Source organism: Lissotriton vulgaris, chromosome 6 (assembly GCF_964263255.1).
Source record: "Lissotriton vulgaris chromosome 6, aLisVul1.2, whole genome shotgun sequence".
Taxonomy (NCBI): Eukaryota; Metazoa; Chordata; class Amphibia; order Caudata; family Salamandridae; genus Lissotriton; species Lissotriton vulgaris.
The window spans coordinates 234598599-234670687 of NC_141694.1; positions in this window are offsets into that span (position 1 = coordinate 234598599).

The following is a 72089-nucleotide window of genomic DNA, read 5'->3' on the forward strand; positions in this document are numbered from 1 at the left end:
CGAACGGTCTTGTAGAAAGGGCAAACAGATTATTGAAAGAAGGTGTGCAGACAGCTGTGTCTAATAACCTTGATGTTTGTAAGTATATTTGTGATAAGGAATGGAGTTACAACACAACACCCCACTCAACCACTGATGTTTCTCCTTATGTTCTACTTAGAGGCAGAAAACCTATTTCTATGCTTAGTCCATCATGGTTGAGAAGTAAATTAGGGGATTTTAATTCTAACATTGATTTACACAAAGTCAGAGAACATGTAAAACAAAAACAAACAACACAAAAGAAATTTTGAATTAAGAAAACACGTCAAGCTCACTTCTTTATCTCCTGGTGACTGGGTAATCATAAAGAAAGGCATTAAAAAAAGCAAAGGAGAATCAAAATTTTCAGATCCTGCAAAAAATGTTAGGGTTTCGAAAATGGCTGTAATGCTACAAAATCGTGGATGGTGTAATCGAAATACGGTTGTTAAAATTACAGAGGAACAAGAAAAAATAATTTGTAAAATATTCAAATTTCAAACTGATGCAATTTGGTTTTATTTTGGTGATCTTGTTCATAAAGATGACATTGATAATCACATTTCTTCTCATTCTCATGAGAATGTTGGGGGTGGTGATTATTAAAATGTTGTTCCCATTGTCCAAAGTTATATGGAAAATGTTCAAGATAATGCTTGTGGTTCTGGTGATAGTGCACCTATCAGGTGTAGTTCTCGCATAAGGAATCCTTTTCATTCTGATGATTTAGTTTATTATTGAATTTGTGTACTTACCTGTACATAGGAATATTATTATTGTATTTTTTTTTATTGTATTATAGGATGGGGGTGTGTAGAGAGTGTATTTCTAGTTATTTGGATTTATACCTTTAAGGAATGTATGTCTGCTTTGTATTCTTATTCTAGAATGCTAAATGTGCATTATTCATTTTACTACCTGCTCTTTAACTGGATCAGTCATGGGTTCATTGTAAAGAAATACATCTTCTTTTCATTCCACTTGACTTGGATTCATCTTTGAATTAAACCTTGGATTGAACTTCCTACAATCATGTACATCCAACAAGGGCAGAGACTGTCAGCTGTTTTCTTTGTGTTCTGCTGTAGCTTTCCAGAGTGTTCTAAAGAACAACTAGAGCACTAACTGCCTTACTAATGACGAAAGTATGGCACACCTGAAGCCATCTTGATTTGAATAAACTGGTAACACTTAAAACATTTAATTTAAAAAGGAATAAAATTAGGGGGTTCATTCTGTCTTAGAAATTATGGTTAGTGCTGTAGAAAGAAAAATTAGGACATGTTTTAAGTGAGATCTCAAATATCTTCCTGTTATATTTCAACAGGAGCGGCCCAGCATTTGTTTCCTTTTTGTTCTACTGCAGCTACCCAGAGTGTTCATAAGAACAACTAGACCGCTAACAGTCTTACCTATGACAAAATTATGTCACACCTGAAGCCATCTTGATTGGAATAAACTGGCAACACTTAAAACATTTAATTTAAAAAAGAACAAAATGAGGGGGTTCATTTTGTCATAGAAATTATGGTTAATATTGTAGAAAGAAAAATTAGGGCATGTTTTAAGAGAGATCTCAAAACCGTTTCTATTTAATTTGAAAATTCTGACATGCAGCCTGAACAATCACGTTCAATACCAGCAGTAGGCTTCCAGTTTACTCCCTGGTGAGCACTACCCCCTACACTACTCAAACAACACTGCACTACCCTAAACCCTAACACACTACCCCCAGCACAAGCCCATACACTACACAAACACCACTGCACTACCCTAAACCCTAAAACACTACCCCTTACAGTACAAAAACACTACTGTGTTTCCCTAAACCCTAAAACACTACCCCAGCATGACCCCATATACAACCCAAACACCACTGTGCTACCCCAGCACAACCCCCTACATTACCCAAATACATCTGTACTAACCTAAACCCTAATACACTACCACAGCACGATCCCCTACACTACCCAAACACCACTGCACTACCCTAAACCCTAATACACTACCACAGCAGGATCCCCTACACTACCCAAACACCACTGCACTTCCCTTAACCCTACAACACTACCCCCAGCACAAGCCCCTACACTACACAAACACCACTGTACTACCCTAAAACACTACCACCTACAGTACACAAGCACCACTGCGCTTTCCAAACCCTAAACACTACCCCCAGCACGACCCCCCTTAACTACCCAAACACCACTGCGGTACCCTAAACACTGAAACACTACCACAGCACGACCTCCTACACTACCCAAACACCTTGGTACTACCCTAAAACACTAATCCAGCACGACCTCCTACACTACCCAAACACCACTGCACTACCCTAAACCGCAAATCTACCTCCAGAATGACCTCCTACACTACCCAAACACCACTGCGTTACCCTAAACCTGAAAACACTACCCTCTCCACTACACAAACACAATTGCAGTTTACCTAACCCTAAAATATTACCCCCACCACAACTTCCTACACTACACAAACACCACTGCACTACCCTAAACCATAAAACACTACCCACTATACTACCCAAACACCACTGCACTACCATAAACACTAAAACACCACCCCCGGCACAACACCCTACACTTCGTAAACACCACTGTGCTACCCTAAACCCTAAAACACCACCCTCGGCATGACCCCCAACACTACTCAAACACCACTGAACTACACGAAACCCTATAATTCTACCCCCGGCCCGACCCCATATACTACCCAAACACCACTGCACTACACTAAACCCTAAACCCTAAAACACTACCTCAGCACAACCCCCACACTACCCACACACCACTGCGCTACCCTAAACCATAAAACACTACCCCCGGCACGACTCCTACACTATCCAAACACCACTGCACTAACCTAAACTCTAAATCACTACCTCCGGCATGACCCCCTACACTACCCAAACACCACTGTGCTTCCCTAAACCCTAAAACACTACCCCTGCATGACCCTCTACACTACCCAAACACCACTGTGCTACCCTAAACACTAAAACACTACCACCAGCACGACCCTCTACACTACCCAAACACCACTGCGCTACCCTATACCCTAAAACACTACCCCAGCATGGCCCCCTACACTACCCAAACACCACTGTACTACTCCAAACCCTAAAACACTACCCCAGCACGGCCCCCTACACTACACAAACACCACTGCACTACCCTAAACCATAAATCTACCCCCAGCACGACCACCTACACTACCCATTCACCACTGCACTACCCTAAACCCTAAAAAACTACCCCAGCATGACCCCCTACACTACCCAAACACCACTGCACTACCGTAAAACACTACACCAGCATGACCCCCTGTACTACACAAACACCACTGCACTACCCTAAACTCTAAATCTATCCCCAGCACTACCCCCTACACAACACAAACACCATTGCACTACCCTAAACCGTAAAACACATCCCCCAGTATGACCCACACATTACGCAAACACCACTGCAGGTCTCTAAATCCTAAAACACTACCCCCAGCAACACACCCTACAATACATAAACACCACGGCACTGCCCTAAACCCTAAAGCACTACCCCCTACACCTACCCTTCAAACACCACTGCACTACCCTAAACCCTAAAACACTACACCCAGCACAACGCCCTACACTACACAAACACCACTGCACTACCCTAAATCCTAAAACACTACCCCAGCACGACCCCCTGCACTACCCAAACACCACTGCGCTACTCTAAATCCTAAAACACTACCCCCGGCATGACACCCTACACTACCCAAACACCACTGCGCTATCCTAAACCCTAAAACACTACCCTCGGCATGACCCCCTACACTACTCAAACACCACTGGCTACCCTAAACCCTAAAACACTACCCCCGGCACGACCCCCTGCACTACCCAAACAGTACTGCGCTACCATATACCCTAAAACACTACCCCAGCACGACCCCCTACAGTACCCAAACACAAATGCACTATCCTAAACACTGAATCTACCCCAGCACGACCCCCTACTAAGCATGGGCGAATTTTGCGGATCTGCGGTCCGCAAATTTGTGCGAAATCGCAAAAAAATCTGCGCATTTGCAGATTTTCCCGTGAAATCGCAGATTTTTTTGCGATTTGCACCATACTTAACTGGAGTACTTTCTACTGGCTAATCAGTAAGTGCTACCTCATTGGGTAAATGTATAGTGCTTTTCCTACACTGCAGCTGCATAAAGGGCCAGATGATTTGTCCTCAGTGACCATGTGTAAGTTTGCCACTGCGCCAAAAGGCGCCGAGGTCCCTTGAGTGAGCTGTCCATCTGGGAGACTTTCAGAACGCGAATACAACATAAGGGCCTCACATAGATGCGCGGCGCAGCTGACATCCTGCGGGAGATTTGAATAGCTTGCTTTCCTGAAATAGCAAAAATTGCAATTCTGCACAAGAAATCTATCGCTGGCAGCATAAACCTTCTGAAATTGATGATTTGGATTAGAATAACTCCTCAGATTGACATTTGGATGCAGTTTTTTGTGCAAGGATTCCATTTTTGGTGGGGGGGGTGTAGGGAGGAAGTGCCCCATAGTCTCAAACTTCCTGTTCCTGTCCAGCAGGCTCCTCCCAGTGCTTTGTCCATGTCCTGGTCACTTTTCATTTGGATCTGGAGCTGGAAGAATTACTCTTTGTGGCTGCTGCTGAATATTTGTATTTGAGGACTTTTTTTGGGGATCACTTTTGGATTTGAGATTTTACAAGTAAGTTGGTGTTGTTTGTTTGGGGCATTGCAGTTGCTGCAACTACAATTTATAAACTTTTTAACAACTTTAAAAAATATATATTGTGGGTAGCCACACTATCCAGTAGGCCCAGGGTTAGTCATGATTGCATGATAAACTGTTTCTGTGAGTTTTGTTGAACTTAAATTTCATTTATGCCATGTTATTGAGTAGCTCACTGTTATATGTGGATGCTTTTTTCAATTTTGGGGGGCGTGTTGAAGCCACTCTAGCCAGTAGGCCCTGGGGTAGTCATTGGTGCATGGGCCATGTCTTTCTGTGGGGTCTCTTGAATTTAAACATCATTTAGGGCATGGATGGCATTGGATTGGGGTGATTTTTGTTGTATCTTTTTTTTTTGGGTGTTGTTGGGGCCTGGTCAAGGGCCTGGATATGTGGGTGGGGGCCATTTTGAGGCCTGGTCCAGGGCCTGGCCATGTGGGTGGGGGTCTAGGGGCCATTTTGAAGCCAGGCAGTGTGCTTTGTTGTGCCATAGGCCTGCACCCAGTCTGCCTTGCTTTCATCCATTATGCCCAGGGGTACTCAGTGGTGCATGAAACAACTCTCTCTGTGTAGTCTCTCTTCTATTAATTTAAACATCCTTTTTGGATTAGAATTGCAATTTGTATTTAGTGTCTTTTCATTTTTGGGTGTGTTGTGTTATAATAAATGCCTAGTTGCAAATATTAATTGAAGCACGACACATGTAACATTTATTTAACTGATGTTCCTCTGGCTTCCTCTGCTCTAGGTACACAAAGACTGACAACCAGGAATCATCCTCATCACTTGTTGTAGTGCCAGGAAGAAGTCCTGCTGCGGTGTGTGCACGTTACGTGATGTCACATGTGGTGGCCACAGACAACTCTGCAATTCGTGCAACTGTGTCCTGCTGTTCTGACATCTGAAGAAGATGAACCCAAATAAAGGAGGCCGTAGCTCCTCTACCAAGAAAGTTGCCAGTGCCACTGCCAGTAAGAAGGAGCAGAAGAAGCAAGTGGCTCCACTTACCAAGGAGACTGGTGTGCCGACAGACACTTTTATTGGGAAAAAAAAACAACGCCTGCAGCAGCGGTGTCTGCCGGGGACCAAGCGGGGAGCAGCACCTCCGCTTCATAGGTCTCAGTGCCAACACGCAAAGTTAGGCCCAAGTTCCGTAAGTGCAACAGAGGCAGCATGTTTAATTGCCCGTTCACCATCGACCAGTGATGTTGGCGTTGACTCATCGCAAAGTAGCCTCCAATCAACGCATGGTGTATCTCATCTGACGAGTGTTCAACCCCAGCCACAACGACAGCCACAGGTGCACAATGGAGAGGCGCAAGGAGAGGCACAAGAGCAGGCGCAAGGAGTGGCACTAGGAAAGGCGCAAGGAGTGGCACTAGGAGTGGCGCAAGGAGTGGCGCAAGTAGAGGCACAAGTAGAGGTGCATGGAGAGGCACAACTGCCCGCAATGCTTGTTTCGCCAGAAGTAGGAGCACATCAGGGAATCAAGATTCAAGCGGAGGTATCATCTGAGCAAGCCACTCCTCCTGATGATCCATTGTCTTCCAGATCCCCGGCAAGAAAAAGGACAAAGGAGGGCTAGTACAAGTTCTCCTTCAAGCCCCCTTCCTTCTGATGATCTAGATCTGGATTGGCACCCACCAATGCAGTCTGAGAGGGAGGCACGCCATGAGCTGACAAAGCCAGCTAAAAGGAAGATTCCCGCAAGACTTTCTCTTATGGGTGATGATGAAGAAGACATAAAAGTGGTGCTTTCTGCTGCTGAAGAACAGTCTGACGATGACTAGCCAGTCATCACAGTCGTCACTCCAGCCCAAGCGGGCATGCAGCAGACAGACATTTTTACCATATCCAAAAATGCTGCTGTGCAGAATGTGTGTGGCGTGGCACCACTAGTGGTACCACCACCAACACAGTTAACTACTTTACCAACACGACCTTCAGCTTCCATATTTTCTCGTCAGAAGGGCTGGCAGGGATCTCCATCCAGCTCGACCTCCATTACCTCAAGTAGTGGTGCTGTAAGTGCTCAACAGAGTGAAATTCAGCCACACCCATCCTCCATTTCATCTGGCATTGAAAGTAGCACCTCCACCACCACCAGAAATCTCCAGTCCCCAGTTTGGGACTTCTTTAGTATCAGCAAAAACGCGGAAAACCTAGTCATTTGTTCATTTTGTAAACAGGTAGTAAGTCGGGGTAAGCTTGGTACCGACTATGGTATCGGAGGCCATAGAGGTCATCTCAAAAAACATCACATTATCCAGTGGGAGGCGCACCTAAGTAACATCCGGAAAGCCAAAAGTACATATCCAAATGTAGACATTGATATTGCATCTGATGACGAGGAGGAGCTGATCGTGCAGGGGGGAGGTGAACAACCGAGAGACATTTTTTCTAGTACACACAGTACCCCTGGCATCAGCACTGCTGTGGTAGCACCCCACACCCTCCTCTACCCCTGCAACATCAAGGAGGCACAGTAATCTGATAGAGACACCAATGCGAAAAAGTACATCAATGAGCCTAACTGGGTTGAAGAGATCTGCATCCTCATCACATATGAAAATGGTCCAGACAACCATTAAAAGCATGTTTTGGTCGGAGGCGCCATGGGAACGCAACCACCCAACGGCACGTCTTTATAATGCAATGCTGGCTAAAATGTTAGCACTGGACCTTCTCCCTTTTTCTTTTGTGGAAGGGTGGGTTTTCTAGAATTTGTGGCAACAGTCTGCCCTAAATGGAAGGTTCCTAGCCGGTCCTATTTTGCCATATTTGTGGTTCCAGCACTACATCAAGATGTGCTGGAGATGATTGGGGCAGCTTTGTAGAAGAGTGCTGTTCACACTATCCACCTGACAACAGACATGTGGACCAGTTGCCAAGCCGTTGATTACATGTGCATCACTGCACACTGGGTTTCTTTTGCGGGTGTTAGAGAGAAGTTATCTGCAGGTGTTGACAGTGTCACAATTTTTCAAGCTACTCGGGAACATGTAACAGTAGCCATGTTTGCCATGGAGAAATCTCATACTTCAGTAAACATTTTGGAGGACTTTAACAGTAAGGTTTTTGAATGGCTGCATCCAAGAAAGCACATGATTGGTTATGTTTCCAAGGATAATGGCAGTAATATATTTAGGGCCTTGATTGATGGTGGCTATTTCAGAGTGCCGTGTTTGTCGCACAATATTAACATTTTTGTTCAAGAATTCTTGAAAAAAGAAAACACAGTCAGCAAGTTACTGACCAACTGTCGAAGAATCTGCACACATTTCAGCCATTCTTTTAAGGCCCGAAAGCAGCTGAGGATCATTCAACGTGTCCATAGAGTGCCAGTCAGAGGACTCATCCAAGAGGTGGCAACACGTTGGAACTCAACCTTCTACATGCTTGAGCGTCTGTTTGAGCAGTACTTGGTAATCAATGAGTATGTCTTTGCACTGGGTTCTTCTGTGAAAGATATGAGGCTAGAGGTGGAGGAATGGGACCTGGTTAAAAGCCTGACAGAGATGCTTTGTCCTTTTTATTTTCTTCACGCATAAAGTCAGCAGGGAGGACTGTACTTTGGGCAAAGCTATCCCATTGTTGCACATGCTAGAGCACCAACTGAAGGCGGTGTCTTCAATGATCAAAGATGATACTGACAAGCAAGACACATATCAGTAGGAGGAGAGCTTATTAACCTCCCTACTTGACAATGCAAGGCTTAAAGGAATACATTGGGAACAACAATACATTTGTGCCACTATTCTGGATCCACGGTACAAAAAGGCACTGGCCAGCAATACATTCCTTCCTTTTAATGAAGCAGATGTTTCAAAGTACAAACATTGACTTGCTCTGTCAGCCACTCGGTTTGAAAAAGAGCGGCAGGAAATTGAAGGAACCGCCACAAGTACTACTGAATCAGCAGCCATCCAGCGTCAAGGTCCACTTCTGTGGCTGAAGGCAGTCACTTTCTCTCAGAGCCGTTACTGACACCAGCAACCGTATCATCATGATCACCTGCACCAGACAAACCATAATATTGTCGGAAGCGGATTGGATAAGTCATCAAGGGTTTGCTTGTTCCAGTGTTGATGCAAAGGCCACAGACGGTATGCAAAGTGGAGCACCCCTGCATGACCTTGAGTGGATGGTGCAGGCCTATCTGGATGACCCATTGCTGTATTGGTATGGTAAAAGGGGTCAATGGCCACTGATATCAAGCTGGCTCTAAATCATTTGTCTTGCCCTCTCGAAAGCTTGTCTTCTGAACGTGTTTTCAGTGCTGCTGGTGCCATTGTCACTTCAAAAAGGATCCGCCTCTCGCCCAAAAACGTGGAGAGGTTAACAATGATCAAATCAAGATGAATCAGTACTTCATACCACCGAATTACAAAATGCATGAATCCACGCAGGAAGAAGAGGACACCGACTTAGGTGGCGGAAGTTCTTCTCTGTTAGCTGACCTACTACCATTTCAATCCAAAGAGTTTGAGGACGAACTCTACTTCCCTGACACCTAGGCCTGAAATACTGACTTTCTTTTTTGTCGTCTTTTATTCACTTTTATTCCTGTGTGTATTTCTTTGTTTTGCAACTTTTACCACAACAAAACTCTAATCACAAGAAATCCATCAGCAGCACTGTCTTAGTCTTATTTCATTATCGAAGGTGCCGCTGTCTGCATTCCTGAAGTTCACAAGTTCACACAACTCAGTCATGCTCCTCTATCCTCCTCCAGACTCCCCCTATCCATTTCCCTCAAGGGGGATGGCTGGATTACACAGAATAAAGAAACTGTTGCTTCGTAGACGAGTCCCCTCAAAAGAAGTGGGACTGGAATTACTGACTATGCTGACTGTTACTTCTGAAATTGACACATTAGAGGCTGACCTGGGGCCCTTCAGATGCTGACAAAAAGTGGAACAGGTAATGTATGAATGAATGGTGAGATGGCATGCACTGGACAACACTGGCTGTCTGGCTCTGATGAAAGCAATTATTGTTTGTTTGTTGTGCATTAAATGAATCCTATGTGTTCTGTTATTATTTAATCTTTTACACACTAAATGTAACTCAAGTCTACTCTATTTTTACCTTGTTTAATGCAAAGTGTACTTCTACTGCAGGGGCAACTACTTTGTATTTTTTAATATGGAAAATGTCCTTGGACTCACAGTGTGTAGACTGTGACTGCATGAACAACATTGAGTTTGCCTATACCATGATGATGAGTCTTGATGATCAAAGTTACATAATTATCTTTACAGTCATTCACTGGGATGGATGGATGGATCATCATTGTCGGTTTACTTAGGAACTATGGCCATTTCGTGAGTGGCAAATAGGTAAACAAGTCAACAACAACCACAGCAGAACTACATGTCTGTCTAGTCTGTGTCAAGAGGTATGCTTCATGGAGGTTGGTTAACTCAGTGGTGCCTGCCATGACAGTCTGCATGGCCCTGGCCTGCTGTGTGCTAATTATTATCCTGGAAACAGAGACTCAGAGTAGGCACTTTAGAAATGATGCATGTATGTAATACTGTCGCCTCTGAAAGTGAAAGTGTTATTTTTTAACTACACACTGTACCATATATTTTTCCTCCGGGGTGTCTTAATATCCATTCCCTTTCTGTTTTTCCATCGACAATTACAGGCCGGCACTTACCCTGTGCGATGGAAAACACATTACTTATCATAGCAATCCACAATTCCGCATCCGCCAGGCAGGCAGTGGACAGTGTCACCAAGATTGATCGGAGGAGCGCCCGATGGAATGGAGGAGTACCGCGAATAAGAGGAATAGCTGGATGCATGCAACTTCCCAATTTGACCAGGACATATACAACATACAGTTACAGTATCCACTTCACTTGTCCTTATCTTTAAAATAATGTTATTGTTGCTTGTGAACTTCTATGAGTGTGTGACTCTCTGCGTTTGCTCTCTGCTTCAAATTCATCCCTACAGCTATTTGATAAGTTTCTTTACTATTTGTAAAACTAGTGTAATATACTACTAAGGTTTTATTCTCTCTGAGGACAGATATGCAAGTGAAATTGTGTAATTCTTGCAGCCCTGTACTGTCTAATTGTTTAGTACTAGTTAGTAAGTTGTAGTATAAGAAGTACTACTTTTCATTAACATAACCGTCCACTTAGCAAACAACTTCATGCGTGCACTTCCTTTAAGTCCCTTAAAAGATTTGGATATGGTCATATCATAGATTTGTTTTTCTTCATTTGTTGTTTCTCCATGCTGTGTTTCTGTCTCCAAAAAACTTTCCCAAAAACCCCCATTCCCATCCATTTTTCAAACCCCATCCCTCTTCCCCGGGCTGTGTGGTTTTCATTGAGGTGTGTGAGTAAATGACAGCAATAATTCCACACGCTTTCTGGAGAGGATAAGGTCAAAGCAACAGAAATCAATTTAAAGGAAGGTGAAGGAATCCAGGGATATATTCCTATTCTGCTTGACACACACCCAAGAGTATTTGCAAATCATTTCAGAATTTCATGTCCGCCATCGAGTGGATTCATCAACAACAACCTTGTCCTACATGTGTCGAAATTTTACACTGCTGAGTCCATCAGTACTAGTTCTTGTAGTAGCCATAATCCATGTAACTACTAGTTAACTAAACTTTTGAGTCAATACTTTAGCATTGCTTAGGCTACAATTTAATTTATGGCACTGTTCTTGTGTACTGTACTATATTACTCTTCTAACGCTTTTCTCAGGCCACTCAATGGCTCATTTCCTTTTTATTCATATGCTGCTACTGCCAGTGTGTACCACTACTACTACCACCACAACAATGCCATTTCATCCGTCCAGGATTCCATTGCCAACCTTAATCGCCATTTGCCATACAGCCAGCCCTGTGCCTAGCCCTATTCTCAATCACTAATGACAGGTAAGATAAGCATTTTGTTGGAGGAAGAATAATGGAGTAGAAGGAGAGGAGAGACATGACTGTAGTACTAGTAAAGTAGTAGGACAATTGAATTCACTAACTCTGTCAGTGGCACTTTTGTAGAAATGTGGGCGATTATTAAGACAATTAGAATCAAGCAGCCAGTTAAGTTTCAGGAAAACAAACCTACAGCTGAGATAACCCCACCCTGCCTCCCCCACAAAACATAACATATGTATGCTTTGCTTCAGTAGAAAATAAATAATTACTTTGTCCCTAACAAAAATAAACTATCCCGCAAGACCCAACCCACCCCCTCCCTAACCCCAACCAATGTCCATGAAATCAAATGTCCCAAAAGTCCAAAAACCCCAACGCCCAATTCCCACCCCTCCAAAAGTCTTTAAAAAAGGGGCAAGGGACAGTCTCTCTCCATGTACTTCCGCCGGCGGTGTCCTGTGGCCAGGTGCCTCAACAGTTGGGCAACCTGCTGCTCAAGGTAGGCCACTCTCAGGGACAAACGGTGCATTCTTGCCTTGCATGTACTGTGGGGGCAACTGTTGTTGTCACTGCTCGGCGGCGGCGGGTGGCTGCCAGACCACAGCACCGTACCGCTGGAGGATTGCGCTGACCGTATGACCATGGGCAGCGGAGAAGGATGCAGCTGTTGTCGATGTCGACTGCAATTCCTCCTCCTCCTGGGCCACCAGCCGCTGATATTCGGCGACAATTATCTCCAGCTTCCGGCGCCTGGCCCGGATAGCCAACTCCTTCCGAGATAGTTTAGAAGATGGAGTATCTCTATGAAGAAAAAAAAATACTGTAACCAAGTCCAATACTCTTTAAGATTAACACACAATAATTCAACAGAAGGTTGTGCCACAGTAGCACTAGCAACTTGCAAGCACAGTACATAACATTTGTGTGGCATGTATCTATCGAACCTCCAACTTCGTTGGCCTCTGCTCTAACATTAGTGGGTGTTTCAGGAATTCTACGAGCACTATATGGACTCACTACATTAGACTCAGACAGTACACCAGTCTTCTTCTCTCTTGTTTGCGAAATTAGTACGTAAACTTGTGGAAGTCGGCATGATGCCAGCACAGTCAGATTGCACCCAAGAAAAACAGACGCAAGCCATGATGACGCAGTCTTGCGTTACTGTTACCAGTCCAGTACATGCATGTGGTAAAGCTCTTACTTTTATATTACGGGTGGCACTGGCCATACTCTGATACAAGGGCTACTGTTCAATTAATTTAACTTTCACCCTGCCCTGCCCCTGACTACTACAAAAGGAAAATGAAGAAGATAATATGATCATATATCCCTTCACAGGATATTTGTTTATATAAGGGATGACTTTACATGCTTTGTTTTTATTGATTGAGTGAACACCAATAGGCCAGACATGAATGACAGAGTTAAAAGAAAATTATTAACAGAGGTAGTGAGTGGTGTCCGTAATCGCCAGAGGAAGGCACTGAGTTGTGACTTGACTTGATAATGTGAACTATACAATAGATACACAATATATGCTGTGCTTGAAAACTACTGTTATTCAAGGGAGTGTTCTGAAGAATAACAACTTCTACTTTCCTCGGCTTTGCTATTCTGGCACGGAAGTGCATTGTTACATGCTCTTCAAAGTAAAACTCTTAGTCTTCATCCAGTGAATTTCTACTCTGTCTACTCTACATACACCTATGCTATCTATGAGGAAGATACCTTCCAGGCATCCATCCATTCAAAGTAAATGTCAGTCATTCTTCTTAATCGACAACCCTTACTTTTTCTCACCAAAAAACACCCTTTTTATTTGTTTTTTGAAAACTGCCAGCCATGCATCCGTGCTTGACTTGCATTTGAATTTGCACCAAAGCATATATTGCGCACATATACATTTTCTGTTTCACCCACCCAGGCAGTCCCCTTTCTTTCTCCTTCCACCCATCCTTGCTTCAGCCTTCAACCGGCCATGCATCAGATTCACAGCCAACTGTGCCTGCATTCAAAAGCACGTATCATTCTTTGCCACTCATTAATTTAACTTGCTTGTCCTTCCTTACACCCTTCTTTCCCTTTTCGTTCATCCCATCCATCAAGTTCATCTCTGATCTGACTTGGCTTCTCGATAAAACTTTCACAGCTGAGTTGAAGTCAAATTAAGAGGAGGCCATTGGTTACTCGTCAACTCCTGCCGCTAATGCTATTGCTAATGCGAAGTCAAGGGTGACTGTCTTCAGTTCTAAGTTCTACCTGTTTGACAAAAACATAGTTCTAAATTTGTAAGTCTTCTTAACAGTAAAGTGTACTTACTTGTAGTGTACAACATATACACCCCTGCAGCGAGCCTACTCTGCAATCTCAATAAGGAAGGAATATAATAGCTTAAGTTTTCCACTGCCCGCCACCACTGTGGCATCCCCCACAGCAGTTCATGCTGGCACCGCATCCGCCCCTGGAGTGACCATCTCCGCGCTGGCCCCGGCACTGGTGGTTGGCTGTGCCGATGGTGTTACGCCTAGAAAATACATGTGAAATTTTTAGATGCCATACACCACTCCCTATTTTGTCTAGGAATTAAAACATATTTTACTATAAACAAATTTTATTATTTGTGACTCTCTAGTCTAAACTAAAAATTCCCGTTTCGGAACGGTAGGGTGTTTTTTTTTTATGCTTAGCCATGATAAGAAGCTACACTTTTTGGCACAACTGATGAATGCTTCCTTTTTAACACGCACCATTTTTCTCATTACAGACAGAAGCTTCCTTCTACGAACAAGAGCTATATGTTATGCTAATCATCATCATCACAACCAGTACTTTAAGTTCCAATCAGGTGAGGGGTATCCCACAATTAATGTGTAAAATCAGCCACTGTTCAGTTTGACTTCACCGTTTACCTTATATGAATGAATTTGATTATAATACATGTTTTTATATAATGCACAATTGAAATGTAATGTACTGACTACTAAGTACACACAGAGCAAGTTGTTTTACTTTTAATAAAGCTTTAAAAATTACATAAACTCTGTGGTTTTTTGGTCATAAGTGAGTGAGCGAAAGGGTTTGTAATTTGCAAGCATGAATCTTGACTCTGAGAGGTCGGGAGTGGACTCTGACTCTGTAGTCTTATGTTCTGGGTTGTATATTCATTGGGGATCATCGCTGCATTCAGGAGCTAAATGTTATGTTAGGTTATATTAATTTTGTAGAGCGCACAGCTACTCAAAGTATCCCGGTGCTAACTCCAGAAAGTAATCCAATCTTCAATCAAAAGAAAAAACCTCAAAAAAGCAGTGTTTTAGTTTCTTCTTAAAGGACACAGGGTCCTGCACCCTCCGAAGCTCCAGTGGTTGCATATTCCATGCCAATCCTGCTTTGTGGGTAAAAGAGCTCCCACCCATCCTATGGCGGTTAAAGCGGGGGTCCTGTATTAAAAGCTGGTCAGAAGATCGCAATTGTCTAGATGGTTAATAGAAGATAAAACGATTCTGCAGGTAGATCGGGCCAAGCCCATAAAGGGCCCGATGGACAATGGACAGCATTTTGAACTTGAGACGGGACTCACCTGGAGCCAATGCAGGTGACGTAGATGGGTCTGAACACTCTGTCTTGGAGAGAGTCCCAGTAGTAGTCTAGCTGCCGCATTTTGAACTACCTGCAGTTTCTTTGTCAAATTTCCCGGACCGCCCACCAGGAGGACATTTGCGTAGTCTAAACAGGATAAGATCAGAGCCCGGACCAGTCTCTTTAGGACCGCCTGGCAAAAGGGGGAGAATTTTTCTCAAAATTTTCAGGGTCTCAAAACAGGTCCCTGTCAGCTTCTTCACCTGGGTGGAAAAGTTCAGATTTTCATCAATCCATACCCCCAAATTTTTGGCCAGGCCCGTACCTGTCAAGGGGCGAGGGAAGACAGGCGGCCACAACCTGTCCCTAAAATCCCCTAGAAACGAACCGAACAGGAGTACTTCCGATTTTCCTTCGTTACACTTCAACTGTGCATTCGCCAACCAATGAAATACAGATGAAAGGATGAAAGGCAGTGTTGCACCACACTGACCGAGTCATCACCCCTCCTCCAGGAGAACAGGAGCTGCGTGTCATCAGCATAGGCCATCACCTTAGCCCCCAGAGACTCCACCAGATAAACCAGTGGAGTCATATAGATGTTAAAAAGCAGGGGGCTAAGTGAGGATCCCTGCGGAACGCCAGTAGAGAGAAGCGTAGGCGCGAAGGCACATGGGGAAAGCAAGACTTGCTGTGATCTATCCTCCAAGAAGGATCTGACCCAACTCCAAGCCGAGCTCTGACACACTAGCTAGTCTCAGTATAAGCAGATTGGGGGTTCAACTTCTGTTATGACTGAGGTATGTGGAAACTGGAAAGTCTAACGGCACCTATTATCACCAATGCCCTATTTTTTGTCCATAGTTCTGTATGTGCAGAATAGTCCCTGCAACAGTAGTAGTATGTCCTCATATAAAATCAAAAAGTAAACTAGTATCTTATTCTTGAAGGCCACTGACATTTTATTGTTGGGAATTGTCTAAGCATGAACATTAAGAATACTTCAATAGACATTATGGACTGTGGAAGCTTAGCTAGCTATACAGACAGACTAATAAAAATAATCTAGTAGTAGCACAGAGAGTCATAGTAGAGGCAGGATAAGAATTTAGAAACAGTCTACAAGAAGATCAAAGACGATTTCGGAAAAAATTGAATTATGAAGAACATTTGGAATAAATTGGTGCTGTAAAAGATAGGGAAGTATAATTATAAGGATTAACAGGAAAACTTACTGGGGCCAGCAGAGGAGCCCTCGGAGGACCGATCCTGGCCTTCCTGCTCCGCCGGCGCCGCTACCTCCTCCTCTGTCCTCTTGCCCTGGGAGAAGCTGATGTACAACATGAGAGAAATTCACAAACATGGATGATTGTTGTCAGCCAAATCAAACATTTAAAAAAAAACAAATTATTTCGGGGAAATAGACAACAATTGCACTAAATTTATTGACCTATCTGATGTGGTCTACTAGGATATTAGTATTGCTGGATTCGTGGACTGTCTACTTGGAAAGTTATGTACTCACTAAACCAACTACAAAAAGGTTCTACTAGGACTGGCAGGCAGCACTCCGCAGCACGCGAAGTGAGAGACACAGTCCGTCATGATTGCAGACCAGGAAAAAGTTTCCTACTAAATAACCAGTCATAATATACTCAAACTATCAATCCACCACCACTATCTCTTCTTAGTGGCAGCAGGAGTGAAAAGGATAGACTGGACTTGAGTCTCTAGTGTTTAGCATTATGCACTTCTGTAAAGTACACTCATACATAATCACCCAGGCCAAATGAGCACAAAATTGAAAACAAGTAAGCATAGTAGCTCCGCCAGTAAGCAGGCGAGCACCTGCAATCACAGAAGCTTTTGAAACATAATTTACCTGCAATGTAATCGCCAGCATTCTTGCTCTTCGGAAAAAACAAATATTTGCAATAACATTCATAACACAGACCAGGAGTGGTGATCAGATAGCTACTAGTAATCACCAAGCCCAGGGATCTCCACACCAAGCAGGTCGAGCAGGTCGTGTACCCGGTCCAAGATATTGGACCACCAATGCATCGCCTGGTAGTAGGTGCGCCAGACCCCAGACACCCGCTACATGGCCCGGCACACCTTCCCCCATAGCTTGCGACGCTCCCGGAGCCCATACCCAGTACCGGGCCTACCGCCTGCCGCAACTTTCTTAGGGAGGTGGCGCTGGACAAAGAAAACAGAGCGGTCACCTCCACCGCGCTAAAGATCTCCCAGGCAGTTACTGCCTCCCCCCTTAAGCACCCGCAAGGGAGCTAGCTACGGGGTGCGGGACCCTTCCCCTTAAGGTTTTTGCCGGCTCCCTTTGCCATGGTCCTGGACAGTGAAAGGAAAATAAAATAGGAAAGAATAGGGAAAGTAAGTAAAAGAAAAGAGAGTTTAAAAAAGTAGTTTTAAAGTAACCAAAAGTGGAAAAAAACACAAAATATTGATGGAGAAAAATAAAGAGATAGATAATGAGTAAAAAAGATCCAAAAAAAGTTAAAAAACAAAGGATTACAAAGATTACAGGAGGATTAAAAAAGCATGCCCAGAACCATAGCAATGAATGAAAAACAAGATGGCAAGGCCCATTGCGACCACGTGGGTAAGATATTTCCCCCACGAGCACGCAAAAACGGACGCGAATACGCAATTGCACCCCGCACGTAGGAAATGCACAACGCGAGCATGCAACTAGCACCCGGAAACGGCAATACGGAATGCGAACACTGAAAATAAGATGGCCGTGCCCATGTACGACCGCATGGGTAACTTCACAGTAGCCGCACTGAAAAAAAACCAGCGAACACGCAAAAATAAAAAAAGCCGCAAGTTAGAACAAATTAGCGGATTTTGCGGACCGCAAATTCGCTTTAGCACAAATTTGCGTACGGCGAATTCACATATTTCACCCATACTTACACTGTAGTACTCTAAACCCTAAAACCCTACCCCCAGCACGAACCTGCAAACACTACACAAACACCACTGCACTACCCTAAACCCTAAATCTACCCCAGCACGACCCCCTACACTACCCAAACACTACTGCACCACCATAAACCCTAAATCTACTCCAGCACGACCCCCTACACTACCCAAACACCACTGCACTACCCTGAACCCTGAATCACTACCCCAACACTAGACTAACACCACTGCACTACCCTAAACCCTAAAACACTACCCCAGCATGACCCCTACACTACACAAACACCACTGTACTACCCTAAACCCTATATCGACCACCGCCCAATTAAATCTTAAAACGCCACCATTCGTCGGATGAGAGAACCCCCGCTATCTACGCCATTAACTTAATCAGGTAACGATACTGTACCATACTCCCAGCTCAACATCCCGGTTGAACGATAAAGATGTTGATACATAAAAGACTTTTTATTGATTAATTTTTAGACATGATCCACTAGAAAGGACTGAGGACTTCTAGTCGACCTAAATCTCATGAGCATGATCACCATGATATAGGCAAGGTACTGCAAGTTCATTGTTGAAATATGTAACCTAAAGAGGAAACTTAGCACCTGGTTTTTGAAAAAGACTATATTATCATTGTTTTGTAGGAGGCAATATCATTGATGGGAACATGGATTCATAATATATGTACCACCTCCTCGTTGAGGGTAAGCAACCAGGGGCCTTCTATGGGCCCTGACAACCCTCCTTATTGATTTTAGGTGCAACAGCTTATATACATATATCTATTCTCTTTTCTCATAGGGTCATCAATAAAGGTTTAGTTGCCCTCTGTTTTATAGTCCTGAAGAAGACTTGCATGGCCCAGGCATAAATTACCGTTAGACCCGAAGTCGAGTCGAAACGTCGACGCCCTTGATATTGAACCTGGACCCACATGTTTCTGCTTTATGTTCATGTGCAACATCTTTTTTGACATATAGTTGTGCTTCTATTGAAAAACTATGAACATTATAGAATAAATTGTATTCATGGCCAGGTTGAACAGGACGGATAATTGCAGATCCGCACTGTTTTGTATAAAATGTTTATGAATTTATTTTTATGTCATTAATGCTTGGATATTTTTATATTTTTGCACGCCCCTCTTGAGGGCAACTACTATGACTCCTATGTATTGTCAGTCAATTGCATTTTTTAGAGGCAGTGAATGAATAAATTGCCCTTGATTTATATGTATGCTGTTGCTTTCTCTGTATTGGTGCATTCATTGACTTGGAGTAGATTTTCTTACTCAAGAAATGCTTATTTGGTAACTAAGTACTGACTAATTGTGGTATTGAGAAGAAATAGTCTACGGACTATTGTTTATTAATATTCTATATCTACCCCCAGCACACCATACACTACGCCAACACCACTGCACTACCTTAATCCCTAAAACACTACCCCAGCACGACCCCCTACACTACACAAACACCCCTGCACTACCCTAAAGCCACCACCAACATGACCCTCTACTCTACATATACACCACTGCATTACCCTAAACCCTAAATCTATCCCCAGCACAACCCCTACACTATACAAACACCACTACACTATCTTAAACCCTAAAACACTACCCCCAGCACAACCCTTACACTACACAAACACCACTACGCTACCCTAAACCCTAAAACACTACCCCCGGCATGACCTCCTACACTACCCAAGCATCACTGCGCTACCCTACACCATAAAACACTACTCACAGCACGACCCCCTACACTACAAAAACACCACTGCACTACCCTAAACCCTAAAACACTACCCCTGGTGCGACTCCCTACACTACCCAAACACCACTGCACTACCCTAAACCCTAAAACACTACCCCCGGCACAACCCCCACACTTCCCAAACACCACAGCGCTACCCTAAACCCTAAAACACTACCCCCGGCACGACTCCCTACACTACCCAAACACCACTACGCTTCCCTAAACCCTAAAACACTACCCCAGCATGACCACCTACACTACCCAAACACCACTGTGCTACCCTAAACAATAAAACGCTACACCCAGCACGACCCCCTACACTACCCAAAAACCGCTGCGCTACCCTAAACCCTAAAACACTACCCCAGCACAACCCCCTACACTAATCAAACACCACTGCACTACCTCAAACCCTAAAACACTACACCAGCAGCGACCCCCTACACTACAAAAACACCACTGCTCTACCCTAAACCCTAAATCTATCCCCAGCACGACCACCTACACTACCCATTCACCACTGCACTACCCTAAACGCTAAAACACCACCCCAACACGATCCCCTACACTACCCAAACACCGTCGCACTACCCTAAACCTTAAATCTACCCCAGCACGACCCACTACACTACCCAAACACCCGTTTTACTACCGTAAAACACTACCCCAGCACGACCCCCTACACTACATAAACACCACTGCCCTGCCTTAAACCCTTAATCTACCTCCAGCACGACCCCCTACATTACACAAACACCATTGCACTACCCTAAACCATAAAACACAACCCCTAGCATGACCCCTACATTACACAAACACCACTGCACTTCCCTAAATTAGGGGTGGGCATAGTTTGCAAAGTAGTGCTACGCTAAGCTACGCGAAGTGCACTTTGCACTACGCGAGCTACGCGGAGCACTTCACAAACTACGTAGTAGCATGTTCGCACTGTGCAAGATGTCATTTTTAACGATTGCACAGTGCGGACAAGCATCCGGCACTGTGCAATCATTGAAAACAGCATCTTGCACAGTGCATGCTGTACTTTTCTGCCGCTCGAGTAGATTTTTACTAGAGCTGCAGCTTTCTCAACATGGAATGGTAGTTTCTCATCGCGAGCATGCGCGACCACTCACAATGAGAAACCTGACCTCCCCGCATTGAGAATCTTGCTGGGAGGTTTATTTTACATGCTCGCAATCGCGAACAAGGAAAAAGTCTTGCAAGGATGTCATTTTGCTTGCTTGCGGTCGCCAACTTGACGTTGAGGACCGCGAGCAAGCAAAAAATGACTGCTGCGCTACCCTACACTACACATGTTTGCACTGTGCTACATACAGCTCGCGTAGTGCAAAGTTGTGCAAACTTTGCAAACTACGCGAGCGTATCCTTAGTGCTTTGCCCAGAATTACTCTAAATCCTAAAACACTACCCCCAGCACCATCCCTATATTACATAAACACCACTGCACTGCCCTAAACCCTTAAACACTACCTCCTACACCTACCCTTCAAACACTACGGCACTACCCTAAACGCTAAAACACTAGTCCCAGCACGATGCCCTACACTACACAAACACCACTGCACTACCCTAAACCCTAAAACACTACCCCAGCAAGACCCCCTACACTACCCAAACACTACTTTACTACCCTAAACCCTAAAAAACTACCCCTGGCATGACAACCTACACTACCCAAACACCACTGCGCTAACCAAAACCTAAACACTACCCCGCACAACCCCCTACAATACCCAAACACCACTGCGCTACCCTAAACCCTAAAATACTACACCCGCACATCCCCCTATACTACCCAAACACCACTGTGTTACAATGAACCCTAAACACTACCCCAGCATGACCCCTACACTACCCTAACACCTCTGCACTACCCTAAACCCTAAAACACTACCCCAGCACGACCCCCTGCAGTACCCAAATACCACTGCACCACCCTAAACCATAAATCTACCCCAGCACGACCCCCTACACTACCCAAACACCACTGCGCTTCTCTAAACCCTAAAACTCTACCCCAGCATGACCACCTACACTACCCAAACACCACTGCGCTTCTCTAAACCCTAAAACTCTACCCCAGCATGACCCCTTATACTACCCAAACACCACTGCGATTCCCGTAACACTAAAACACTATGCTCAGCACAACCCCCTACACTATCCAAAACACCACTGCGCTACCCTAAACCCTAAAACACTATCTCCAGCACGAGCCCCTACACTACCCAAACCCCACTGCGCTACCCTAAACCCTAAAACACTACCCCAGCATGACCCCCTACATTACCCAAACACCACTGCTCTACCCTAAACCCTAAAACACGACCCCCTATACTACCAAAACATCACTGCGCAACCCTAAACCCTAAAACTCTACCCCCAGCATGACCCCCTACACTACCAAAACACCACTGTACTACCCTAAACCCTACATTTACCCTGCATGACCTCATACACTACCCTAACACCGCTGCATTACCCTAAACCTTAAAACACACCCCCCACACTACACAAACACCACTGCACTACCCTTAACCCTAAAACACTACCACCCGCACGACCCCCTACACTACACAAACAGCACTGCACTACCCTAAACCCTAAAACATTACACCCTACATTACGCAAACACCACTGTAGTACCCTAAACCCTAAAGCACTACCACAGCACAAACCTGCAAACACTACACAAACATGACTGCACTATCCTAAACCCTAATTCTGCCCCAGCACGACCCCCTACACTACCCAAATACTACTGCACTACCCTAAACCCTAAATCTCTCCCCAGCACCACCTCCTACACTACCCAAACACCACTGCACTACCCTAAACCATAAATCACTACCCCCTACACTAGACCAACACCACTGCACTACCCTAAACCCTAAAACACTACCCCCAACACGACCCCCTAAACTACACAAAACCACTGCACTACCCTAAACCCTATATCTACCCCAGCATAACCCCCTTCACTACCAAAACACCACTGCACTACCCTATACCCTAAATTACTAACCCAGCACGACCCCCTACACTGCATAAACACCACTGCACTACCCTAAATCTACCACCAACATGACCTTCTACTCTACAAAAACACCATTGCACTACCTTAAACTCTAAATCTACCCCAGCACAACCCCTGCACTACATAAACACTGCTACACTACCCTAAACCCTAAATCTACCCGAGAACAACCCCTACACTACACAAACACCGCTGCTCTACCCTAAACAGTAAAACACTACCTCCCAGCATGACTCCGACACAACTTAAACACCACTGCTCTACCCTAAATGCTAAAACACTAGCCCCTACACTACACAAACTCCACTCCACTACCCTAAACCCAAAATCCCCAAAACCCTACCCCCAGCAAAACCCCCTACACTGCACAAACACCATTGCACCGCCCTAAACCTTACATCTACCCCAGCCCTACACTATCCAAACTCTGCAGCAGTACCCTAAACCCTAATACAGTACTCCTACACTACACAAACACCACTGCTCTACTCTAAACCCTAAAATACCACCCGCAGCATGACTCCCTACACTACTCAAATACCACTGCGCTACCCTAAACCCTAAAACACTACCCCAGCATGACCCCCTACACTACCCAAACACCACTGCGCTACCCTAAACCCAACAAAACTACCCCAGCACAACCCCCTACTCTGCACAAATACCACTGCACTAGCCTAAACCCTAAAACACTACCCCAGCACAACCCCTACATGATGAGAAATGTATGCAGTGCCTCGTTTCGTATCCTCCTTTACAAACATGTCTGTTTGCAGTTTCAAGGTTTCGCTTTTAGCATAGTTTGTTTCCGTGCCTCTAGACTGAGGATAAGTATTTCACTAGAGCAATATCACATAATTGAGCTCTCCATTCAGACCTATGAAAGTGCCTCAGTCCTTTGTCAAAGGTTTGCCACGGTTATTTCTGCAGGCAGTTTGTGCAAAAATAGAAATTATTCAGAACATGCTAAGTAGTAGCACAGTTCTCTGATAGATTGCTTACCACTTAAACGGTAAGGCAGGTGTAAAAACGGGCATCGCCTCGACCACCTCTCTGCAACACAGCTCTGTGGCGCTTACTGAAAGTACCTGGTGGGCTAGTTGGACCCCAGGGACCCTGAAGATTCAAGGAGACTTAATCCCCCAACTTAAAATGTGCCACGGGGTGAGTTTCCTCAGTAGTGAAGGGAGGGGACGGGCCTGAGGTGATGTGTGCAAACACGCCCTGTGGAGTCTTTTAAGTTGGGAAATTAATTCCACTTCAATCCTGAGGGCCCCTGGGGGGCCAACTAGCCCACCAGGTACCTCCAGTAAGTGCCAGAGGCCGGCATTGTAGAGAGGTGGTGCAAACCACGCCCCTTTTTACACCTCAAAAATGCAGCTCCGTGGCGCTTACTGGAGGTACCTGGTTGGCTAGTTGGACCCCAGGGACTTTCAGGATTCAAGGGGACTTAAAACGGCCACAGGGCGTGTTTGCACACATGTCACCTCAGGCCTCCTCCTCCCTTCACCACTGTGAAAATGCACCACGTAGCGTGTTTTAAGAGGTAGTTTTAATCCCCCTGCCCTATTATGTACTAGGACCTTATGGAGGAGGTCATGCTAATCACATGGGTCCCTCAACGCATAGTGTTCCCTAGTGTATACAGGTGTTTTCACTGTATTCTAAATTTATTTTTCAAAAGAATCAAAGGTGCACCACTCAAAGCAGCACTATCAACATAAACAAATCAATTGTCCATATCCAGAAAAGTAAAGAAAGTCTTCAGTATTTCCCTTTTTCTTCTCCTTTATTTTTATCTAATTTCCATTCAGGATAAACTTGCGATGCATGTAGTGATTGCCAGTTTGCTGACCCATCCTCCAGCGCTAGCATGCATCGTAAGATTACCGTTGTGGCCTTATGTACATGCAGAGCTGACTGACATTTATTGAGTTGGCCAGAAATGGGATGCCCATATTTACTGGATTAGTTTGGAATTTGACATCTTTCTTCCAGGTGCAATACAATATTTTATATCACAAGGCGTTGACCCTGCATTCAGGGAATGCGTTCAGTGCTCGGGATGCAAATGTACTGTTTTCAAAGAAAGTTTTGGTCCTACTACCTACACTGAACTGCGTTTGAATCGGCTGCAATAGACGATATTGTTGCGGGACATTGATCTGCTGGTCGTTATTATTTGTTGTTGCTCAGATATAGACAGTGCAACATTTCAAAAACAATACCTCTCTGGATGGGAAACTGCTCTCTGAAGAAAAAAAAAACGCTCCCCCTGTTTTCTACGAGTATTCGGAGGGGTTTGATTCCATCTCATTTCAGTGCCCTGAAGAAATCCTGTATAAGGAAGAAATGCGTCGGCTGTTCACTGTGTTGAACACTGTGTTTTATCCTGAATGGAAATGAGATAAAAATAAAGGAAAAGAAAAAAGGAGATACCGAAGACTTTCTTTACTTTCTGGATATGGACAATTGATTTGTTTATGTTGATAGTAGTGATTATTTGAGTGGTGCACCTTTGCTTCTTTTGAAAAAGCTTTTGAGTACCGGTTGGGAACCAGTACTGTGATGGTGGGTACCTAACAGTGGGTACCTAACAGTGTGCACACAGCTCCTGCCTAGTATAGTGGGGATATCACTAATAGAGTTGAAAATCGGGTAAGGTGCTGTATTCTAAATGTATTTTAGCATACCACTGGCTCTAGGCCTGTTTGTCAGTCAGTTACCACCAGTACCCGTCTAAAAAAGTTATGGGCACAGGAATATTTTGTAACAAGGCCTCTTTCTGCTTCTCTGTTGGTTCTTTCTTCACATGTCTTGCTTCTTCTTGCATTTTTCTTTGTCTTTGTGGACTTCTGTTGCTTCTTTCTGCATTTCTTTTGCTTCTGTCTGCGTTTTTTTTCTTTCTTCACATGTCCTACCTCTGTAGGCATCGCTAGAAACTAACATTTGAAAAACATTTGAAAGTCACTGAAAAAACTATAGGTTTCAGGCACGTTATAGTTAGAAATTAGCATTTAAAAAACCTTTGAAATTCACTGAAAAACCATAGGTTTCAGGCAGGTTATAGTTAGAAATGCGTAATTAAAAAAACCTTAGAAATTCACTGAAAAAACCATATTTGATATTTGATATTTTGTGGGGTATTTGTAGAGCGCGACGTTCGCTCCGGAGGGAGCATCTTGGCGCTGGTGAACTTAGGAAAGCCGGTCCAGGAGGAATTAGATGGAAGCCTTAGAGTAGTCATCCGGGAGTTTAAAAATCCATGTTTTCAAGAGCTTTCTGAAGGGTTTTTCCTGGGTTTGTTGTCTGAGGGTTTTGGGCAGTTTGTTCCAAGCTTTGGTCGCGAGGAAGCTGAAGGTTTTCGCGCCCTTCGTTTTCAGGTTGTATTTCGGAAGAATGATAAGATTGTCATCGCTTGAACGAAGGTAACGGCTGGGTAAGTAGTGGGGAAAACGTCTAGTGAGGTATTTAGGGCCTGTCTTATTGTAGGCACGAAATGCCATAATCAGGATTTTAAAAAGAATCCTTTTGTGGAGGGGGAGCCAATGAAGCGAACGAAGCGCTGCAGAAATAGAGGACCTGCGGGGGAGACCTAGGACTAGACGGGCGGCTGTGTGAAGTACGCTCTGCAGTTTAAGGGTGGTGCTCTTCTTGACTCCTGCGAGCAAGCCGTTGCAGTAATCCAGTCGCGAGATTATGAGTGCGACTGTCACCGTCTTTCTGGCATCGATGGGGAGAAAGTCGAAGAACTTTCTCAAGGATCTAATGGTTCCAAAGCATTTGCCAGCGACGGTTCTGGCATGCTGATCGAAGGAGAGTTCGGAGTCAAAGATTACACCAAGATTCCTAGCTGACGACACTGTCTGGGGGGGGGGCAGCAGAGTTGTCTGGCCACCAAAGTGCTGGACAAAAGGTATTATTGGTGCCAATCGGGAGGATCTCCGTTTTACTTGAATTACATTTCAAGTGGTTATTTTCCATCCATAAAAATACTTCGGTCAAACAGAGTTTCAGGTTGAGTTCAGCTTTGGTAGATAGTTTGTCCAGGGGTACAATGAGTTGTGTATCATCGGCATACGAGGTGACAGGTATGCCGAATGATTCTATCAGATTAAGGAGAGGAATGAGATAGATATTAAAAAGGAGAGGGCTCAGGATAGATCCCTGCGGGACACCTGAGGAGACAAGTTTGTCTTTGGAGTGGAATGGGCCCAGAGTAATGGATTGGGAACGGTCGGACAGGAAAGACGTAATCCAGGAAAGGGCGGAGTCGGAGATACCAATGTCCCTGAGTCTACTGATGAGGATGGTGTGGGAGACGGTGTCAAACGCCGCAGTTAGGTCGAGCAGGATTAGGATGGAGTTTTTTTTCTGGTCTTGTAGAGTTTTTATGGTATCAGAGAGTTCGATGAGGGCAGTTTCTGTCGAGTGCTTAGGGCGAAAACCAGATTGTTGAGGGTGAAGAAGGTTGTAATCATCCAGATAGCGTTTCAGCTCGCAGTGTACTAGATGTTCCGTGATTTTTCCCAAAGCCGGGAGCAACGAAATAGGGCGGAGATTGGTAAGATCCGTCGGGGGTTTATTTGCCTTCTTCATAAGGGGCTTGACAATACCTTTTTTCCAACGGCTGGGTACTGTACCTGACCTAAGCGAGGAATTGATCAAATGGTTAATGGTAGGGTTAACCTCATCGATTAATTGGTGAAGGATCTTGGGGGGGCAAGGGTCGGAAGGGGCGCCAGATTTGCAGGCCAGGATGGCTTTTTTCGACTGCTCAAGAGTGACAGAGGAAAAGCAACTGAGCGTGCAGTCTAGGGGGGCCAGTGAGGGGGGCGCTGGGGAAGTAGCGGGGGGAGGGAAAGTACTTTGGATCAAGGCAATTTTTTCCTCGAAGTAATCAGAGATTTGATCGCAAAGTTTCTGGGAAGGGGGGATTTCAGGCTGAAGTGCTTTTGGATGCGTAAATGATTTAACAATCGTGAACAGGGCCTTCTGTTTTTGGCCTGCATTTTTTATAGCATTGACGTAGTAGTTTTTTTTAGCCAGTTTGATTTTTGAAAGGTAGTCTTTCCTTGTCGCGATATAGGAGGTGCGATTAGTGACTTCATATGTCTTCCGCCATTTTCTTTCTGCCTTTTTACATAGCAGATGCGCATTTGCAAGATCTGGTGTGAACCAGGGGGCATTGGTTTTGGTTTTGCCTCGGGAAGTGCGGGGACGTGAGGGCGGAATTCTGGATTTGATTTCTTGAGTAATCCAATTGTGAAAAAGATCGGCGTCGGTCTCGACGTTGCCGGAAAGGATGGGGGCTTGAGTTTGCATTGTAGGATTAAGAGTGATGTTATCCTGAATCTTTTTCCAATTAATGTGATTGTCGAGGTTTGAAACAGCTTTGTTTCGCCTGGATAGGTTTTCGCTAGGAATGTGAAATGGGATCAGGGAGTGGTCAGACCAGATCTGAGGTAAGGGGGATAGAGTGATCAGGAGGGGGGAATTTGTGCAGACTCCATCAAGGGTATGACCAAGGGAGTGGGTGGGTGAGGAAACGAGTTGCCTAAAGTTGAACATCTCGAGGGTTTGTGTGAAGTTAATGGTATGAGTGTCTGTTTTCGATTCTAAATGAAGGTTAAAGTCGCCGAGGAGGGTGAAGAATGGGTATCTAAGTGAGAGTTGGCCTAAAGAATCATACAGTGAGTCGAGGAACTCAGATGCGTTACCAGGTGGGCGGTAAATAAGTCCGCCTGAGAATGAGGTGTGCTCACTCAATTTAATAGAGAAGCCTAGTCCTTCGGTCTTTTTTAGAGGCTCAAGGCTGAAAGTGTGACAAGGGAAGGAGTCTTTAAGGATGATTGCCACACCTCCGCCTCGGCCCTTGGCTCTGTCTGCCCTGAAAAGGGAGTAGCCCGGGGGAAGAGCAACAGCAATATCAGGGTTACTATCTGTTGTTAGCCATGTCTCAGTTATCATGAGGCAGTCGAAATCGGACTCCAAGATCAGATCGTGTATATCTTGGTTGTGCTTGCACATGGAGCGTGCGTTGATCAGGCCACCTTTAAAGAGAGGTAGAGGGGCCAGTGGAGTGTTGGCCGCAGGGGCAGCAGAGTGGAGTTCAGTGGACCAGTGGCAAAGTTTGCAACTGACTGGGCCTGAAATAACGGTTGGATCGAGTGTACATGGACAGTGCTTGGCGACTTGTAGCTGGCGGAGGTCGTTGGGATGATAGGAAATGCGGGGGGTAAATTGGGCAGAGTATCCTGCGCCTGTCGCGGTCTTGTCGCGGACGGGCGCAGACGGGCTTGCCTTAGGCGCGCCTTCGGCGCGCAAACGGCGCTCCCGCTGCGCTCGTCCGCTGCGCTTCCGGTGACAACACATGATGTGTCTGAGGAAGGGGGCGTGGCCTGCGGTGTGGGCGTGGCCCAAGGTCTCGCCGGAATGGCGTCTATGTGGTCGTTGCAGCCGGCGCTTAGGAGCGTTCTCGGCTGTTTAGAGAAGGGCTTAGGTAAGCTTTGTTTCTAACAGGATTGCACAGAAAATAAACAATTTTAAAAAAGTACCAGCTTTAAAAGCTCCCGGCGTGTGCCTGCGGAGTCCGTTTAGTTCTAAGGCGGCGCTCGGTTTGGCGCTTTTTTATTTGGTTTCAGGCGGAGGGGGCGTGGCCTGCGGTGTGGGCGTGGCCCAAGGTCTCGCCGGAATGGCGTCTATGTGGTCGTTGCAGCCGGCGCTTAGGAGCGTTCTCGGCTGTTTAGAGAAGGGCTTAGGTAAGCTTTGTTTCTAACAGGATTGCACAGAAAATAAACAATTTAAAAAAAGTACCAGCTTTAAAAGCTCCCGGCGTGTGCCTGCGGAGTCCGTTTAGATCTAAGGCGGCGCTCGGTTTGGCGCTTTTTTATTTGGTTTCAGGCGGAGGGGGCGTGGCCTGCGGTGTGGGCGTGGCCCAAGGTCTCGCCGGAATGGCGTCTATGTGGTCGTTGCAGCCGGCGCTTAGGAGCGTTCTCGGCTGTTTAGAGAAGGGCTTAGGTAAGCTTTGTTTCTAACAGGATTGCACAGAAAATAAACAATTTTAAAAAAGTACCAGCTTTAAAAGCTCCCGGCGTGTGCCTGCGGAGTCCGTTTAGTTCTAAGGCGGCGCTCGGTTTGGCGCTTTTTTATTTGGTTTCAGGCGGAGGGGGCGTGGCCTGCGGTGTGGGCGTGGCCCAAGGTCTCGCCGGAATGGCGTCTATGTGGTCGTTGCAGCCGGCGCTTAGGAGCGTTCTCGGCTGTTTAGAGAAGGGCTTAGGTAAGCTTTGTTTCTAACAGGATTGCACAGAAAATAAACAATTTTAAAAAAGTACCAGCTTTAAAAGCTCCCGGCGTGTGCCTGCGGAGTCCGTTTAGTTCTAAGGCGGCGCTCGGTTTGGCGCTTTTTTATTTGGTTTCAGGCGGAGGGGGCGTGGCCTGCGGTGTGGGCGTGGCCCAAGGTCTCGCCGGAATGGCGTCTATGTGGTCGTTGCAGCCGGCGCTTAGGAGCGTTCTCGGCTGTTTAGAGAAGGGCTTAGGTAAGCTTTGTTTCTAACAGGATTGCACAGAAAATAAACAATTTTAAAAAAGTACCAGCTTTAAAAGCTCCCGGCGTGTGCCTGCGGAGTCCGTTTAGTTCTAAGGCGGCGCTCGGTTTGGCGCTTTTTTATTTGGTTTCAGGCGGAGGGGGCGTGGCCTGCGGTGTGGGCGTGGCCCAAGGTCTCGCCGGAATGGCGTCTATGTGGTCGTTGCAGCCGGCGCTTAGGAGCGTTCTCGGCTGTTTAGAGAAGGGCTTAGGTAAGCTTTGTTTCTAACAGGATTGCACAGAAAATAAACAATTTTAAAAAAGTACCAGCTTTAAAAGCTCCCGGCGTGTGCCTGCGGAGTCCGTTTAGTTCTAAGGCGGCGCTCGGTTTGGCGCTTTTTTATTTGGTTTCAGGCGGAGGGGGCGTGGCCTGCGGTGTGGGCGTGGCCCAAGGTCTCGCCGGAATGGCGTCTATGTGGTCGTTGCAGCCGGCGCTTAGGAGCGTTCTCGGCTGTTTAGAGAAGGGCTTAGGTAAGCTTTGTTTCTAACAGGATTGCACAGAAAATAAACAATTTTAAAAAAGTACCAGCTTTAAAAGCTCCCGGCGTGTGCCTGCGGAGTCCGTTTAGTTCTAAGGCAGCGCTCGGTTTGGCGCTTTTTTATTTGGTTTCAGGCGGAGGGGGCGTGGCCTGCGGTGTGGGCGTGGCCCAAGGTCTCGCCGGAATGGCGTCTATGTGGTCGTTGCAGCCGGCGCTTAGGAGCGTTCTCGGCTGTTTAGAGAAGGGCTTAGGTAAGCTTTGTTTCTAACAGGATTGCACAGAAAATAAACAATTTTAAAAAAGTACCAGCTTTAAAAGCTCCCGGCGTGTGCCTGCGGAGTCCGTTTAGTTCTAAGGCGGCGCTCGGTTTGGCGCTTTTTTATTTGGTTTCAGGCGGAGGGGGTGTGGCCTGCGGTGTGGGCGTGGCCCAAGGTCTCGCCGGAATGGCGTCTATGTGGTCGTTGCAGCCGGCGCTTAGGAGCGTTCTCGGCTGTTTAGAGAAGGGCTTAGGTAAGCTTTGTTTCTAACAGGATTGCACAGAAAATAAACAATTTTTAAAAAGTACCAGCTTTAAAAGCTCCCGGCGTGTGCCTGCGGAGTCCGTTTAGTTCTCATAGGTTTCAGGGGTGTTATAGTTAGCTGGACATTTCACTCATGCAAAACCATAGAAATTCCTCGGTTATTGTTAGTTCTGCTAACTATAACTCGCGCCCCTTCAATGCCGTCACATATTACATCACTCGAGACATGGTCAGTGACATCACTGATGACATCACTGATGACTTCTCAAATGACACAACTGATGACATCTCAAATGACATCACTGATGACATCATCCATGTGATAAATCGATGTATATTCTCACACCCTATTATAACCTTTGATACACCCACTCCAAAACTGCCATTCTCAAAACCATAGACACTCCAATACATTAACTACATACCCACTCACTGAGTCTTAGGTTTACACTCACATCCACTCACTCACCTGTATAGTCACTCGTACTTATGGTCAGTCAGTACAGGACTATCATATGCACTCATACACCTATATAAACACGCACACACCACCACTCATCCATAGAGGTACTCACACACCGAGTCAGTCATGCAAATAATGAATCACACTGCCATTTACTCACCTATACAGTTATACATACCGATATTCCAAATGACAAGAGAAAGTTCATACATCAAACTCTTCTTCTTGGTGTTATCAACGTAAGTCTAAGTATACAAACCGCCACTGCCCCGGGCGTCTATTCATCATATTGACAGGTGTCGAAAATATGACAAGCTTAAAGTTGGTAAGCTGCACAATATAAATGGTAACCAAGGCAGCCTTCCACACACACACACTGTGTGCAACATGCAACCTCGTTACTGTTCCGGTAGGACGACCTCACCACACTGCCTGCAACACGTGGCGCAGCGCAGACAATGGCGGCTCCGGGAGTTCGGCATATAAAGTCCGCTAGTAGCGTTTCCGATGGTTTCTGCTCGCACCATGTGATCACGCGTGCGGCATGATGACGTCACTGGCGCCATACGAAGAAATCTGGGAAATGTAGACCCCTTCAGGCCTGTGCGCTCCATCAGGAATTGTTACCGCTGAATAATACAGGCTCATTCCACCGGCCCATCGATGTGCGAACACTTATATATCTATATATATCATATATCAATTCAAGGCCAGTGTAATAATTCATATGTTCATAATTAAGATGGTCAGCCAAAACGGGCAAAAAATCTTTTGAAGCAACACCGAGATGTTAGGTGTCACAGAGGGGGAAATACATATACACACACAGAGAAAGGAAATGAAGGGCTGGGCCACAGGGGTGTAAGGTCACAGCTCATCAAATTCCACATACTGGAAAATGTATAAGTGAATTTCTGCTCTCTTTGGCTAGCCGCCTCAATTATGAATATACTAGCAGCCCGTCCCGACCTTGTCCGGGAGCAACAGGCTTCCCCGACCTCCGCCCGCCCCGACATTGTCCAGCAGCCCGGGCCCCCGCCCAGCCCGTCCCCCGCCTGCCCAGACCCCCGCTTGCCCCGACATGGGTCCCCTTACCTCAGCCGCCAATCCTCCCGCCTGTCCGCTGCTGATATACTGCTTTAAATATGTCTGTTCTTTGCAGAGGTGTACAGCTGACCAATCCGTTCTACAGAGTGTACATTGGCTGGGAAAACTTACATCATAGCTAATCTTTTTGGCCTAGAGGTGTGTTAATGATTGCTGTTTCACCATAAAAACATGGGATCATTCTCTTTTCTCCTGCAGCCCGGGCCCCCGCCCAGCCCGTCCCCCGCCTACCCCGACATGGGTCCCCTTTCCTCAGCCGATGCTCCGCCCGCCTGTCCGCTGCTCGCACCGCCGCTGGCCTGTCCTCTGCTCCTCACATCACCGCTTATCCCCCGCGCCATGTCCGCCGCTCCCTTACCTCAGCCGCCGCTCCTCCAGCCTGTCCGCTGCTGGCACCGCCGCTGGCCTGTCCATTGCTCCTCACGTCAACGCTCCTCCCCCGCGCCATGTCCGCCGCTCCTCGTTGCGCTCCTGGATGCCGCTCCTCCCCGCACTCCTGACGTGAGCACGCACGTCGTAGTCGGCGCTACTTCAGAGGGACTAATTTTTTTTTTTTACTGTGAATTTTTCAAATAACGTTTTTTATTTTTATTTATATAGCCTATAACCATCTACACATCCTGACGATTCCAACGGTGTATCGGGTGTGTGGATTGGCGCTGTGGTTCCCGAGTTTACCCGCCTCAAAGGCTGAAAGTTCTTCCTTTATTATAGTAGTATAGATAGATTACTAAAAATCTCTCTATATATATGCATATAAATCCTTATACTCCTAATGGGCCCGCAGAATGATCCTTTGCTTTTCACTCTTACTGATCCTGTGGGGGCGCATATGCCTGAGGGGTACTACACTTTCCAGCATATATATATATATAAATTTTACCTACAAAAATATATTAATGCTAGGGCTTCGTTTTTTATATTGCTAATAAGTTTGACACCCTGTGACAAATCTTCATGCAAATTTCAAAACTAATGCACACCTGAGTTTGGCTGTTCTGTGGAGAGTTTCATGGTGATTCATTAAGCAGGGGTTGAGAAAAATGCATTTTCCCCATGCAATGTCTTATAGTGACTTTGAACACGACTACAGCCTGAACTGCTGCACAGAGTTATACCAAATTTGGCAGAAAGCTGCCTTTGGTCCAGAAAGACCCCTTTCTGTAAATTGGTATAAATCCCTTAAGCAGTTTTGGAGTCATTTAGGAAAAAGAAATATGGATACCTTAGGAACTGATTCATCCATGGATATTTTGCTGACATCTGATTGGCTGTTAACACTTCAACTAGGACCTGTTGGCAGCCATTTTGGGACTTGGACTCAGCTGAGTCCCAAAAATAACCGTTAAAAGAAAGGATTGGGGACCTGGTAGGAATACTCTGACCCCTAGGCCTGGTTGTGGGGCCCCACACGGACTCTGCCGGAGCCAAAAAGTATTTTTTTAAAAACATTTTGCCTCCAAAATTGTGGCAGATCCATTAATCTCCGCAAAATAAAGCAGGTGTGGTCTCCCATGCTTGTTTTAACTTCAGCCCCTGCTTGAGTGGGCCAGGTCCCATGCCAAATCTCTACATGAATAGAAGAGAGAGTGCACCCATGGCCACTCGCCACATGGCGGATTTCGGCCCAGGGGATCGCCGCCATCTCCGCAGGCCAGCAAAAATTAAAGGAGAAGGAGGCCACCTTATCCCCCTCTCCAGGCCGTTTATGACCCCAGGGACCTTAACCTGCCCAGGGCAAGACAAATGTTTGTAATTGGATGGAGGGCATGACCCCCATCTCAGGCCCGTTTTGGCCCCCAGGATCAACACCTCCCCAGGGCCAAGCTGATTTTCTGTAGGGGTTTGGAGGGGCTGCATCACACTCCTCCTGAGCTGTTTCGGCCACAGGGACCACTACCTCCCAAGGGCTGGCTCCTTATTACCCAAGGCACCCACACTCAGAACATAGATGGTTGCATTTGCTCATCAGCAGCTCTGACAGCTCTCCTCAAGCAAGAGCAATCAGTAAGTCTACTTCCAGCAGGCAGGAGCAGGAAACTGCTTTTGCCCTATTGGAGCTGACATTTCATCTGCCTCCATGCCCGCAGTCAAGTGGGCAGGTAAACAGATAGTAAAATTGCTCCCGCGTGCAGCAAGCAGCATTTTTACTGCTCCCTGTATGCAGGAGCAATGCCAGCACCCCTTGGAGGCAGGGAACTAGCAGGGACCACAGGGGTATTCAGGTTCTCCCTGCACCCCCCCAACAGTGAACAATAGATGCCCTGGGATGGGCCAGGGCAACACAGCATGAAGTGGCAGGGCCCAGTGGGTTGTGAGTCCTTGTGTCAAATTCGGCCAAGGGAGGGGGGCCACATGGTTCCCCTCTCCTTTTAATAATGGACTGGGACCAAAATGATGGCGTCCTCATGGCCAAAGATGGGCCCAGGGAGAGGGCAGCATGCCCCCTACCCTTATTACCAATTGGCTGAGCCCCAGGCAGTGTTGTCACCAGGGCTTCCAGTGGGAACAAAGGAAATTGATGACCTGTAATACTAATAAAGTTATTTATTTGTTGAAATGCCCCTGTGCTCGCCAATATGTGGATATGATGACCCGTCGGGTCAAGACCCGCATATTGGAACATATGAGCACCATACGCTGTGGAAAGACTAATACAAAGTTGACTGCACATTTCAAGGAATTGGGCCATACATAAAACAATTTAAACTGGACTGTACTCGATAGACCCTTCATCCCACCCAACACAGTCCACATCGTCAACTTACTACTGGTTAGGGAACAGTGGTGGGTGGACAGGTTGAGGAGCAGCAACAGGGGTTTGAATGATTTCTTCTCCTGGTTTTAACTGTATGGGATCACGAGTAAATAATGGGCAAAAGGTCTAGAATACATGAGTAATGTCACACAGTCAGAAAAAAACAATGTGAGTATTAAAACAGACTTATTGCACAAGATGAATGTTACCCAGTGTACTCACGGGGCATATAAAGTGAATGGTGCGGAATTTAAAGAGGGCTGCAAAAAATGAACTGTAATAGACAGAGCAGACTGCACATGATTTTGAGGAAAAGGAAACAGTGCGGAATTTCATGATGGCTGCTTAAGGGAGTCACAGATAGTTGAAAAAATGGATGGCCTAGTTATTATGTGCTGCCCTACACACAGACGTGCTCATGTGACAGACGTGAAGCAACACCTTAAATGTGAGGAAAACAGAGCACCGTTATCATCAGTGGACTCTAAATGGGAAGAGGACTCCTGCTGATCTTGGAGTAGTAAGTGGGGTCTCGCAAATTTTGAAAAAGAGGCATGTGGGCCACTCAATATTTGGAAAGAGGAGAATTCTCTAGAATGAATATTGGCTTTGGCCCTTCACAATTTAATTAGGAACCTACACACCTAAACAGCAACTTTTGGACGAAGTGCTCACAAGGTCGTTATAAGTATGATGGCAGTCTCTTTACTTTGTGTATGCATAGAGTGGGACAAATAAATCGCGGTCCCACGACGGTCCTGGGTGTAGCAATTTGCTGTGACACTCGGGTAAGAAACGATTGCATATAATATGTAATATTTGTGTAACGATGTGGTCATATAACACACAGAAGAGGTGTTTTTGCTCACATACATATTTTAAAATGAATGGACTTGTGAAGTCAACAAAATAGATGGGAAAGTACCAACAGTCTTAGAGCTGGAAGTTGTCTTTTATTCTAACAACACGGGTATGAGTGCCAGATAAGAATCAACTTGGTGGAAAGGTCCACCTTTTAACACATACTATGGATAAAGATTTACAAAATCCATAGTGAAGATAATATTGGAAGGGTTGCATTGTGTCAGGGCAAAGGAAACTGAGGTACAAGAATACAAGTTTGCATTTTTGTTTTCTTTTACAGTAATTGGTTTCTTCTTTTCAAATGATTAGAGGGCGAAATGGAGAGTATCCAGTGATTATGATTTCGAGACCTAATTAGGGCTAAGACCACAACTTTTTAAGCGATCAATACCCTGATGAAGGCCACCTTGACCCGTTGGGGCATCTGACAAAGGCCGAAACATGCTGGTTCCTGCAAATAGGAGTATAGGGGTACTGATCTCCCCGGTGTATCCTACAAATTGATTTTTAACCCTGTCAAGGGTGACCAAGAATAAAGGTAATCTCCGGCTTCCCCTCAGATGGTTTTAACACTATTTTTCATGTTTTGCACTTTATGATCCCTTCTTGGTAAGAAATGATTCCCTATATTTTCCTTTGTTTGTTACTTTATATATGTTCTTTTCCTCACCACAGCACAATAAAACTATTTCTTTTGAGCTCCGCCCAGTGGGTTGGTCTGTACCTGGGCGTTAGATGCTGACCAATAATGAAGTATGACACTGAAAAGTGTGGGAGGGCAGTATTAAGAAATGACATTTCTTTCCCCTGTCCCCTCTGTGTCCTGTTTCTGACTGTAAGAAGTAGAGTAGTCTGTAGTGGGAATAAGGAATAGTATCTCATTAGATAAACTTACTCTGACATCCAAGAGTTCTTTTAACTTATTTTCCAAATTTTTATAGTGAGTTATAAGCTTTGGAGGGGGAGTTAGAGAAGACTTATTCCCTTGTCTCTCCTAATTGTGATTTTTTTATTTTATTTATTTTTGGCCCCCACTTTTTGCCTGGTGCTAAGCTTTATTTTGACTAGTCTGCTAATCAGGACCCCCGTCTATCTGCTTTCTCCATAAATTGTTGTGTTGAATACTTAGGTAGACCCCAGATTGTTTACTGGGGTACCCCTATAAGTCCCTAGTATATGGTGCCCATGTACCCAGGGCATAGGTACTTCAGAGGTATCCCATGGGCTGAAATATGTATTATACCACTCATGAGAGACCATTCAAATGGAAGTACATGCCTGCCATTGCAGCCTGTGTAGGTTAGTGCTTGCACCACTTACTAAAGATACAGGGTTCCTATATCTAGGGTCACTGCACTTAAACCTATAAGTCACCCCTCTAGCAGGCCTTTGCAATCCTGAAGGCAGGGTGCATGGTTATGAGTTGGAGGGTGCCCCTGTATGAGCAGGATACTGCTACAGCCTACGGAATCCATTCTCCCCAGTTATCAGTGAAGCAGCCATATACTATGTAGAGGGGCACTGTCTACTTATGCGATGACCATCTCAAAACTGGTGCAACAAATCCTATCATGTTTAGTATCAAACATGTTGAAATCATACCTCCCACACCGTAAATGTTGTGGGAGGTATGATTCCAAGCACTGGAATAGCCTTCCATTAGGCTCTCAGTGTTCCTGGTACCAGTCTTCTATACCAGGACAGCACACAATAGTTGCTACTGACCAGAGACATATTTCTGCCCTCTTGCTGCTGAGTTAAGCTCAAGCAGAGGAAGGTGGAACAATTGACATCCTGTCACAGGCAGGTGTGACCATCTCCCAGACAGGATTTAGTTTATTGGGACCAGGTGGGTGCGCTTGCCAGCACCAGAAAGTCTGCATGAGGGGCACACTTGGGGTCCCCATTCATAGGCAGTTCAAACCACTTCTGGGAGCAGTTGGCTCCTGCCCTGACAATAAACTGACAATAAACTGGCCAGCAGAACATAGGAGTAACCTCTGGGAGCAGTTGGCTCCTGCCCTGACAATAAACTGACAATAAACTGGCCAGCAGAACATAGGAGTAACCTCCCCCTGTCCAGACCCTCTCCTGGGAGGGTCCTGTGAATCTTCCCAACCCTTTCCCTAGGGTACTTAAGGGCTTACCAGGGTGTCGGTCCCTAGATTCGTCATGGGATAAGATTTAGATTTAGATCAGACACCGCTGCACTTCTACCATCTGGGCACTCTGGACTTCGCTTAGGCCTGACTTTGTCTCCCTTCCAGTCTGCTGCATCATCTGTTCCTGAAGGAACAAAATTTACAAAACCGGACTATACTTACCAATAGCCCATATATATATATGTATCATAAAGGACTAATAAGGCAGTCGGCAATGGAGAAGGTCGAATCGTTTATTCAATCATATACAGGCCCTGACAGGGGAGCCTCGGTCTACACGACCCATGGAGGTGCGCAGAGGAGACTACTGAAACACAAATGATACAAAGCATATATACGTTTTACACATTCAGGTTAACACCCTACAAGGAAGAACACAAGTTGTCAGTAAGCCAGCAGGAAGACCCATATAAGGCACTACTAATTGTTAGTGGCTAAGCTACAGCTATTCCGGGGGCAGGTCAGTGAGGTGCCCTCTCGTCTATCTTAAACCTGGGGAGTACAGGAACGGGCCCTGCTAGAATGTGCGCATCCCACTAGAAAGGCAGGTGTGACCTTAGGTTTCCCTGAGCTATACACAAAAGAACAGAGAAGCAGACTGAGCAATTTAGCATGGCTTCGTACCATGAGCTGACCCACATGACTTCTGGGAAACCGTACATGAAGGAAAAGAAACGAAACAAAGTGCCCCTGACTATATCAATAGGTCTGAACGGGCCTACATGAATCTATCATTAAGTCAGCATATATTGTTTAATACGTTGCGGTTATTCATACATATATACGGTTATATGGTACTTAGTGGGCCAATCATGAATATATATAATTTTATATCTCAACAGACGGCCCTTTTGGCCTACTATGGCCAATATAACTACTCTACTCGACAAATACCCCTTCATCGATCTGCATGAGGTCTGTTACTTCCTTTTGAATCATTTGTTTTTCTACCTTTTTTCATTGAGAAAGGGTCAGAGCAGACGTTATCTTAGCAGCACAAAAGGAACAGCATGCCGGACCACAATGGAGGCATAAGCAGCAGGTAAAAATTAGTCTAAATGCTCCCGCTAGGATCATGAAAATCTTCCAACCCCATGTAGCTAAGAGGCCCCAGAACCACCCACTAAGGGACCAAGTACCGTTCTCTTCATGCAACTCGCTAGCTAGTCGATGTAATTTTTTAATAGCGAGCTGTATGGTAGGGGCCGAATCAGGGATGAAAACGCAACAAGAGCTGCAATCACGCGACAAGCTCCGCCCCTATCTGTTAGGATGACGTCTAACACCATCCGATTCTGAAGAGAAACAAGTCTCGTAGCCTGAAGCTCTACAGTGAGGTTGGTCAAAATTTCAGTCGTGGTTTGGACCACGTTTTCCACAATTCTGGACAAGCGCCTTATATTTCGACTATTAAAAATCGGACCCCAGAGTGGAACCAGGCTCTTGGAGATATCTTCAAATTGCTGTAATGAGGTATCTGTCTGATCATTACTATCAGTATCATAGCTCCTGATAGTCCGTTTAGATTCTATCTCTCTCTTCATTAGCTGATGAGTTCTATGGCAGTCTGAAGGGGCAATATAGATGGGGGATAAAGAAAGGACAGATAACACTGTCCTGCCCATCCTTGTGGAAGCCAAGTATAAGCATTTTCTACGCACACAAAATATACATTAGGGGGAGTGATCATCAGGGGAGTACTGTCGGTCTGCAACGTATAAGTGTAGTTACATGTACTACTCCCTACCTTAATGTGACCCTGCCCCCTAATACAAAACAAAGAGGTGGAATTTATGATGGGGATTGGCAGGGCTCTATCACTGGTAACATTGCGTTCTTTAAAATGCTGAAAATACAATATGGAATTGAAAAGCTCAAAATCCTGCATTTCTTCTTGCAACCAGGTTTTTTGTATTAGTATATACATTCATACAGGCATTTGGATCTAGGGAACCCTGTCCTTCATCTCCTTCAGCATCAAATCCTTGGTGTCACTCTATATATTTTAAAATGGCTTCATAATCCCTTTCAGAATATATTTTAGGATTTACAACATAGTGGGAATACATCAGCAATAGCAATTGCCACCAGGCTTCACAACTGGCCAAATATGATAAAGGGAGAGAGATGAATGTTATGTTACTTCTATAGCGCACAGCTGCCCCAGCCAAGGGGCATCCCGGCGCTTCCGGAAGGGTGCCCAGACACAACGTAGCAGTTCGGGAGCAGAAACACACAGATCAAGATCCTAAGAGCGATGAGGGAACAGATGCGTTTTAATGGCTCTCCTGAATTTCAGCAGCTCGTCTATTTCGCGGATGTGGGACGGAAGGGAGTTCCACATTTTTGCAGCCAAAACCCGGAAGGAGCGACCTCCCGCCCTACACAGTCTAAACCGAGGAACCATAACCAAGTTTTGGCCCAGGGATCTCAAAGAGCGCGAGGGCATGTAAGGTTTCAGAAGATTATCAAGAATCTGGGGGGAGGCCATCTTGAGGATCTTGAAGGAAAGGCAAAGGGTCTTAAAGTGGATCCTCTGTGCCATAGGCAGCTAGTGTAGAGAGGGGATGATACTCTCTGCAGAGCAGAACCTCGGTAACCCCACCAGGGCTCTGGCTGCAGAATTCTGGTTACCTTGCATGCGGGCGAATAACTCATGCTGATGCATAACTGACGGTAACAGATCACAAACCCAGCAGTTTGTTTTGTTCGTGGTACTGTGGGTTTGGTGCAGCATTTCTATGAAAACATTTTTCGAATACATTTCCCTATGCCTAGCCTTATGCGGGGCAGAGAATAAAGAGGTGGTCCTCTGGGGCAGGAGTAGTCTTCAACAATTTTTGCACTGGGTGTTGAAATTCCAAGTATACAAACACACACATCATTATGACAGTTATTAGGACAATAAAAGCAACGAATGCCACCTTCACTCTGGTGGGCCATCTGGAAAACAATTGCATATTATAGACATGATGTCGAGGGGCGAATGGTCGTTCATCTGCCATCATAAGTCGAAAGGGAAATATGCTCTCTAAAAGTCCAAATCTATCTCGGTCCCTTGCTAAAAGTCCCCAACTAATCTTTGTATCCACAAAGCATGCACACCACCGGAGGGTTTCTTCTTCCCACTAAGGGATCTTCTTCCCTGTGTCCGTTTTTCAGAGCCTCACAGGCTGACCCTTATCTTTCTTATCCAAGGAAAAGCAAACCTTCAGATTCCAAAAGCACGATTGCGGCCCTTAACTCAGTCTTTCTTTCTGAACAGAACCTATTACACAGTGTTCCAAGCACTCTGCGAGTTCAGTCCAGTGTCTCGCTCAGTACACCAATCACTCTACTCGATGTTTTTTATCACAAAGTCTTGATCTAATTCCTTCCATCAGAGAGTGGGGTACCGCGCTGTTTTCGGGGCCGCAGATCGTATCAACAATGGCCAGGTTGCTCCTGGTCAGAAAACAATTCAGTGGCATGGGTAACAGACTCGGTCACCTCTTGTGGTGCCTCTGGATTGGCAGCTGCTTCTGATTGAGCTATCTCACCTTCCCCTTCAGTCAACACTCTACTTGATTCCCCTTTTTCTTGAGCATCCAAAAAGGGCACAAAGCTCTGGATCAGTTCTCCTTCCTGACTCGGCACTCCGTCTTTGTTCTGCCGGTCAGAGGGCAGGGGCAGCGGCAGGCGCTTGACGTGGCTCGCATCGACCCAGTGCTTGCGGCCATGCACCTTCACTGCCGTCCTCGCCACCAGGAGGATTTAGTAGGGCCCGGACCACCTGGGCTCCAAACTCGATGACCTTTGATAATTCTTTACCAGTACCCATTGGCCAGGCTCCAAACGATGTCCAGGACCCTCCGGTAGTGGCTGCAATGTGTCCGATACCTGTTGATGAATAGAACGCAGATCTTTAGTCAAAGCATAAAGGTAATCTGTCATCAACGGGTAATCAATATCCCTAAAAGATCTGGGCCTAGGGACTCCCCACACATTCGCAGGTTGGCCAAATATGACTTCATATGGAGACAGACCAGTCCTAGAATGAAGAGTCGTTCTAAGGGATAGTAAAGCTAATGGGAGGGTATCAGGCCACTTCAATCTAGTGTCTGCGCAGATTTTGGCCATTTTGAACTTTAAAATGCTGTTATATTTTTCGACCAGGCCTGCTGATTGTGGGTGTCTGGCAGCGTGAAATTTTTGCCTTACTTTTAATCCGTCACAGACGCTTTGTACAAGTAGGGCATTAAAATGGGGCCCGTTGTCCGACCAGATAATTCGGGGCAAACAGAATCTAGGGAAAAACTCCTTAATGAGTACTTTGGCCTTGGTAATTGCGGTGGCATCTTTGGTGGGGCAGGCCTCGACCCATTTACTGAAAGCACATACCACCACCAATACGTATTTAAAGTTATTCACACGTTCCATTTGTATATAATCTATCTGTAGGACTTCAAAGGGCAAGGATGGCGGGGCAAAATTGCCACTCAGAACAGATTCTCTACCTCCAGGGTTATGTCGTAAACACACCGGGCAATATTTAACAACGTGGGCTGCTTTTTTAGAAATGTTAGGGTTATTCCATACTGGGTCTAATACTGCACTAATCCCTTTAGCACTAATATGGGCCGGGCCATGTGCCATAGTGACTACCACATATACTAATGCATTAGGGAGCAACCATCGCTGCGTCTCAGATTGGTCTATCCAACATCCATTCTCACCCAGTTTCCGTATCTCCCGTTCCCACCTCTGCATCTCTTCAACAGTCGCTTCTTTCTGCAACTCTTTCACACTTTCAAGGGTATTATCAAAAAAAGGGATGTTTCGGTGGGCCACCGGGCAGATGTATTGAGAAACATGGGACTTCCTTTAGCTTGAGCCGTTTCTTTTGCTATTGAATCGGCAAAGGTGTTCCCCTTTCCAGTGGAATCTACAACTTTCTTGTGTGCACTGCATTTAATAATGGCTAACTTCTTTGGTAAGGTTAATGCAAATAACAATCGATCAATCAAGGGACCATGTTGAATTTTCTGGCCATGTGTAGTAAAGAAACCCCGCTCCCATCACAGCCTCCCAAAACAATGGGCAATGCCAAAGGCGTACTGGCTGTCTGTAAAAATGTTCACCCTCAGACCTTCACTCATTTCACAGGCTCTTAACAAAGCTATTAGTTCAGCTGCTTGAGCTGAGTGGTGTGAAATCCTTACGGTTTCCACCACGGTCTTCAAAGTGGTAATGGCATATACAGCTGTTGCAGTGCCATCTGGTAACTTAAAGCAAGAGCCGTCCACATATAATTCACCATCTGGTTCAAGTAAAGGGGTGTCAGTTAAATCTACACGCCCTTTTGTTTCCTCTTCTTTTCTAAAAACACAATCATGGACATCAACTCTTTCATGTTTCTCAGGGAGAGGCAATAACGTGGCGGGATTCAAGGTGGTGCATCTTTTAATAGTAATATGAGGGGCAAACAATGTCAATTCATATCCTGTCAATCTAGCACTCGTAAGGTGCTGGGTCTTGGTTCTATTCAAAAGGATATCCACAGCATGCGGTACCATGACTGTGAGATCAGTGTTCAGAACTATTCCTTCTGATTGTCGGATGGCCAGTGCTACTGCAGCATGGGCCCTCAGACAACTTGGGAGAGCTCGTGCAACGGTGTCTAAAACTGAAGAGAAAAATGCACAGGGTCTCTGTTTTCCACCAAAAGTCTGTGTTAACACAGATAATGAACAACCGTCCACCTCGTGCACATAAAGTGAAAAAGGCTCTCGGTAATCTGGAGTTCCCAACACAGGTGCAGAACAAAGAGCAGATTTTAAAGATTCAAAGGCTTCTTGACATTCATCCGTCCAGGGTAGGGGTTCATGCACATCTTTGGTTCTCAATTGCAACAAGGGTTTAGGGTTTAGAGAGGAGTAAATAGGTAGGAATCCACTGGTGACAGTAAGAGGTTATGCCAAGAAAAGCACGAACATCACGTTGAGTACGAGGTACAGACATGTTAGTTGTAACAGATATTCGTTCAGGAGTTAATCGCCTCCCCGCTTTCGACAGAAAATGGCTTAAGTAGGTCACTTCCTGTCGACAATATTGAAATTTAGAGAGGGACACTTTATTCCCTTTCTTAGCCAAATGGTGTAACAATTTTACTGTAGCCTCTTTACATCCCTCTTTAGTATCAGAGGCCACTAGTATATCATCTACATACTGAATGATGGTATTTCCGGCTGGCAGAATTAATTCGTCAAGAGCTGCTTTTAAAGCTTGGCTATAAATAATGGGACTTTCAGTATAGCCTTGGGGAGCACGTGTAAATCTGAAACTTCGGCCAGCCAATGATAATCCGAAGATATGCCTGCTATCTGGATGAATCGGGATGCTAAAAAAGGCATTCTTTAGATCTATTACAGAGAAATATTGGGCTGTGGGAGGAATCATAGTCAAAATAGCAGTTATATCGGGTACCACTGGATACTGTGGGACCACTATTTTATTAACTTCTCGAAGGTCAATCACAAAACGATATGTGTTCTTATAATCTGGAGCACCATCAACTGGGGCTTCCTTCAAAATCGGTAAGATCGGACTATTACACGTATTCGCTGCTGTTTCTTCTACTACCCCCTTTTGAATAAGGTCGCGAATAATGTTTAACATAGCCCGTTCACCTTCAGGTGAAATTTTATACTGTGGAATGCGAGGCAGCTGAGCATTAGGTTTCAGAGTAATGGACACGGGGGCTATTTTTAACAGACCTACATCGGTGTCTCCTGTTGCCCACAAAGTCCGAGGAATTGTAGAGAATTCAGGGGGAAGACGCTAATTTTTCGTAAAATATTGAGCGTCCGTCAAAGAAGGTTTCTGCATTGTCAAATATACACCATCGGGTGAGCAATAAATCCGAGCATGTAATTTCTTTAAAATATCTAAACCCGGGGGGGGGGGGGGAAGGGCGGGGTTTTTTTTTTTGCACAACAAGACATTTCTTTGTTTGACTATTCTACTGCTTAATCGCCTACGAAAATGTTTGAATGTCGCAGTCATTGATTATTTGTCCTAGTGATTGTCTCTGGAGGTCAGAGAATTACTTGATGTGTTTCTACCATGCAACTAATAAAATCTGTTTAAAAAAAAAAATATATCTAAACCCAATAGGTTCTCACCACAATTGGATGTCAATAGAAAAGGTGACTGACTGTATGGAAATAGGACCTACAGTGAAAGGCAAGGGATTAGAAACGGGGCTTACCACAGGTATTCCAGAGAATCCTACCAATATATTGCTTTGGCCAGACAGAGCAGTCCCTGGGACCATTGTATGAGCAACTGAACTATTCATTGCTCCAGTATCCAATAGGAATTTTCCCGATGCACCCAACAGTTCCCCTTGTACATAAGGTCCCTCTTGGTCAACTGGTACTGTAATGTGGCCCCCTCTCTGTCCTTGGCTGTCTCATGCATAATCTTGTCCATCCTAATTCTCATTGTAGTACTGCCTATTCTGTGGACTATCAAAATAATTCTTCCGAGAATCCTCATCATTTCTCCGCATGCTATTTCAATCAATATTTCCCCGGCCCGTCCTCTTCCCCTACTGGGGCCGCTTCTTTCCATTAACAAAGGACAGTCCGCTCTCCAATGTCCCTCCTGCTTACAATACGAACATTGATTCAAGCCAATGTTCGGGGCACCTCCTCTTCCTCTGCCGGTTATTCCCCTTTGGAAGGAACCGTGACCACCTCGTCCCGCATTTTGTCCTCTACTAACTTGCTGCAACACGACCCTAGTCTTTAGGTCTTTTGTTTTCTTTTCAGTCCTTTCCTTACTTTCATTTTCTCGATGCTCGTAATACTGAGCCATACTGAGGATCACGGACGGGGTGGCCGTAGTCCACATACTCTCAGCTGCCTGGAGGCGAGACATAATCTCCGGTAACAGATTCGTGACAAACCTATTTACAAACAGTTGGATTCCCCCATCTGTGGATAAATCCTGCCCACTAAAATCTATAAATGTTTTTTCAAACTTGGTGAAGAAATCCGAGACACTCTCATCCTTCTTCTGTCTACACCCGGCTAACTTATCCCAATCTATTTTCCTAGGAGGCAGGAGAGTCTTCATGTACGTAATGATTTTATCTGGTACCGCTAAAACTTCATCTCGCGGCTTTTCTCCAGGTTTTCGTTCCTTATCCCAATTCTTCAGTTGATCCCATGTACCCCCTAACTCGGGAGCGTGAACCATATCATGTATCTGCCTCCAAATATCAACCGGGATCAAAAGGCCAAAAAACAACTCAATGTCAGGTATAGTCATGATCGCGGAATTGGCAGCTTAAGCCAATTCCTTGTAATAAGCAGTTGGATTTTTACGAGGGTCTGGGAGCTGGGCTTTTAATGTAAGGACCTCGCTTCGCTTCCAAGGGGTATAAACCCATTGTTCCTGAAGCCTTGTGTCCACCCTTGCTCTAGTTACATTGCCCCCGTTATCCGTAATTTCAGGTAATTCTGGAAAGAAAAGAGGATGTACCTCTTTCATAGGATTCTGTGTTCCCCAATCAGCACACTTCCGATGCATTCGTTCTCGATACTGCAAAAGAGTGGCTACGTTTTGATATACTTCATCGGACTGTAATTGGAATTTATGGGCTCGGTCTCTTATATTCCTCAATATTTGAGGAGCGAACCCCTCCTCAAAACACTGTTGCCATAACGAAATCAATCAAATCGCCATATTTTCTAAAGCCAGTTGCTGGGCAACGGGTTCAAAATCTTTCATAGTACTCCAAATATCCTCCATTGTATATATGGCATTCCGCATACATTGGGATGCCTGGTTTACTATAGCCTTCCTTTCTTCCATTCCTAATGATTATCTAGTGAAGATCCGTAAGTCGCTTAAATCAGACCCAAGACACTTGGGCGTGGTATCTAAAGTAGCCAAGGCTCGAGGATCTATAGCACTCCGAGCCGGAGGGGAGAGAAATACTGAGTGCAGTATAGAAGGGACAACTGAGTCTGGCTGTAACGAAATCAAAGGTGAAGTAGATGGTCGGAGTGAGGGGGCAGCGCACTCCGGACAGACCCATCCAGCGGGGCTGTAGCCGCTGCTCCCGCAGGGTCCTTAAGGACCGATGCAGTTCCCGGGCGATCTATTCGGGCCACGGGCACTGCTGGGTATAAACCCTGTGGAGCATAAGGAGGAGGCGGACGAGTTTCCAATAAATCCTCTATCTCATCTCCTGTATCGGGTCAGGCCACATAACTCTTATCTGTTTCCAAACGGAACTGTCTGTCCATATGAGCAATATTTTCCTCCACTTTCTTTTTATCGTAAGCTATGGCTTTTTGAGTTACAGTCTGTCCAGATTTAATCTTTCCCAATTTCTCTTCCCTTAGTCGCCGTCGTTTAGCCTCCTTCAGCCATAGGTTCAAGGAGTCAAACATTGACTGGCGACTTTTCTTCGTAAACATTTTATTTTGTCAGTAATTAATCTTTTTCTCATCAAACGACCCGGTTAAAGGCCATTGCAATTCAGTATTATCCTTTGTGTATTTGTGCCACAAAGTATTAAACAAAATTGGTGTAATACCATGTTTTACATACATATCAAAACTGGGGCTTCCCTCGGGAGGGGCGGGCTGTCTTTCTTCCAGCCGAGCACCTCTCTGACAGCAGCACCCGAAACATATTTTGCTGAAACACGGCATAATGACAATAAGTTTACAATTCTCATCTATACGTACTCAATCATATCTTTCACGCGGGCGCGCCCTCGCACCATTCACTCTCAGACTCCTTTATTTTTTGACCATATAAAGTGCTACAAAGTGCATCAGGGTTTCAAAATTAGCTCAATACAAATTCAAATGCAAATGACGTGTCTTCAAATACGAACAGAGCTCGTCGACTCCTGTTCGGGGAATCAATTCAAATAGAATTCCAGACCTATCAGGAATTCAACCATGAATAAACCACTCAGTAGGAAAAACCACAAACCCACTCCCTAGGTCTCCACTGGTCGCATTCCGGTTGGGCCGGTGTTTCGGAGCAAAAGCACTCGAACCCTAGCTTACCCAGCTGTTCCCAGGGCTTTCCCGGAGTGAATCTGGCCGAGCATGCACTCCAGGCTTCGCAGGGCACCAAGTATTATTCTCAAAACAAAAATCCAAAAAGGTGTCTGCCCGAGCAGCAGACCCTTTGATTCCCTTGTGGACCGGCTTCCCCGACCACCTTCAAAAAGCAGACTGCTATTTCCAAATGGACACTTCCTCCAAGCATCCATTTCCAAGTTTCTATTTCCAAGTGGTTACTTCTTCCAAGCGTCCGTTTCCAAGTTTACTCAAAAGGTTCACTCACCTGGTGCACTTAAGCCGATCCTGACTTCTCCACTGCCGATTTCTAGACAGACCGACACAGTATCTCGGGTTAAGCCCGTAGGACTCCGACGTAGGGTCTTCAGCAGCTGGGAGGGATACTGGGCTCGAGGGCGGACTCTCCAATTGTCTAACCGCTAGCGGGTGTTTCGGATCAGAATGCTTCTTGTCCACCCACTTGGCCAGAACTCCTCCCTGTCCCTTCTACTCCTGTTTACAGGAGGGGACGACCCTATCGCGGAGTCCCGGCGGAGTCGCCATCTGAAGGAACCAAAATTTACAAAACCGGACTATACTTACCAATAGCCCATACATATATATGTATCATAAAGGAATAATAAGGCAGTCGGCAATGGAGAAGGTCGAATCGTTTATTCAATCATATACAGGCCCTGACAGGGGAGCCTCGGTCTATACGACCCATGGAGGTGCGCAGAGGAGACTACTGAAACACAAATGATACAAAGCATATATACGTTTTACACATTCAAGTTAACACCCTACAAGGAAGAACACAAGTTGTCAGTAAGCCAGCAGGAAGACCCATATAAGGCACTACTAATTGTCAGTGGCTAAGCTACAGCTATTCCAGGGGCAGGTCAGTGAGGCACCCTCTCGTCTATCTTAAACCCGGGGAGTACAGGAACTGGCCCTGCTAGAATGTGCGCATCCCACTAGAAAGGCAGGTGTGACCTTGGGTTTCCCTGAGCTATACACAAAAGAACAGAGAAGCAGACTGAGCAATAAAGCATGGCTTCATACCACGAGCTGACCCACGTGACTTCTGGGAAACCGTACATGAAGGAAAGGAAACAAAACAAAGTGGCCCTGACTATATCAATAGGTCTGAACAGGCCTACATGAATCTATCATTAAGTCAGCATATATTGTTTAATACGTTGCGGTTCTTCATACATATATATGGCTATATGGTACATAGTGGGCCAATCATGAATATATATAATTTTATATCTCAACATTCCTGTGCATCATACAGAAACCTTCCAAGGTTTGTGAAGCATCAAAGAAGCAATCTCTCTTGGAGTGATCGAGTCACTCCCCTGCATTTGTAGGCACCACAACTAAGTTAACCGGTGTGCAGATTCTGAGCTTCACCGGACTCCGTGGGCTCTGCAACACAGGTGGTGTTTTTCCACAGCTCCGGAGGCCTGCCCTGCCCTCTCACCAAGTTTGAGGCCAGTTTCCCTCGTGGGAGTTCCAATAACTGAGCCCCTGTGCAACGCATCCAACTTGTAGTTGCAAAGGCTTTTTTACTTCTTTGCAAGAAGCTCTTCGGACTCCAGGTAGACCCAACCTCGAGCACGTCCATTGACCAGAATCTTTAGCCACACCACATCGTGTGCATTGTGGCCTGCATCTTTTGGTGAGCTGCTGGAGGTCCTCTCACGACTCCAGTACCTCCGGCCTATGGATCCACTGAGGGTCACACTTGTTTTTGTTGGGGCTCTCCTGATTACTCAGGTCCTGTCCTGACTCCCATGCCTTTGGTGAATCCCTGAACCTTGCTGGTCCCGAAGTTGCTCCTTCTCTGATTCCGGCATGGCTTGCCTTTGCCAAGGCTTGCTGGTGCTCCCGGCGAACACCGATCCCTCAGTACTCAACATCCTTCGTAGGACAGCTCTTGTTTGGCTCCTGGTCCTCCTCAGCATCACCTGGTCCTCACAGCTACAGAGTCAATTTCATCGTCATCCATCCTGCAACACCAACATCAGAGGCCAGTCGTCTTCCAAGTCTCCTGCTCACCCCTGAGTGACATAGACCCTGACCCCTCTCATCAGGAATTCATCCTGCGAAGGGTCCTTAATCTTTAAAATTCAACCGCGACTTGCACATAGAGTTGTAAAAAGCATGCAGTCGTGTTTCCACATGCATCAAAGGAAATTGCATTCGCAAATGGTGAGAATCGCAAAATTCGGCTGTTTGCGAATGCAATTCCCATTTTTGGGCTGCATTAACATTTTTGTAATTTTCGCAATTTAAGAAATCGCAAAATTGCGATTTCTTAAATTGCAATTGCATTTAAGGAATCTCAAATTGAGATTCCTTAAATGCAATGCATCAAACTCTAAAAATGTGCGAATTCGTAAATAAGGGGAGCAAATTACCATGAAGTTGACCTTCATGGTAATTTGCGAAAACTTTGAAAAATGCACTAAAGTGCATTTTTCAAAGTTCCATTTTACACACACGTGCAAAATGTACCTCTAAGCAGATTTCAGGGGTGCAATAGGGTGTCTTTTGGACACCCCTGCACCCTTGAAATTGCATTCTTAATTTGCGAATTTCTAATGGTGAATTGCAAATTAAGAATGTCTTTCCATTCATTCATTGCGATTCCTTATTTTTCGCAATTAAGGAATCGCAAAATGCAATATTGATGCATGTGCCCCATGGTGCTTAATAAAGCTCATTTTATGGAAAAAAAGCATAGCTGCAATTTTTAGATTTTTCAAACAAATTCGCCTCAAAAACCTACCCCGGAAATGTTAAAGATGAATGCAGCTAAAGCCATTGCAACATATGGGGCAGCCATTTGGGGTATGTGGCTGTTAAAGCTTTGCAGTGCATAGAGGATGCATTTAGTAAAATATTACTATGTGTTTTCCGCGCCTGCCCGAATCACATTTGCTATTCTGAATTAGGGCTCTTGTACATTAGTGATTCGATCTTATTGGCTTCCATAGTGCTGGTGCATTCAATATGGAAAAGGGACAGTGTGAAATTAAATCAACTAGTGTTAAGGGATTTAAAAAAAATGGATTACGCACAAAGAATCTCTGTGAAGACCACTCTTACATTCCTGGGCTTGTGGGATCTTTATGATACTGCCCTGTTATGCGATAACTTTCCTAAGACTAAGCTAAAAGACATTTTCTTGGGTAAGGCAACAAGTGATAGGTGAGTTATGAATAAAAACAAAAGTACAGTAGCCTTGAATCAGTGTTACCCCTTGTGAAGCACGGTGCACTTTCTTATTTGACCTCTGTAGTGAACTCATAGTATTGGTATATTCTATCAAGGTTTCTCTTGAATTACATCCCACTCATGGTGGGCTACCCTGCAAATTCCTATTCACTGAATCAGTTGTCGCCATGCCCTTGTGATGAAAAGTTTATACAGTCAAATGTGCTTATTCAGTTTTTTTGCCCCCCTGCATAGCCGGCAGTGACAAAAGTACATTGTTCCTTTATTATGTTTAGATAGTGCTTACCAGTTCTACTTTTTATTCAACAATTGGAAAATCCATATGAATGATTTACGCTTGCATCTTTTCTCTGGGCAGGTCTGAAAAGCCAATGTTTATCTCTGCTGATGTGATTTTGATTTATTGGCTGCTTTGTAATCACACCTAGCGGCAACCGCGTGGAACATGCGTTTGCAATATTTTATACATTTCTGCACTCTGAGATTTATACAGATTAATTTAATGATGCATATATGGGTTAAGTTTTGAGACTGTTAAATACTGTACAAAAACACATTTAAAAGCAATGGATTTTAACTAATTTTTCTAAATCATGTATTTATGAATTATGAATGGATTTTAGTAATATAGAATGATGGCTTAAATGGTATTGTAACCTTCTTCATACATTTTTTTACTTATCAAGTGTTTGTAATAATCTGCAGATATGAGTGTTTTACGAGTTTGTTCATTGCTGAATTAACTGAGGGATTGGAAGAGAGCCAGGTAGTGGGATTGTCTAAATATTGTATAGATGCTGAGACTAAATTAATGGATTTATTAAGTATTTTATTTAATTTAAAATTCGTGATTTATGTAGTGATCTTAGCAATATAAAATGTTGGATCAAATGGTACCTATTAATTGTTTTATGTACTTTTATGCGTTATAATTGATGCGAAATAACATTTTATTACTGACCGACACAGTGTATGCACCCTAACACATTTTTTATTTGAATGAGGGTGTAAAATGTGATTGTGGACTGTGTTAACTTATATTATGAAATCTTGCTATGTGTGACTGGTAATAAAAAGTGGATGTTGACTAAGGCAAGAGTAAATCAGAATAGGAAGAGTAATTCAATCAAGCTCCGTCTAATGTGCCTTTTTCTCACAACATTCTGCTAAGGGGAAGCCTGCAGAGGCAATGCAAAGCTTCCTATAAATGTAGCCTTTGCTCATTGCTATTGTGTGGGGCTGGTAAAAATAAGTAATAGCTACAACATTCAAAATATAGAAATCAGAGGAAGTGTAAATAAAAAATTGGATACAAAAAATATTATCTTTATGGGTATCCTCAGCGCGGTCTTAAATGGGAACTGTCCAAGATATGTACATAGTAAAGGGCGGAGGGCAATGGATCATACCAATTGATTCATGTTACAGGGAGACATACTAATTTTTCCGGATCAAAGGCATCATAAGTCAATTGGGTCAAAAAGGGTCCTTCACTGTGTGATACTCAATATTGGGTATGCTTTTGAGACTACTGCAATGAAAAGACAATACAAAGTTGAAAATGCTCAAGGATTCTTAACACCAGACCGTCAGAGGATAATTTATCCTGTTGAGGATTTACCTTCGATTTCTGGTCCAAATGTTAATAGATTACCAAGCTCAGGCTCAGGAAGACTACATGGATCTAGATTCAGCAGGGAAAACTCATGCTGGATGGTTGAAGAAAGAAAATGGGCTTAATGAGGCAGGGTATTAGGCAGGGCAAGGAGATATGGCCTCTGTCAGTGCAAAGAAGGTACTCAACCCAAGCTCAAGAGGATGATAAAAGTATATACATGGTTTTAAAGTTATGTTTTTTCATCTTTCGTTAATAGACACAAAACATTTGTTCACAGGCTCTAATTCTCATAAAGGGTAGTATTATTTCACGTAAAGATCAAACTATCCTGCCCACAGCCACAAAACCCGTAATAACGTGTGGTCCATCACATAGGCCATCTTGGGTCTCTTAAGTGTGTACACCACACTTCCTCCATGTATTTTTACCACAGTATCAAAAACTCACAAAGATGAAATCAATAGGGTATGATAGGCAATACATGCCAATTTATACTTTTATATGGGCATCTCTTCTTGCAATATATGTTGTTTCCTCACATTCCTATCTTTCCCTAAATTTATCCCATTAGTAAAGCTATAACGAATAGGACAGGTTCGAAATATAATACTTGATATTTATCCTATTCAGCCACTCTATCTTAACTAATTTGTATGCTCTCCGCCTTTGTTCATACTTGTGCACCCTGTTTGTGAGTTGTTTACAACTCCATTTATACAAGGTAGCCGAGATTATCCGTTGCACTCTTCTACTTGCCACCACAATCACCTGCCATTAGGGACACTCGTTTATGTTACCTGACTATTCTCCACCTATTGTTCTTTAGTCCTCTTGATAGTTTCACTGGAGCTCTCCAATATTATAGATTCACCTTAATGCCACTCACTGGAATTCAAATTGTTCGCATTCTATTGAGGGGGATTGTCTCATTTGGAATGTGATCTGTTAGCACCAATGTCACTGTAACTTGTTTGCAAAGGTTACGTTTTCTCTTCTTTCTTCCGTGATTCTAGTTGTTAAAGAGGACTGCACACACTGGTGCCCTTAGAAGCAGTGTGTGGATTCATTCTGAATCCACTCTAGCTCTTTTGTCTGATTCTTCACCAGTAGGTACTTTAGTCTAATACTCTACTTTAGTCACACGTGGGAAGTTAGTGGTAGGACGAAGTGCAAGGTGTTCGTAGCCTCAGTTGGATAAAAGAAGGTTGCCTAAGTTATGCAAGAAGAAGAACAATAGGGAGGCCTTTCAAAATGAATTCTCTTCTTCTACTCGTTTGTATGATGTTCCAAGGGTGTCCTGTGCTTATGTGAAAAAATATGTCTTCAGTCTCTGCTAGTGCAGTAGCAAGTGCAGCTGTTCCGCAATGTACTGCTGTATTTTACTGGATAGTTTGGTGAAGGGACATTGAGTCGAAGATTTTGTGCTTCTTAAGTTCATATGTGGTGTTTTATTTCTCTGCTTGCTGCCTTGAATTAGCTATTCCCCACTGACATAACTGAACACAACTGTAAGATGTAAAGTAAAGGATAGGTTAGATGAACTAGTGGCTGTGCTCCGGGTGGAACCTAACAGACACAGGAGGAAAAGCAAAGGCAGAGCTATAGATTTTCACAAGCTTCACGCACAACGTAGGTGTTCTATTGGGTCTCACCTCAAAGCACCAGAGCACTTGCGTTTACCACAGAATACGGGCAGAGCTAAGCAGGGGGCTGTTTGAGCCGAATCCTCTGAGCAGTAGATGAGTTTTCAATAGTTTGCGACAGGATCTGTGGGCACAAACCACTGAAATGTACCATACAGAACTGCAATTTTGAAAGCATCCCGCTTCCAAACTAGGATTTGGTGTGGGGGATGGGGTGGGGTTTAAATTGAATTTGTGAGTCAGAGAAAGTTTCTGACTCACAACTGGCAAGCCCGTCTGCACCCGTCCACGCCCAACCATCGGCATTAGCCAGGACCCCTATTTCTCCCACATCAGAAACACTGTATTTTTATAGAGCATTGTACTCTTCTGCAGCCTTACATATAATTGATACCTTGTATAGAGCCTATGCTCCTTCATAATTTTCTTGTAATGGGACTTTTCTGATTTCACTAGAATGCCGGGTAACCTGTATACAATGTAATTACTAGTGTTTCCATTAGGCTTTAATTGATAGGAGTAGGCCAACTTGGATTGCTGACACCCCCCATTGGTTTTCAATGCACCCTCACTTCTCCTGCTACCCCCTTTGCTCCCCAGGCCTTAGAGGGCTTCCTTGTTAATGTAAACATGTGGTGGAATTTTGGCACCTGCTTTCAAAGGTTACCTGACGTTTGTTTTCTAACTCAAACCTGGTTGAACCCGTCCTCTTCATCAGCCATTACGCTGGCTCTTCCGGACTACTGCTCTATACTTTGTTTGGATAGTGAGGGCAGGATAGGAGGAATTGCCGATATAAAATATTTATTCATCGATCAAAAATATGATCATTCACATCTTAAAATACAGTACACAATCAATAAAAAATGTAGCAGTATAAAAACCATTAAAAAGAGATTTATACAATACAATAAAACAAGCTTCTAAATCTTTCATAGTTAATAAGCCTGTGTCTAAAAGAGAATGCCACTAAGTCCGGTTAAAATTACATTAACAGTACTATGACACAGGAACAGGTTTGCCCATTTTTAACCTTTTCCACCATGCAACCATTAAAAACCTCGAGACAGCAAATACTAACCAGCTTGTGGTATCTGATTTAAATATACGCATGGCTTCCAATGGACAATTAGAAGATAAAGTACGACATACAGGGGCCAGCCAAGTTTTCCTAAGTTCAGCGTAAGAGGAACAACAGAAAAAAAGTGTTCAATGGTTTCAGGGAAGATATGGCATAAAGGACACAGTGGATTGACAGACAGGTTTTCCCATGAGCTCTTCATTGCATTCAAAGGAAGGGTTCCGTATCTGAACTGAACATACAAAGCTCGAGCCTGAGGCATTTCAATATCATCCAGAAACCCTTCAAAAGCCAATACTCCTTTAATATTTAAAAACCCTGCAGTCAAAGTGCCATGTGCAAACTGGTCAACCCTTTCTGAGACCAGTAGTTCCCAAAACCTTTTTTTAACTGGAGGGATCGCATGTTTAGTCATAGAACCTGGGTCCTCCCAGAGTTCCACCATCCCAATTTTTATAAACCAGACCTCGATCTTGCTAAACCACTTGATGCAGCCTGTTTGATTATGCAGAGCAATCAACTCTACCATTGCCTCCCTCCGGGGCACCTGTGTTTTGCTTATCCACACCCTGATCCAAAACAGGATTGACCTCAGAATGGCATAATAGACTATAGGTTTTAGGCCAAGATCTAATCTAAGCAGTGTTAAAACTGGGAGTCTCTAGTTGGCAGGGGTAGGTACCACTGTACAAATAGGGACCCTTGCTTCTAGTCAGGGTATGAAGGAAACCCTCTGAGATAACGCCTGCTCACCCTCTAGGTAGCTTGGCACGAGCAGTCAAGGCTAATCAGAAGGCAATGTGTAAAGTATTTGTACCAACACTCATAGTAACACAGTGAAAACACCACAAACTGACTCCACAACAGTTTAGAAAAATAAAGGCATTTAATCTAAACTACACAAGACCAAAACGACAAAAATCCAACATACACAGTTCAAGAATAAGGTTGCAATAAAGTTCTTTAGGTTGTGATAAAATAATCCACAGTTGCGTGAAAAGTTCACAGTTGCGTCACGTTTAGCTCGAAGTACCTTTAGTTGCGACATAGTTCCAAAAGCAGAAGCTGGTGCGGTGGAAAACAAGCGATGCGTTGCTCACGAGACCTTGGGGAGGCGATGCGACAACCCCGCTGCGGCAGCGGGCGTGTTGCTGCGAATCCGGTCTGTATGGGGAGGAAGGCCTCTTGTATGGATTCCGGTGCGTAGGTTCCGTAGGAAGCTTGTTCTCGCAAAGGCACGATGCGACAATCTCGTAGGGGCTGTGACGATCTCCGGGGCGACGATGTGCGATCCAGTGGCGATCTCTCTCTCACAGCTCCTCGATGCGATGGTTCTGCGACGATGTTTGCAGTTATGTGATGTGGTCCGCAAGCAAGCGGTGCGGCGATCCCACCCAGCGACGACAGGCTCTGCGACGACACTCGCAGCGCCGGTAGCCTTCCCTCACGGTCTGGTGCATAACGCCAACGAAAGATGCAACGGCTCTGGCCGCAGCAACAGGCGCTGTGACAATCTCGACCTTTGTAGAGGCGGAAATTTCCTCGCACTGTCGGGGGTGCGCTCCGCAGCGAGCAATGTGATAACTTTTCAGTAGCATAGTCTTTAAAGCGTGATTTCCAGCTTCCCAACACAGGTACAACTTCCAGAGACACCACATATGGGCCACGCACTTCAAGAAGGACAGAACTCTCTCAGTAGAGCTCAGGGGAAGCTGGGGGTGAAGTCCTTTTGTTCCTGGGACTTCAAAACAGGGAGCCAGCTCTTCTCAGGGCCTTGGAGATTCCTTCAAGCAAGGGAACACAGCACAGAGCAAAGTCCTTCTCCTCTTCTTGGCAGCAAAGCAACAGCAGGGCAATCCAGCAGAGCAACAGCTGGACAATCTTCCTTCTTCAGTTTCAGCTTTCTCCTTGGCAGAGGTTCCTTCTTGATTCCTGGATGATCTAATTTTCTGTTGTCAGGGGTCCTGTACTTATACCCCTAAAAGTATTTGTGCTCTTTGTACAAGTGGGCCCTGAGCCCAGTATGAACCAGTTCTGGGTGTTACTTGAGCACTCTGTTTTCCTGGCTTTCCCTTTCCTGTCAGAGTGAGGGGCAGAATCATCACCCGCCCAACAGGAGGTGGAGCCAGCATTGTGGAAGGCAGGCACAGGCCCAGGTGCTATCTCCTCCCACCACTCAAGTTGCAAATGCAGTCATTCACCCTTGGGCTGACTCAGCCAGCCTCCTGGGGAATCCCCAGCCTTTGTCACTCTCAAACCAGGCAGTCAATACACAAACAGGCCAAGGCACACAGAAGGATCAGACAAGAGAACAGCAACTTTCTAAAAGTGCTGTTCTCAAACACAGGATTAAAAAACAATATTTCCTAAAAGATGTGTTATTGAATTCTGAGCTCAGGGATACCAGACTGTTATGTCCTATCTTTTTCCTATGGGAAGATATGCTGGTAGCCACTGTAGCCAGCATTCCCCATGTTAGCCTATGGAGCAAGATAGCCTTACTATAGTGAAACACGAAAGTGGCTGTAATTCACTAACAGAGCATGTCACCTGCACCAGTACATGCTCTACCTTTCACATACATTGCACCCTGCCCCGGGGGGTACCTTGGGAGTTCCATAGGGGTGACCAATGTGCACAAAAAGGGAAGGGTTAGGCTTGGTCAGTGGGGACACTGACCAGGACGACATGGCAGTTCACAGACTGCACACAGGCACTGCAGTGGCAGGCCTGAGACACCATTTTGGGGCTACTAATGTGGGTGGCACAATCAGTGCTGCAGGCCCACTAGTAGCATTTGTCATCACCAGCCCTGGCACACCCAGTGCACTTTACTAGGGACTTCTTGGTGATACAAATATGCCAATCCTGTATATCCAATCATCATAACAATTTACACAGGGAGCACTTACACTCTGGCACTGATCAGCAGTGGCAGAGTGACCAAAGCATCTAAACCAGCAAAAACGAAATCCAGCACAGCATCAAAAATACAGGAGGTAGAGGCCAAAAAGACAGGGGGAAACCACGCCAAAGATGCAAGCTCTAACAAGCAGGAAAAGTGGTGTATTCACTGGGAGGTTCATAATGGCTCTGATGAATGTATTTTCAGCACAAGTTATGTCTACCAGATGTTCCAACCCCCACAATTTGACCCCATACAGGGCCGCACCTAGTCCCTTAGCCCTATGAATTTCAATTATGGGGGATATTATCCGATAAAGGGAAGCTCTAGCCCAATCAACATGCTGGAGGGTCACAATGCTTTTTTCTATCTGCGGTTTCCATGCCAGCCTGCCAATGATACGAATACCCAGGTAGTCAAACGAACCAACCTGCTCCAAAATATGCATGCCCAGGGTAAGTTTCCTCTTGTTTGATTTATATGAATTAAAGACCATATATTTGGTCTTTAGCACATTTAATTTTAGAACCTTATCTTTACAAACTTGGGCAAATGTATTTAAAAGATTTTGAATGCCATGGGGTGTTCTTGCAATAAGCAGTGTATCGTCTGCAAAAAGCAGACAGGGTACTACCTTGCCAGCCAATTTTGGGGGATCGCCACCGCAATTAAAAAGTTCTCCTATTAGGCTATTTATGTAGAAGATAAACAATGTGGGGGCAAGAACGCATCCTTGACGAACGCCCTTCTGAACAGCTATGGTGTTAGTCAGGGAGCCTTCAGTATTCCACCTGACCCTGGAAAAGGTGTCCTGATGTAACCTGACAAGAAGTCTGAGCAAATAGGATGGTAATCCCAATGAGCTCAGTGCTAGCCAAAGTTGGGACCGGTCGATGGAATCAAAGGTGGTCTTTAGATCCACGGGCACTACATATTTGTGACCTCCTCTGACTGTAAGTTATTTTCCAGATTAACAGGAGGAACCTTAAAACTTGCTCCGTGGTACTAGTTGCGGCCCTAAATCCTGCCTGTAGTTTTGACAGAACATTGTTGTCTTCTATCCAGTTTTGAATTCTGGTCAAGATGATGTTGCAGAAGATTTTTTGTGTTACATCAATAAAACTGATGGGCCTGTATTTCCCCATCAACCCTTTATCGCCCTTTTTATGAATAGGAATAATTTCGGCACCCTGACAGGTCTCCGGAATAGCACCCCCATTCAAGATAGTATTATAAACCCTTTGGAGCGGCGGACCCCAGACATTCGGTTCGGCCATAAACAGGTCTCCCGTAAGCTTATCAAGTCCTGGTGCTTTACCACTCTGCAGGAACTTAATGGCCATAATTGTTTCTGCAAGAGTGATATTTTCAACATCAGCTACTACCTGTTCACAATTGCCATTATTTTTAAAAAGACAATTTAACTGTCTATTATAGATTCTTCTCCAGTGGACTGGGAAGAGATATGCATATTTAAACATGCACTTTCTTATAAAGACTGTTGAAAAAGTGCTTTAGTATATTGCCAATTCAGTTCAGTCAGTGCCTAATTGAATATATTGCACCTCATGTCCTGGCAGCAAAACACTTTCTTTTGTTTTGTGACTTCAATCACTATGCAGAAGATTTTGATAATTTGGAGGCATATCAGCAATTGCTGTCTTGGCCACACTTGGCCTGCACCAACAAGTTAACGGGCCAACGCGTGCTGCAGGGCATACACTAGATTTAGTTTTTAGTAACTCTGTTTCTCTAACCTGTGAACAACCACCACACTTCCATCTAAAATTGTGAAAAACATGCATCTAAAGTTGTGAAAAACTGTTTAAGACATTGAAAGAAATTTATTCCGGACGCTAAGGAGTTCGATCATACTGGCATAGGAGCTGCCTCGGATGTGGAGCAAGCACTCTTAGAATATCTTAGTGCTTTAGGCACGGGTTTTGATAATATTGCCCCTCTCAAATTGTGTACAAATTCCACACATGGATCTCATGCACCTCATGAGAAAGCTTCTTGTAAAAAATGTGAAAGACAGTGGCCATGCACAAAATAATTCTTGTGATAGGGAGAAAAGTGCTATGCAAACAAATGATGGACAGATGCTGAATAAAGCATACATTCACCCTCAGTCAAGAGATCTAGGTGAAATTCATTGTTCTTTTGCTCACCATGCCACCCCAGTTTAGAACCAGCCGTATGCGAATCAGTCTTGACCCTGTGCCTCATGAGAACAGTCCAGACCGAACTGCCAAGCCAGATATTCCCTGGACTGGAAACAAGCATCCTGGGACCGGTTTCTGGGTATTACCCTTCTTCAGCCAGGCCAGCTTGATTCCAGTGGCACAGTGAGCAAGGGACCCACGTCTGGGCAAACCCATCCCACTTAAGGTGAAAAGTGCTACGCTAACAAAGGATGGACGGAATGCTGAATAAATCATACATTCAACCTCAGTCAAGAGATCTGGGTTAAATTCATCGTTCTTTGGCTCACCATGCCACCCCAGTTTATACCTGGCCATATGCAAATCAGTCTTGATCCTTGAAGTTTATAATTAGTGAATTGGGGAGCTCCCAGGTACACGGCATTCCCATAGTCGAGGCGAGAAATTATAAGGGCCTGTACCTTGATCCTTCTTACATGGAAGGGATGGAGGGGTATGATCTTCCACAGCATTCTTATCAGGCCATAGCAGGTGGCTGAGAGCTGAGTGGCCTGGTGGTTAACGCAGAAGGAGCTGTCGAGCCACATGCCAAGGCTCTTGATCTATGCCTTTGGAGCTGGGGGGGGGCCAAGACAGACCAGCCACAAAAGAGCGGGGATGGAGGGAGGAGGGTTGCCCAGGAGCATGAGCTCAGTTTCGTCCCCGTTGAGTTTTTTTCTTTCCTGATTAGGACAGATTGATACCCACAAGTAAACATGATCCTTCTGATCTTAAAACCACTCGGATGCTTGCCATTTTTAACTCTTTTCTTTTCATGACCTTAGCCGTATCATCGGCTCAGAGGCCGCTTCCAAGCCTCTGCCTGGATCTCGATCGCGCCCCTCCCACAGTGGGCAGGCACGTCCCAAGCCTCATGTCGGCTGGACACGCCCACCCAGAAGTACGTGATGTGCAGCCCCACTGCTATAACACTCAAACACCGGCCCCGCTCTACATCGTCGGGGTCCAGTTCTGAGGCTGAACACAGGTTTTCAGCGGGCTGCGAGCGTTGAGGGCGTGAGTACACCCGGGTCACTAGATCGCTGATCTCCAACAAGAATCGAGCTAAGTGCCACCCGAGATATGGGTACCTAACAACTAACCTCTTTCTTTCACAGGATGTGCCAGGTACGCTCCAACCCCCCTCCCGAGACCCATGGTGCAAGTAGCGCCCATTTTTAAAGTGAGATTTGAATCCTGATTACCATCTTAGGGGGTCACTGACCTTTGGTCCATTGATCCCTTCATAAGGAGTACAAATATTATGTTTTTAAACTCTCTCTCCACCTCTAGTAGGTTTTTAAACACCGTTTCACTTCACTTCCCAGAGTTACCAATATCATCCCCATAGGGTTACGTGGATGGTGTTAAAAACTAGTGTTTACTTTGGGAACACCACTTAGGCCACATTTAAGGAGCACTGCTACCAAATGCAACGTTATACATTAACTAATTATGTTAATTGTTTGTTTGTGTTTGTCTGTGTATTTCACTCCACAGGTGCTGATATACTCCTTATTTTGGAGCATTTTTGGAATGAGAAACCTGCTCTTCCTTTTTTTCTAAAGCACTTTTTCACCCCCTTTTCACTTCCACGCCCCCAGGTTAGGGTGGACTATTAGAGTGTCCATACCGCCGGGGTATAGTCCTGACGAATGCCTTGGTAAATTGAAACCACCCTTATGGCAGAAACATGTTGACTGATTGTATTCTCTGAATTTAACCAATCCTAAACCTTGGCATTTAAATTCAGACACATAATACTCCATATTTGTGTCTTAGGGATCACATTTTAAATTTCTTTTTTGATACCCTTTTAGACACTTTTAATTTTATTTACCCTCACAACACATCCCTCTTCACACAACCAGCTCCGCAGTCTTTCTGGCGTCGCAGCACACCATAGAGGCACTCGGCCTCTGTGGTGGGGCCCAGTGATGAAGCATGACACTGACTAGGTCGGTGTGTGAGGGCTTTCCTATCCACCCGAAGTGAGTGTGTGATCCTTATCCATCACGCTCCTACTCCGTGGCAGTACTGAGACTGACCGTACCTCTCTTTCTTTGTTTAATTACAGATATATATACACTAGCAGCCCGCCCCAGCGTTGCCTGGGGCAGAAAGGGGCTGGGGGCAGTACACCCCCTCCCGCCCCCACTCCCTCCCGCCCCCACTCCTCCCGCCCCCACTCCTCCCGCCTGTCCCTCTGTGCACACCCGCTCCCGCCCCCCTCCCGGCCCGACTCCCTCCCGCCCTGATTTTAATGAGCATTTACTTTCCCTGAGCTGTCGCTCCTTCCCGCGATCTTCACTTCACCGCAGCTCCATGCTCACTTCACCACAGCTCCATGTCTCTCCTCCTCGTCATCACGCACGTCGCGACCAGCGCTACGTCCCGGCCAGAGCATCGTAGCAGCCGGCGCTACTTTCAGGGCACTACTTTTTTTTTAAAGTTATATTTTTAAATGTACGTTTTATTTTTATTTTTTATAGCCTATGTCCATCTGCACACCCTGGCAATTTCTACAATGTATCGGGTGTGTGGATTGGCGCTGTGGTTCCCGAGTTTACCTTGCCAAAAGGTTTGTGTTCTCTTTTTATAATAATAGTATAGATATATGGCCATGTCAAGCTGCCTTTCAGGACCAATAAATACGATTTCCAATTTCACCTTCTCAGGGATATTGAGAAAGGTTTATAGAAACAAGTTTACATATTGGCTGTTCTGCTGGTAATTTCTGTCAGTCGAGATCTGTGTTTATATACATTGCTTTTGCACTTCAGCAACACCATTGGTACTTAAGGACAAGCCTGCTTTTGTGCGGATCAGCTTCTCTTGTATTCAAACACAACCTGCTAATTTAGCTAGATCACACTTATTGTTCTCTCCCATAGTCCTAGGTACCTGCTCTGAATCACAAGAAGCCTGAGACAATAACACGATCACTGGGGTTGTGCTGCACGCGACTACATACATACACAAAACAACACGAAAAATGGCACATGCAACAAGCCAATCTGGAGCTACATTATTTGTCAAGATGGGGTGTAAATGAGCGCTTTTTTATTAACTTTATCAGAGTAACCTTTGAATGTGGAAATCAGCTAGTTTTGATGAGCACAGTAAAAATTTCTCCAAAAACTTCATATAATTAAATTTGATGCTATCCTGGTGTAAACAACAAAATATAAATATAAATAAATATAACTTAGTTAAGTCAATACTGAAATGTCAAAATTGTACTACCTACCATTCCGGATACCAATTTACCATGCGAAGATCAGGTAGGACACATCATTTTAAATAAAATATTTCAAAAATATAGGCATGTAAATTTTACTTGACCACTTAAACTCTTTGGATTTCTCACTAGCTACATTTTCCCCTCCTTCAAAATTACAAGTCTGAAACGAGTCTTAGTATGCATACCAAATTACAGATGCCTGTTAGGTTACAGGAAGATCTCTACAATGCGTGCATTATTCGCGGAGCTACCTTGCTATTGAGGTAATTTGCCATAACAGACAAAAGCGCACTAGTAGAGCTCTGCATGTTTTTTATTCGGCATCCTCCTGCCTCATGTTTAGTTTGAGACCAAAGAGCTGCACAATTCCCAAACGGATTAAAGTTATTTAGCTTAAAAACCTGAACCCACCCCCTTTATATCCTGCTCCTACTGTTTTGCACTCCCTGAATAAATGTTTATCAAAATGACCAAAGCATGCTTTTAATCATCTTTACTCGAAGTCTGACACGCCTCAAACATAACAGTGGCCAGTAACATGGTCATCCTTTGCAGTGGGGCAGAAAACTTTCTCTCTTGACTCTAGTGTGGTTAAATTTGGCTTAGATTCAGGAATGCTTTAGAACATCATGATTTTGCATTTAGCCTTGATCAATGTAGTCCTTTGGCCACCAAGCGCATAGACAGGGCTGGGGTTTTCAAAATCCCCACCATCACTCGGCTTTCTGCCCCCCTCCACCTCTTTCTGGATGTGCTTCCCTAACACACCACTCTCTAATTTAGGGGAAGTGCTGTTACAGCTCACCCATTACACATCATGAATGGGATGCCTGCACTGCTCTGGCACTGTCAGGTCCTCTCCTCTCCTCACACACAATTACCAGATACTTTACGGCTTCTCTAGCGCTTTGGTTCACTCTGTGACACAAGCAGTTCCAGCACTAAAGATTTAGCTTCACTAAAGTATGTCCTGCACGCTCTTCCTCATCCTCCTCTCTCTCTTTTATCCTTCCCTCTTTCTCAGTCTCTACCAGTTTTAAATGTCTCTTTCTTGCCCCTCCCTCTTTCTTCTCCCCCCTCTGTTGCTATTTCACTCTCTTCCGCTGGCTATCATTTCTCTTTAAACCTCTCTCTTTTTTTCTCTCCCTCTCACTGTCCCTCTTGGACTGCCACCTTTTTTTTAATTTCTCTCCATTGATCCTCTCTTTATGTTATTTTGTTTATTTATAAAGTTTTATATAGCATGAGCATGACCCATGGGGGTATCAGGAGCTTCACAATAAAAGAACATACATGGTTGAGGTGGTAAACAAACAATCAAATTTGACAAATTATGCAATAGCAATATAGAATATATACATAACAGACAAACGACATTGGGCAGTAAACAGTTAATGAACATTAGGAGAATGTATTAGCAAACATACATATTATAACTTCTAGCGGTTCAAAGTTTAAGTACAAAAAGTATAGATGACCAGGTGGACCTAAACACAACAGAGCTTTAGATAACCTACAGTTATAGAGTAGAAAGAGCTGTGATATACGTCTTACTAACAGTAGCATAAACCAATCCATGTTAGATAGGTAGTTGTGAAAGGATCTTAAAGATGACTCAGTGACCATCTGTAATTAAGACTTAGGACTTGAATTTGTTTATAATTAGTCTTTTTACTTCCTTTTTGAAAGCAGTAAAGGGAGTAATTCCAAGCACTAGAGGAGGTTAAGAGTTCCAGACTTTGGTGAAATCCCTGAGAAAGCTCTACAACCTGTTCTCTTCTTATGAAAGGATTGAGGTTTCAGAAGGAAAGAGCTTGCACTTCGTAGTTGTCTGCATCCTCCAGACTTTTCAAGCTTTAGCGCCAAGTAACTAGGTGAATTGTTGTGTATTGCTTTGTGCGTCATGCACGCCACTTTAAGGTGTATTCTTGCCTTGTAAGGCAACCAGTTCAGTGCTTTCAACGTTGGTGATATGTGACAGTTTTTTTTAGTTCCAGATACCAATCTAGCTGCCGAATTCAATGCTGCTCTCTTTATCTCTCTTTATCTCTCTCTTTCTCAAAGACACTATTCATGCATCCCTCTTATTCATTTCTTCCTACTCTCTTGCTCTTTCTCTTAATGTCCAGGGCTTCTTGTGAAAAAGAAAATATAGCCCAAACATAGCCTGAAAGTCAGAACCATGCAATTTGTCATCTAAAAGCCACAGAAAAATAAAAACATCCAACCTGAAAGTTTTAATTCTATGACGGGCACAGAAGAGGAGGATTATGCTGAACTTTCTCTTCCCTTTAGTTGAGCAAAAGCCGCTTGATACTGGCTAAAGTAAACAAGCTACATTAACCATAAGTCCAAGTTCCATGACAAACGTGTGGCATGAATCCACCCCCCACATGTGCCCTCGAAAGAGGATCACTTGACAAGTAAGATTAGAAAAGAGATAAGACTGAGTCATTTACCTCGGTCTGTGTTCATGGTTTCGCTCAATTTCGTTCCAGCAGACTGCCTTGGGATCGGACCTTTCCTTTACTTATGGAGTAATGAAATGGGGAGTGGGCAGTCGCAGCTGGCAAGAATGGTGGGGGGGATTTTCGCATGGGGAAAATGGGATGGTAATCAAAATAATAATAAAAATGTCCCTTCCTCCCACTGCTTCCTACGGGTCACACACCACCGCCTCAGCTCATGCAGCTCCCGGCTGGGCCTGCGTTTAGCCTAGGCAGCCTCCCTTCTCCTCTAATCCAATCACAATGCTGCAATGGCAGCGTTGTGATTGGAGCGGTGCAGCGGACAGTGCCCCAGCCGGGGGCCTGTAGGCAGGCCATTTTCTCTATGTAGGCTGCATGCAGCCTATATAGAGAAAAAGAGAGAGTGCTCAACTGCCCATGACTGATTTGGTTGGCCCTGGGGCCGAACAAACAGTCAGCACCCAAGACAGTGGGCTAGCCACACCTCCCATGCACTCGAGCAGGAACGCCCACCCGCCTGCCCCCAATAAGGCACTCCAGGTACTTCAGCTTTCTCGCCATGCGGGAAGGAAAAACATGAAATTGTAGTTTTACCATTTTATGTTTCTGCTTCTCGCAGGGTGATAAAGCAGTAGGGCAATGCCCCCACACCTCAATGGAGCAGCCACCACTGGTTTCTACCTTGCGAAAGTTTAAGGAGTTTTTCTGGAGAAAATTCAGTTATTTCTTGCTTCCGCCAAATCGGGATCTCTCTTAGACATTAGCCCTCCCAACATCTCTCCTGGTCTCTTTAACCAGCTGGCCCGGCCATCTGTTCCTTATTCAATCTATCTGTCAATACTGGAGAAGTCCCTGTGACCTGAAAGGCAGCCTCTGTTAGGCCGATCTAATAAAAGGCTAACCTAGCACTTCTCCAACTTTTGTCCAATCTTGTTGCTTCCTTTATTGGGTAAGCTTCTGGAAGGACTAATAAACAAACGACTCTCAGATTACTTAGAAATTAATAAGATCTTGGGCCCATCCCAATCGGGCTATAGATCTTCACACAGTACCAAGACAGCATCGGTAATGGTCATTGACCACATCAGAGATTCTTTAGATGCTAACATATCATCTATGATAGTGCTGCTAGACTTGTCCACAGCCTTTGGTACTATATCACATCCTAGGTTAATCCTTAGGTTACAGGAGATTGGAGGTCAGGTGTCAGCACTAATCTGGCTTAGTGATTGTTTTTTTAACAGAAATCTTACTTTGAGCTCTTGAGCTCATTATGATGCTGGACAAGGGGGTTCCCCAGTGCTCTTCTCTCAGCCAGTTGATTTTCAGCATATATGTTGCAACCCTCACCAAGATTGTAAAAGCCTTTGACTTTGAAATAATATTGTACGCAGACAACACACAATTTATGACCTCTTTTGATAAAGACCTGCTCAAAGCGAAAAAAAGCTTTTCAGCGGGGATGACAGCGATTGCTGCCTGGATGACACAGAACTGTCTCCAGCTGAATGCAAGAAAGACGGAGATTATGCAATTTGACAAGGTCCAACAGCTGTGGGCTTCTACCTGGTGGCTTGTGGATCTGGGCACTGCTTAACACCCAACAGGTGATTAAGTACTTGGGAATTTGTCTTGACTAACATCTTAAAATGAAATAGCAGGTCAAGTCCATCTTAGGGTCCTATTTTCAAATCATGCCCTTACTGAGAAGGCAAAAGACACACAATTGATAGACGGAATACAGAAGAAATCAAAACATTCACCCCCAGTCAAGAGATCCGGTTTAAATCCATCATTCTTTTGCTCACCATGCCACCCCAGTTTAGACCTGGCTATATGCAAATCAGTCTTGACCCTGTGTCTCATGGGAACAGTCCAGCCCGAATTGCCAAGCCAGGTCCTCCCTGGACCGGAAACAAGCATCTTATGACTGGTTTCAGGGTTTCACCCCTCTTCAGCCAGGATAGCTTGATTCCATTGGCACAGTATGTATGTGTATGTGTGTTCTTATATAGCGCTCGACTTACCCTAGGGCATCTTGGCGCTTGCATTGGGAACCCGTCCTGGCTTTTCCCTGTGAGATAACCCATACTGGGAATCCCCAAGGTGAAAGCCAGGCATCCCGCCGCGGGGGGGCCGTTGTGGAGATTAAGCAAGCTTAATGCCCAGAGTTGCAGAGTGTGAACCCGAGATTAGAGTGGGCACCGAAGCGAGAATTATCGAGTCCGTGGACAATTGGGTTCAAGACCCTGCCGCGTCGGGAATTGAACCCTGGTCCCGGGTCTGACCTCTGCTTCAGGGTATGCCTCCTCTAACCAGTGATCCACACTTCTCCACAGTGAGCCCAAGACCCACGTCTGGGCCTACCTGGCGCACTTAGGGCGAGAAAGCAAAAGACACACAATTGATAGACAGAATGCAGAACAATTCAAAACATTCACCCCCAGTCAAGAGATCTGGGTTAAATCCATCACTCTTTTGCTCACCATGCCACCCCATTTTAGACCTGGCTATATGCAAATCAGTCTTAGCCCTGTGCTTCATGGGAACAGTCCAGCCCAAACTGCCAAGCCAGGTCCTCCCTGGACTGGAAACAAGAATACTAGGAGCGTTTTCAGGGTTTCACCCCTCTTCAGTCAGGATAGCTTGATTCCAGTGGCACAGTGAACCCAGGATCCATGTCTGGGCATACCAAGCGCACTTAGGGTGAGTAAGCAAAAGACACTCAATTGATGGACGGAATGCAGACCAAATCAAAACATTCACCCCCAGTCAAGAGACCTGGGTTAAATTCATCATTTTTTTGCTCACAAGAGCCTTTCTATTCCTGAAACTTACAGCAAGGAGCACAGTGGTTTAAGCTCTTATGATTAGCTGTCTGGACTATGGTAATGTACTATCAGCTGCAGCAAATGAGACGTTGTTATCTAAACAACAAGTTGTGCAGAACACCGCAGCATACCTCATCTCAACGTTCCATCAGTGGAGGCCTCTGCTCCCCTTCTGCATGCCTTACATAGGCTACGGTATGGAAGAGAATAATTTTTAAAGTGTGTTGCCTTACGCATAAAGCCTTGAATGGAAAAGGCCTTTGTTATCTAGCGTCAAAGCTTAGTCACTATTGCCCAACTAGACTCCTCAGATCTATGGATAAAGCTTTACTAAATATTCCTTGCGTCCTAAAGGCTGGATGGGGGTTTAGGTCTTTCTCTTATCTAGCCCCTGTCTATTGGAAGAAGCAGCTGCATCATATATGAACTTATTCAAACTACTTTCTCTTTGGTAAAGCACTTAAGACAACTCTGGTTAAATGTTGTGGCCTTCTTTTGCCTATGTTTTATGGCTGCGCTAAGATACCCTTCCTGGGTGATTCCTTCATGTTATAAATTTAAATAACGTATCAAATATGTTTAGAACATTACAAAGATTGATTTTGGGGTCACAAACCCACTGATTTTGCAAATTGCAAGATGTGTGGCAACAACAGTAGGGAGAGTGTTGGATTGCAGCTACAATTTACTATTCCCACTCCCAATAAGTGCAACTGTAGGGAAAGTGTTGCATAGTGGAGGGGTAAAATGTACTACTCCCACTCCAGTCTGTTCAACATGAAAAACAAACAAAATATCTACAGCAAAAAAAATATTTAAAAAACAAAGTTTATTAAAAAAATATAAATATGATGAAAAATAAAATAAAAAAATACTACACATTAAAAGAATTAAAATAAATATCACAATCTTATATAGATATCACAAATATCTACAAATATTATTATAAATAAAATGCAAAAATAATTTTCAAACAAAAAATTATTCACTAACAAAAACATTAATTATTACAAACATTTAATTTAGTTTCTTCCCTCCCTTTAACACAACAAAGCTCACAACCTGCACCTAAATATATATACATACATATGTATAAATATTCATCAACAAACTAATTTTCATTATTTTAATATTAAATATTGATTCATTATAATTAATATACTTCTCACAATAAATCCCCACAAAGCACACAACCCACTATTACCATGTAACAAACATGTATTTACACAATCAACATATTTTATGTAATAAATTAATCATCAATATTAATTAAAAAATACATTATTAATTCCTTAAAATTATTTTCCTTCCCACTCCATAACCCAATAAAACCCACAACCCACATGTAAAATCTAAAAAAAAATCTTTGCACAATTAACATAATTAATTATCAGTTAAACAAATATTATTAATTAGAAACCAAATTATAATCATTAAATCATTAAACTTAATTAACCTCCAACCATTTGCTCAAAAATCTGCACAACACACACCTAAAATTAAACCTTAAAAAAAAAGAATTGCCCAATTGAAATTCATTTTCAAATAAATAACTAATAAGTATGTAACAACTAATTATAAAATAATTAAAAATAATTTACTCCCTACCATTTACCCCTATAAACCCAAAACCTGCACCTAAAACAGTAAATAAACAATTAACATAATTAATTATCAATTAATGAATGAATATTAATCATCAACTAATTATTAAATAATAAAAAATAAATTACTTCTCACTGATTACCCCTATTACCTCACA